Genomic DNA, 72,089 nt, shown 5'->3' with positions numbered 1-72,089 from the left:
CAGATCTTAGGAAAACAAGAATATTTCCTCAGACTCAGCTCCCACCCTCATCTATACTCTAGTACAATAATACAGGTCATTTTAGAAGTGATTAAATGCAGAATATACCCACAGCCTTTCTAACTATCTCTGGTATGCCTTTGGTTTTTTGCACAGAGAAGTCTTCAGAGATCTCCTTCCAGAATTCTAGATCAGAAGGGGTGCCAAAGTCCTCCATTAAATATCCTCTACTCTTCTCCTTCTCCTAATCTTTGGTCCCTAAGGATGAGATGGGAACAGTATAGTCATACTTAACTTCATCACCCTTAATTCTCCACAACACTTGGGCTACAAGCTTCATATTTCATTAAGAAATGACTTTCAAATAGTTTCTAATTGATGTCGATATATGGTAAACCAGAACGTGTGTGTGTGTGTGTGCGTGCGTGTGTTACCAAACTGAAACAAAGCTTTTATAAGCAATCTTGCCTTTGTTTTCTGCATTTCACTCTACTTTTCTACCTGTGTCTATTTCACTTAAAAAAATTTAGTTACAACCAGAAAATTGATTTCAAGACCTAGTGATGAGTCTCTACCGTGGTTTAGAAAATCACACCATCCTACTACATAGAGCAATAAGGTTCATAGTTTAGCTCTAATTAGAACAATCTCTACTATATAATAGACCAGGAGATTTAGATCTTGGTATGTATATGAGGTTTAAGGAAATTTTTAAATATCATTCTTAAAAAATCCTCAACACCGAAGTTTCACAGATATTATCTTGCTAAAAGAGGGAATATAAAAGTATTAAGATCCAGATTGATACTCAAAATATCTATCCCAGAGGTGTACAAACTTTTTCTTAAAGGTCCAGATGATAAATATTTTAGGCTTTGTAGGCCATACAATCTCTTTTGCAGCTATTCACTTCTGCCTTTGTAACATGAACATAGCCATAGACAATATGTAAAAAAATCACTGACTGTGGCCCCATGTTCTAATAAAACTTCATTTAACAAAATAAGTGGTAATTTGCCTATTATTGTTCTAAATAAAAATCTTATTTTTTTCTCTCATAACAGTATATTCTCCAATTATTTATTTATTTGTGTGTTTTCCTGTTTTTCACATTTTCTCCCCACTTAACTCCAAGCTCCATGAAAGTACAGACCTCTTTTGTCTTTTATCTTTGCATTCCCAGTACCTAGCACACAGTAGAGACCCAATAAATATTTGCTGTCTTTTGTCAGCTCCCAAAAAGGCCAGCAGAATAAGCAAAGCCAGGTTTAATCGATTTATATGTAAAGGAGAATAAGACAGAGACAGAAGCTTAGCAGACCTTCGGATAGACATAAGGAGAGGATATTTATTTCCAGGTTTTGGTATTTAAAAGAAAGTTACTATGAACACCAGTGTACAGGTTTTTGTGTGGACACATGTTTTCATTTGCCTAAGCTAAATGAGCAAGAGTACTATTTCTGGGTTGTATGGTTAATTTTACAAGAAACTTCCAAGATAGTTTCAATAATGGCTTTATCATTTTACAATTCCATCAACAATTTATAAGAGACCTAGTTTTTTGTTGTTGTTGTTGCTTTTGCAGTACGCGGGCCCCTCACTGTTGTGGTCTCTCTCATTGCGGAGTGCAGGCTCCAGATGCTCAGGCTCAGCGGCAATGGCTCACGAGCCCAGCTGCTCTGGGGCATGTGGGATCTTCCTGGACCGAGGCACGAACCCATGTCCCCTGCATGGCAGGCGGACTCTCAACCACTGCACCACCAGGGAAGGCTGAGACCTAGTTTTTTTACATCCTCTTCAGCCCTTGGTATTATCACTATTTTATATTTCAGCTTGCCTAATGGATGTATAATAGTATCTCATCATGCTTTAATTTGCATTAACAGCTAATGAGGCTGAACATTTTTCATGTATCTTATAAAATGGAGGACAGATTATGACAGAGTTTATACATTTGGATTGGTGGACCCAAAAAAGACTGAGTCTTAAAGCAGAGTATTGATAAGGAAATTTTTATTCGTTCAGTCATGAATTTCAGTAAAAGATATTTCTTTGAACAATTAATTATTTTTCTCTGATATTAATATGAAAAAGAAAAGAATATATGTTTCTTCCCAAACACTGGATCAGAAAAACATGTTAATATAGATAAAGAAAAGAATATTGATATCAATCAGTTCTCAATTAATTGAATGATAATTTGAATGTTATTATTTTGAGGTGTTTAGTTGTTTTCTCATATAATAGCAGTATATATCAAATTAGAAGTCTAAAATTTTAAATTCAACCAAAGTGAAATTAAGAAAGTAAATATTGACAATACATCATATGCATCATTTCAGAGGTAAATAATACACAATAAATATCATTATTTTTTCTTGATATTTTAACAGAAGTTATGACATTTAAACTCGCATCCCTGTTTAGCATATTCCAGCACTAAAGTGATCTCAGAGTAACATAAAAGAAATATACTACTGCTATATATTGAGAAGTCTTGCTTTGGAGTCGTAACATTGCCATTCACCAGAAGTTTGTCATGGGTAACCATTCAAAATTTTAGTTTGCTCTCGTGCATAAAGGAATAAAATTTAAGGCTACTCACAGGGTAAATATAAAGATCAAATGATATACTATATAAAATACCTCTTTCATATGTAAGAGCTAAAACTCTATATAAATGTACGATGTTAGCAGTTTTTAGAATGACTCCCTGTTTGATACAGTATAGTGGTTAACAAATATGTCTAAAGTTGAATGACATAGGTTGTAAAACAAAGTTTTACCCCTTACCATGTATTAATCTATCTAAGCACCAGCTTCCTCACTACAAAGCATGATAATAAACTTGTATTCAGAGAAATCAAAAATAAGAGCTTATAAAGCGCTTCAAACAATGCTTGACATGGTAACATGATGTTAGTCATTACTAAATTACTAAGTCCTATTATTATACATATATATGTTTTAAAAAATCTATATTTTGCTCTCCTTCTTATTTTGCTAGTAGCTTACAACACTGAATCTTTCAGTAGATGATGAACTTTGCAATAGCAGGGATCAAGAAAGCCACCATGTTTTTGTTTTTTGTTTTTTGTTTTTCCTTAGGTTTTGTGGTAATTTTTATGGGAATCAGTTAATTGTATATAATTTCAAAAAAACAGGCATATCAATGGGTGATAGTGAAAGTATAAATAAAAAAGATTTTTTACTCAAATCGTTTCTGTATAGATTACAGTTATAATATATTTAAACATACATTGTAGGCAGTTCAATTTTTTCTGAGGTATAATTGACATGTAACATTATATTATTTCAGGTGAACACATATGATTACATATTTGTATACAATGCAAAATGATCACCACAATAAGTCTAGTTAACATCTGTCACCATAAAGGGTTACAATTTTTTTTTCTTGTGTTGAGAACTTTTAAGATTTACTCTCTTGGCAACTTTCAAATATACACTATACTATTAACTGACTATCATCACTGTGCTGTACATTACATTCCCATGACTTATTTTATAACAAGAAGTTTGTATCTTTTGAACCTGTTCACCCATTTTGCCACCTCCAATCCCTCTTCCCCTCTAGCAACCACCATTCTGTTCTCTGTATTGATGTGTTTTGTTTTATTTTACTGGTTGGTTTGATTTGTTTTTTAGATTACACATATAAGTGAAATCATATGGCATTTCTTTGTTTTGTTCTGCCTGACTTACACCACTTGGCATAATACCTTCTAGGTCCATCCATGTTGTCAAAAATGAAAAGATTTCATTCTTTTTTTTTTTTTTTTACAACTGAGTAATATTCCATTATATATACCAGATCTTCTCTTCATCCATCAGTGGGCACAGGTTTTTTCTACCTCTTGGCTATTGTAAATAGCATTGTGATGAACACAGGGGAGCATATATCATTTAGAAATACTGTTTTCATTTTCTTTGTATAAATACACTGAAGTGGAATTGCTGGATCATATGGTAGTTCTATTTTTAATTTTTTGAGGAACCTCCATAATGTTTTCCATAGTGCCTGCACTAATTTACCTTCCCACCAAGAGTGCATAAGAGTTTCTTTTTTCCACATCCTCACCAACACTTATTTGTTGTCTTTTTGATCATAGCCATTGTAACAGGTGTGAGGTGATATCTCATTGTAGTTTTGATTTGCATTTTCCTGATGATAAATGATGTTGAGCATCTTCTCATGTAGCTGTTGACCATCTGAAGGTCTTCTTTGGAAAAATGTTTATTGAGATCCTCTGCCCATTATATAGGGTTTGTTTTTTCTGTTATTGAGTTGTATGAATTATTTATACATTTTGAATATTAACCCCTTACTGGACATATGATTTGCAAATATCTTCTACTTGTTTATTTTTGCTTTTGTTGCCTTTGCTTTTGTAATTAGGTCCAAAAAATCATCACCAAGACCCAGGTCAAGGAGCTTACCGTCTGTATTTACTTCCAGGAGTTTTATGTCTTTAGATCTTATATTTAAGTCTTTAATCCATTTTAAGTTAATTTTGTGTATGGTGTAAGATAATAGTCTAGTTTCCTTCTATAGCATGTGGCTGTCCATTTTTCCCAACACAGTTTAGTGAAGAGATGTGCTTTCTCTATTGTATGTTCTTGCCTCCTTTGTTGTAAATTAATTGACCATTTACACATGGGTTTATTTCTGGGCTCTCATTTTTGTTCCATTGGTTTATGTGTCTGTTTTTAAGATTATACCATATTATTTTGATTATGATAGCTTTGTTATATAGTTTGAAATCAGGAAGTATAATGCCTCCGACTTTGTTCTTTCTCAAGATTGCTTTGGTTATTCGGGGTCTTTGGCTATTTCTAGTTTCATACCAATTTTAAAATTGTTTGTTTTATTTCTGTGAAAAATGCTATTGGAATTCTTTACAGGGATTGCATTTGAGTCTGTAGATTGCTTTGGGTAATATGGACATTTTAACAATATTAATTTTTCCAATCCATGAGCACAACATATTTCTATTTACTTGTGTCTTCTTTAATTTTTTTTCATCAAAGGACACCCATTCTTGAACTCTGCCAGGGTCTAGCTCAATGACTTGATTGTATGTTGTGGCTCATAGATACTTATTAATGAATCAATATGATATGAATCAATAATATAAGTTTAATAACAGTATAAAGTTTTATTTTTCTTAGTATTTATGTTAGTACTATGAATAATGTGTAATTTACAAATCAGGAGGCTTCAACCTTAGTCTTCTTTGTTAATTGCTTTAGGAAAAATTTCTTTCATACTGATATTTTCTACACTACTTAAAGAAACTGGTAATTAAAGTTCTTTTTTAACTGTGTATATATTTACTCTTCAACCTGTACAGTAAAGAGAAAGCAGAAGATTTTTAAAACAAAGCTTTGGACAATTTGTGGTCCCAGTTTTAGAGCCGAGATTATGATTCTTATAAACTCAGAGAAAATATATAGTTTGGGGGTAGACACAAGAAGTAACAGCTCCATATATATATATTTTAATTCCACTAAGTTCAAATGTATTTCCAATCTTTGTCTTCATCTTAATTTGGTTTATTTGTATATACCCAAATAATGATATTTTAATTAATTATGCTGGACTTTATTTTATTTTTGGACCTTTAGTTATGGATTAATATAAAAGCAAAGAGCATGATGATGTTCACAGTCAAGAATAAAACTTCCCTGAAATATAATACTGGAATTTCAAATTTCTAAGTGAGTATTTGGAAAAATAAAAATAAAAAAGTCAATGGAAATGTTTAAGGAAGGGCTATTCTCTTCACTTTAACTGAAACCTTTCTCTCTTATTACCTATAAAGGGGACAGACAACTCCACTTAGCCTCTTCTTAAATGAGTTTTCTTCAGTAAGGGGCAGGAGGATTTTTCCCCCTGGTACAATTATTAAAATAAATTATTTTTGTTTTTCTTTAGATGCTTTGCCTTTGAGATGGGCAAGAATGAACACAGAGCTAAGTAATATTTAAATGACCCATGTCAATTTTATTTTTGCTAATTTAATACACCTTATAGTTACTGACATATAATTTAACATTTATACCCTAAACAGCATAAGTCAGATACTGTTTCCTCATGGAGAGTGTAGCATAGAAAAATACTGAGGGAATATTTGTCATATAGATTAATTATTGCAGAAAATCAGAAAAGCAATATTACAACGAGCCTTGGAAATAACTTCGCCTAGAATCAGGATGCTGGATCTTACATAATTCAGAACCCTTAAATTTATTATAATGAAATTCTACCTGCATATGAATGGGAGGTACAATAAGACCAAAGATGAGGATAATTGTAGATTTCTCCCTCTCTCTCTCTCTCTCATACACACACACACACACACACACACACACACACACCTTCCAACTTCTACTAGGAAGGTTGTCAGTTATTTAATTTAAGATAATTGACAGAATCATTGAGGTGTTAGTTCAGAACTGCTAACGAATATCATATCTGTACTACCATTTTGTCAGAAGGGCACAGACTCTCACTTCACCTGCCTGGAAAACACTTCTATCTCCTCTTTGCCAAATCAATTGCTACCAAATTTTCAGGATGTCAAATGAACCTCACTTAAAAAAAAACAAATGAACAAACAAACAAAAAACTCTTATTAAAACATATTTGAATAATCCAGTTTAGAGGAATTTCTCTTTTACTGAATGTAATAGCATTTAAAAGCTGAAGCACACAATTGCATTTGGATTGTTTTTGTTTTCTTCTTTTTTTTAAATTTCATTGTTCATCATTGATTTCAGGTTAGTTAATCTTGTCTTCCTATTATTACTTTTACATCAACCAGAGATAGAAATATCCAAGTAAATGCTCTACTGGTTGAACACTTTGAGGTCACTTGGATAATAACATTTAACACACCAAAAGAAATGTTTTCTAAAAATGATTTTCGGGACTTGAGAGATCATGCCTGCTCTAAAACCTGACAGACTTGTACTCTTATTACTAGGCATTAAAGGGATGTCAAATTTAGAAGTTTTCTTTTTTCCTTCCTCCTTCCCTCCTTCTCTTCCTCCTTCCTTCTTTACTTCCTTGCATTCTGTCTTTACATATTCTTTCTTAAGTCTTTACTCTTCTGCAATATTTCACTTCATTGATGGCATTTATAACAAGGGAAGTTTCAAAACTAATCATGTGATTATAAAGATAAGTTTGATGGTCAATGACTAAACTATTGAGTTTCTCTTCAAGCAGACTTTGTGTTTTGTTATCAAGATATCTTTATTGTTTTCCTTAGTCAAAGGAATATTATTCTAGAAAGGAAAATTGAGAGATATAAAGCTATCTTATAAGCTCATTCAAGAATGTGACATACTGTTTTTCAAAATGCTTATTTTATGTCAGTAAATAAATATTACTGAACATCCTGAGAACAGGCTAAAAAATAGCAGCCTTGATGAATGAACAAGGTCAAATGTATATTTTAACATATTTTTTTGATCAAAGGTTGGACTTCAGTCAGTCTGCGTACTTCTGGTACTCTAAAATTTAGAAAAGGATAACAACATTATAGTAGTGTACAGATGATAAATTTCACCCAACAGAATTGGAGTTTAACTAAACTATCAAAATTATTTTATTTATAATTCACAGATGTTAAACTGATTTCTATGGAACATTTGGAAATACAGTTAGGTAGAACTCCCTATCTTGTACATTATTGATAAAAAGTGTATAAATGCAAAATTTCTTAAATTTAATTAAGCTTTAACATATGTTTGATTTAATTTTTCTGTTAGCTGTTACTGATTTATCCATGTTTAGTTAATATGTCAAAATTAATTGCACTGTGTTAATTTGCACAAAAGTATGCATAACATATTCAGAAATACATTTCTTTTTATTTAATATTGTTCACTTTTAATACCAAAGATCAATGTATTTATTTAATGAGAAGAGGTTTCACAGTATTTCATTTAAATGAAATTTGAATTTATTTTATGTAACTGAAAAGTTTGATTGAAAGGGGTTTTGGTATAGTTTAATAAGACACTTTTCTAGAAAATTAAGGAAAATATTTAATTTTTTTTTGGTTTGGTTTATATTTAGTTTTTCATTTGCTTGCTGTTATATATAATGACATATGCTACAGGAAGACTTAGTAATGTGAAAGGAAGAGATAGATTATCACATACATAAAATAAATTAATGTATAAATAATATAAGCAAAGTAATTCTTATATTTTACCTAAGTAGACTGCTTCACAGTTTATAAGGTACATTCACATATAATCTTTTTGACTTGCTAAGTAAAATTGGGAGGCAAAAAATGAGTTGAGGGGAAAATGTGACCAAAGAAGTAGAGTGAATAGAATCAGCCAGTTGTGAAAGGCAGGATAATATTCCCCCAAAGACACCTATGCCATAAGCTATGGAACCTGTGAATATGTTAGGTTACATGGCAAAGAGTCATAGAAGTTGAATCTGGACTCAAGGTTGCCAACCTGCTGAATTTAAGATTGGGAGATTTTCCTGGATTATCTGTTTGGACCTAATATAATTAAAAGAGTCCTTGAATATGGAAGAAGAAAGCAGATAAGAACGTCAGAATGATATGATGTTAGAAGGACTCAGTCACCTATTGCTGGTTTAAAGACAAAGGAAAGAGGCCATGAACCAAGGAATGTAGGTGGCCTCTAGAAACTGGAAAAGGCAAGAAAAGAGATTCCCATGTAAAGCCTCCAGAAAGGAACGCAACCTTACTGACATCTTGATTTTAGCCCAATGAAACCCAAGTCAGACTTCTGACCAACAGAACTGTAAGATAATTAATTTGTAATGTTTTAGCCACTAAGTTACTGGTAATTTGTTAGAGCAGCAATAGAAAACTAATGCATCAGCATTCTTTTACTGATTATTATCATATCTATTCTCCTAAGCTAATATTAGACTCCTTTTGTCTAATAAGAATAATAGTTTTAAAAAATGGGTTCACTTGATTTTATTTGTGAATTCAGGGAAAAATGGAAACTTTATATTATCAACCACTGGAATCTTTAACATTTTACTTATTTTTTTCACTTAGGACAATATATATTTTTGTTTATTTAAGGCATTCTTACATCTCAGTTGAATTTTTCTTTCATTTCTATACTGTTTATTTTTTATCTTTTAATTTTTTGTTGTTTTTGTAAGTAATGTTTCTTCTATTATATTTTACTTGCTTTTAATGGTGCTAACTTTTGTTATGTTCATGTTAAAATCAACCAAATTTCTGAATTTAATTTTTTTTTTTAGCAATTTTTCATTTAAGTCTATTTGAGCTTCAGGTAATAATACTATCCTTAAGTAGTGAATTTTTTTCCCCCTTTAAAGTATATTTCTTTTCTTTTATCTTTAATTGCATTTTGTTAGTAGTTCCAGGACAATGTTAAATAATATTCAAGATCATTAGCATCCTTGCTTTTTTCTGACTTAAATCATGCTATTTTCAGGATTTCATCATTAAGTATGATGCTTAACATTTATTTGATTGTTCGTTTTAATTTTATGGTCATACAAAGCAAATAGAGCTAAATTCAGTATGCAACTCTGCTGCAGAACATTAGAAATGCAAAGTAAATATGAGATAGTGATTAGTCAATCTGATAAACACATTTTCTGCCTATGGAGAAGTACATTCTTACTCTGCCCATTACACATTGTGAATAGCACAGGATTGAGTGGGGTCACATATTATCACAGACAGTGTTATCTACTGATAATCCTGGTAGGTAAATGTGAAGGCAACATATGTGCAAACTCCAAGAGTTTTTCAAATTAGAGAGAAAAAATAAAAATGTGGAAGTTTGAAGAATAGAAGACTGTCCAGAAAGTAGTGAGAGAAGGGAAATCTCAAGGTGGGAAAATTTTTGAACAAAGCACTCCCATTAGAAAACCACGGTGCACATTTTATTTAAATACACCTCCTCCTCACCTTTGATTGCAGGCTAAAATAGTAAATGGTAATATTTAAGAACTAACTTTTAGCAGGCATTTTGGAATATTTTTGGAAGATATTTCCCCCTAAATTGTAATTATTTTAAGATAATTTCCAAATTGCAGGAAAGGCTATTGCACATACTTATACTGGTGAATAGAAAGGAAAGCTTGGCATTGTCTTCAATCACCCTACTACTCAGACAGAGCAGTGGAACTAGCATCATCTTAAGGAAAGATAGGAGTGCTGAAATTCCAGACTGTGATTAGCATGGAGCCATGGGGAAATGAGACAAACTCTTGTCCTCATAAAAATTACTTATTAAAGACACTGATTCCTGATGGGTCTGAACTGGGACTTGGAAATCAGGATATTATAAGGCAAGATTCAATTTATGATGAAGTTATTTTGTGAATATCTGAAATACAGCATATTTTCCCTTTAAAATTACACAAGTAATTCTATTACAAGTATTTCCATTTTCACTGTCGTGTGTGTGTGTGTGTGTGTGTGTGTGTGTGAGAGAGAGAGAGAGAGAGAGAGATGTATATTGACATGTATATTACAGTACAAGAGCATTGTTATTTGGAAAATTTTCTGAAATCTTCATTTATTTGAGTTACCAAAAAACTTTTAAAACATAACTTCATCTTTGCCATAAGCAAAAATTGTCCCCCAGTGGAATAAAATTTAATATTGAGAAATGATGTTTCTCTTACAATTAATTTGATCTGCAGGAAGTTTATGGAACTCATCATTTCAATAAGCAAGAGTAACCTGTTGTCTTAGTCCATTCTGCTGTAACAGAATAAAATAGACTGGGTGACTTTTAAACAACAGAAGTTTATTTCTCACAGCTCTGAATCCTGGGGAGTCCAAAATCAAGGTACTGGCAGATTTGGTGTCTGGTGAGATCCTACTTTCTTGTTCATAGATGACCATCTTCTCCCTATAATCTCACATGATAGAAGGGGCAAGGGAGTTCTCTGGGATCTCCTTATATGAACACTAATCCTATTCATGAGAGCTCCATCCTCATGACATAATCACCCTTTAAGTCCCTACCTCCAAATGTCATCACACTGATGTTAGGATTTCAATATATGAATATGCGGGTTGGGCAGGGGGTTGGTGGGGACACTAACATTCAGTCTTTAGCACCTGTCTTTTATGAAAACATATATACTACACATTTGAGTAATATCCAAATATGTAATATAAGACAATTACAGTACCCCATTATATAATTGTATTTTCATATTGATTAAAATACATACTTACCTAGTCATGGTTTTATTTATAATGGCTCAGAATTTTTCAAGACCAAATACCTCAAACACTTTATTTCAATAATTATGACGTCTAAAATGTAAATCAACTACCAAACTTATACCTATATAATTCAAAACATTCTATTTAGTTTTTAAAGTTACATTTTTAACTTGGAAGTGAGTTCAAAAGAAGAAATTAGACTAAGGTAGGTTATACCCTCAGCCTATGAGTCATTAGAATTTTAATAATTCAAAATAAAAAAAAATATGACACAGTTTGGGTAGTCCAAGAAAGAGATTCACACTGGAGTTTCTTTGGCAGACTCTTCATTAGCGAGTGTTCTTGGAATCAATGATTCCATGATGAAGGGGAAAGAGCAGTATGGTTCAGAGGGAGAAGTCCCGACAACCAAAGTATGGCCATGTCTGGAGCTAGTATGATTTATCAGAGTTATCCTGTTGGAAACCAAAATAGCCAGACCTTTATATTGTGCCTCTATCAGCCACTGGATATGAGCTGTGGGAAGAGTATGACTTGGATCTCCAGATCTGTACAGCAGAGGGAATCCCTGAAGGACCTGAGAGCTGAAGGCTATCTTCCAACAGCACTGCTAGCAGCACTTTCACTACTTTTAATAGAATCTAGGATACATCACAGTGTCCACCACTTGTACTGCTTGTACCCACTTCCTATACATTTTGGCAGCAGTTTTTCCAAAGTTTAGATGGGCCTCTGTTCATGGGGAATCTTAGAAGTAGGAGATTAGTAAGACAAATTAAAGCCCTCCCCAAAGTTTTAATGTTGCAATAGATACCTGTCTTCTTTTTCTCTTATTCATCCTCAATTCTGCTCCTCTTCAGCTTATAGTAATTCCTGTAGCAGTCTTGAAGTATTTCCTGATGACATGACACAGATGCTTGTGCCCAAGGGGTCACCATGCCCTTCTCAGGCAGAAGTTAATGTATTTACCCATTTACCATCAGAATTGGGCAGGAATGTACCAAAAGACATCCAAGCGTGTTCTCTGGGTGCCAAATATATCCCTTCCTGACCACATTGTGTAACAGAAGTTCTACCTCTGTCTGATGATCAGGGTTCCTGATTCCTGACAAATTGCTGACTCCTTTTTTTTGCCTGCTTATCCTTTGCATGAAGTCCAAAGTGGTCAGGTGTCAACGTGGTCACAGGACAATTAACATAAAAATAACATTCAAGCCTTTATTCACTTGCTGCAACAGTGTAAGCAAGAGACAAAATAGGCACTGCTTTCCCAATGATCCATTTTTCCCCATGGAATGGTAGCAGATGAGAGTCAGGTAAACTAGGGCAGATGAGGGAGCTGTCTTATTAAAAAGGGGTCCTGAATAAACTCCTGCCATTTATTGTTTTACTTTTTTGTAACTGGGGTCTGGAAGAGAAGAGTAGGAAGGAATAAGAGTGCAAATGTCCCAGGTCAGAGGGGAAAAAGTTGTCTCAGTCAATATCCCCTGTTAAGGAGGTGAAGGAAGAGCATCTCAGTTGATGCCTCCTGATTAGGAGGCCTCTGAACGGAGGTGCCTCAGAGAAGAAAGTGGATATGCATGGCTGATCCAGGGAAAAGACCTGAGTCCTTGACGATAACCATCTCCAGAAATCTGTAAGGCATGGCTGTACACTAAGTCTAGTGAGGGTAGGGATTTCCATGAGGCCTGCCAAGCAAAGCCTTTGTAATTGCCAAAACTTTGGTCTGAAAAGTCATACAAGATTTTGACCTGAAGCCAGACTCCTTAACAAATAGCACCAGTCTCCTAGAATTCAGTCCAACTCTTGCTATGTCCCTCGGCTTAAATGTTTTTTCCATTGGGACCCAATCTTTCAGAAATAGAGTCAGATCCCACAGGTAAAGGGCTCAGTTCCAGAGACTGTCCTCCAGAAAGGCAATTGCAAGACCATGTTGGCAACTGTGCTTCTGACAGACTGCCTACAAATTGGAGATTCCAAGGACCCCCCCTCCAACTCAGGATGCCAATAGAAAGTCTAGGTTGTTATCTGTACTTCAGACCAATTGGCTATAAATCATAGGTTCCCATTCCCCCCCACCTTGGGTCTGATTAATTTACTAGAACGGTTCACAGAATTCAGGAAAACCCAGTTTACTCACTAGATTATTGATTTATTATAAAAGAATATTGGAAAATAAGAATAAAGAGCAAGATGAAGAGATTCCTAGGGCAAGGCTTGGGGAAAGAGCTCAGAACTTCCATGCCCGTGTCACTCTCCTCAGTCTCCGCGTGTTCACCAATATGGAAGCTCCCAATACTTGTCTTTTTGAGTTTTTATGGAAGCTTCATTACATAGGCAAGATTGATTAAATCATTGGCCATTGGTGATTAATTCAACCACCAGCCCCTCTCCCCTCCCTGGAGGTCCAGGGTGGGACTGAAAGTTCCAACCTTCTAATCACATGATTGGTTCCCCTAATAGTCAATCCCCACCCTTGGCTGGAATCAAAAGTCACCCTCCCTGAAGAGTTTTCAGGAGCTGAGGGCAAGAGATCAAATATTCCAAGGGTTTTGGGAGATGTGAGCCAGGGACTATGGTTGAAGCCCAAATATATATGAGAAGTGTGTATTTTCTCATCTAAATGGCCAAATACATTTTTTCCTATAAGTCACAATATCACAGGGTACATGTTCTTCAGTGCTCACTTACATTGGCCATCACTTTTTCCATATTTTTAAAAGTTAATCTAGTAGAGTCCACATCATATCCTGAGATCCTTGCCAGAATCTTAAATTCTGCATCTTAAGCAAATACTACTAAATCAATAAACTCTCATTTATTTAGTTGGATGTTCCAGCTCTCATGATCAAGGACCCAAGACTTAAGTCCACTCACGATGTCATGATCTGTATTAAATCCTCTAAATTAAAAATATTTGAAACTCATAAACAAACAAAAATATTTATAGCTTAACAATGTTTAATTGAAATGAATTTAATAAATTTTATTAATGTTCTGTAATATCTTCAGATTCTTATGTTTATATATCTTAAAACACCAATATTTTGAATACCAAAAAGGGGATAATACATTTATAACTCTATATTTGAGGCAGTTAGAGTGTAAAATTCTCCCTTTATATTTTAAGCTCCCACACAATCCCATAGCTGATCTGCATCAAAGTATAATGTTATCTGTGTGTTAGCAACAGTGATTGCAACTTAAGTTTATCAAGGGAGAAACTATAGATAACTAAATATAGCTTTATAAAATAGACTGAGTTATTTCTTTACTATTTTATTGTTCCAAATGTACCTTTTGGCATGGATGAGACTTAACAGTAGTCTCTTTCACACAGTCGTATCCTGCTAAGTGTAATGGAAATTCTCCTAGAGTGCTGAAAGAACCTCTGCGCTGTTGGCAACATTTCCCTATGCCTGATCTTGTGACAGTAGTTGTCCCAGATGACTTTCTCAAGGATATTTGTATAACAAACAGCCTTGTATGATGAATATAGTAAATTTCCCAAAGCCAGAGGGCAGATTTCCTGTTCAGGATTATAATGTGTCCTTCTGAAGAGACAGTTTAGGCAGGCTTTCTAGAATTCCCTTATATGATTTTAGGATTTCCTAATCTCAGGGTTCATCAGCTGTGACACAGACCCACTGCATGGGCAGCATCCACCAAGGCCTGCTTCTGCATTGCTCTCATGGGTTTTCAGCTGTGTTTTCTATGTCATATAACAGCTTACTACAATTTCATGGCTTAAGACAACATGCGGTTATCATCTTACACTTTCCATGGGTCAGGGATCCAGACAAAGCTCAACTTGGTCCTGTGATCAGGGTTTCACAAGGCTGCAGTTAAGGTGCCAGCCAGGATCCTTGGTCATCTGGAGTCCCAAAAGAGGAAGAATCTGCCTACAAGCTCCTTCAGGTTTTTGTGCAATTACTCGTGGTTGTATGACTGTGGCCCTCAGTTTTCCTTGTTGTTGACTAGTGGTTGCTCACAGTTCTTAAAGGTCTCCTGCAGTTTACTGACAAGTGGGTTCTCCAACACAGGGTTTACTTCATTAAGCCCATAAACTGGATTTGGTATCCAGCTCCAATCTACTAAGATAGAGTCTTACTTAATATAATGTAATCATAAGGTGACATGTTATCACCTTTGCCATATAGTGTAATCTAACCATAAAAGGGCTGTATTATCATGTTCACTATATTCCTTTTGTTAAGAGCAAGTCATAGATCCCTCTCACACTCAAGGGGAGTGGATTACACAAAAGCATAAACATGAGATGAGTTACCTTAGGATCTTACCATCACAGTGCACTAGGGGAACTGAGGCAAAAACATGGTGTCTATGGCCTGGGAGCAATAAAGCCCTTTGCTTCTGATCAGGAGCTCTGTGTCTTCTGCCAGCATCTATGTATCTGTGGCAGGACAATTTTTTAGTTCACAAGTATAATAAAATCTGATTATAGTTCTTAACATTATTTTTTTCTAATCTAGTCTTTGATATATTCATAGGCTAATAAGAGCGTGAGATAATATTATCTTGGTCCATTTTCCCCCTTAGTAGTAGAAGATTATCCAGAGCAACTTCTATGTAACTACATAGTATCTCCATCTTCATTACTACAGAAAACCAGAAATTTTATATTTGTAAGGACAGGTACAGTTGGAAGCTGGTAGTTCACATCTTTTTTTTTTTTTTTTTTTTTTTTTGTGGTATGCGGGCTTCTCACTGCTGTGGCCTCTCCCGTTGAGGAGCACAGGCTCCAGACGCACAGGTTCAGCGGCCATGGCTCACGGGCCCAGCCGCTCCGCGGCTTGTGGGATCTTCTCGGACCGGGACACGAACCCGTGTCCCCTGCTTTGGCAGGCCGACTCTCAACCACTGCGCCACCAGGGAAGCCCGGTAGTTCATATCTTAGTCTTTACCTGTGTAAGGGCTCTTCAATCTATGACTTTAATGTTTAAATCAATTTTAATCAATTCATCTAGAGTATAGTTACATTACCAATTTACTTAATTTGAATCTTTTTAGACCCCTAGAGTACAACCAAAATGACTGTGGGAAAGGTAATATACCAGAACTCAGTAATGAAATTTAAGGCCAGTGAACTGAATGGAACATAATCTCTCTTTTCTAAACTTGACAGATTCTCATGTCTTTCTAGAAACAATAAATATACCATCAAGGTGGTTTTGAAATGCAGGTTGCTTTAAAACTTGTGATAAAATGGCTTGTTTTTCTATAGACTACTTCCAATATGAGTTCAAAGATCACCTGTTGAATAGCCCATAAAAGGTCCATTATGTCATTTTGAACACATCTGTCTGCCAAACATTCAAGATCATAATAAGAAATTAAACAGTTTAAAGGAGATAAAGTTGTGAAAGTTAAATGGTGAGACAGTGCAGTGCTCTACTGTTAAAGAAGTTATTTCAACAGTATAAAGTGTTGACGGCTCTTTTGCAGCTTGCCTTGTCCTATTGTCAAAGAAATACGGTGTGTAGTTCAACCAGGTATATTCTGTCTCCATAATTTGAAGGACTTCCATTCCTCTCTTCTAAATTATTCTTTCTATAATCATTCCAGAATTTAACAATAGTAGCCATTCATTGCCATTACATTAAAATAAAGAAGACAAAAGCTTCCTCCTTCATACTATAGGAAGCCTCTTGCTGGAGATGGGAAAAAATAAAAGATGTCTTTACTTTTCTTCAATCCCTGTAAATCTCCACATGAGCACTGCATCTGATTCTTAAGTGTTCCTTTTCTTTTCAACACCTCTCCAAGCATTCATTTTAAACTCCCAGAAAAGAAGAAAAGATTCTTCATTTTTTCATGAGCCACGCAAAATCACTGGTTTCCTGGTTACCAGTTTCAATCCCACTACAAATCACCAGAGTCACCTTTTCACCTCAGAATCCTCAACAGCTTCCAATCATATGTTTGTCAAGGTTTCCCATGCTTTAGAGTATAGAAATATACCCTGGTGAAGTTGTGAGAAATACAGTCTTTCAGGCCCATGCCCATAGTGGCTAAGTCATAGTTCTGCATGATTTTGCACACATTCTAGTGTATAATTTTCTTAAAAACATTTTACTAGCAAAGCAGTTGTGTCTTGTTAAATGTTTAATAATCAACCCTGCAGGAAAAGAAAAAAAAAGAAAGAAGGCAGGAATAATGAAAGAAAGAAAGAAAGAAAGAAAGAAAGAAAGAAAGAAAGAAAGAAAGAAAGAAAGAAAGAAAGAAAGAAAGAAAGAAAGAAAGAAAGAAAGAAAGAAAGAAAGAAAGAAAGAAAGGAAAGAAGGAAGAAAGGAAGGAAGGAAGGAAGGAAAGAAGGAAGGAAGGAAGGAAAGAAAGAAAGAAAGAAAGAAAGAAAGAAAGAAAGAAAGAAAGAAAGAAAGAAAGAAAGAAAGAAAGAAAGAAAGAAAGAAAGAAAAGAAGGAAGGAAGGAAGGAAGGAAGGAAGAAGGGATGGATGGATGGAGGAAGGAAGGAAGGAAAGAAGGAAAGAAAGAAAGCAAAGGGACAACATTAGAAATTTGCAATTACCATGTTAATACTTCCAACATGGCCAATATCAAGCTACCAAAGTTATGTCATTGGAAACAAAATGAAGAAAATAGGTGCACAAATAGGTCTCTAAGCCAGTAGGGATCAGCTCCAGCACACCACTGCACCTAGATGACTGTACTTCTACTAAATTGCTTGCACTCATATATTATTTACTGCTAGAATCTGTGCTTTACTTGCTTCCCTCTCTGGAATTTAGAACTTTCCTTTACATCTGCCTGATCATTTCCTAAGGCTACTAATAATCCATCTGGGAAGCTATTGTCCAAGCAGCAATCCCAAAGTTAGGGGTGAATATTTCTTTCATATGAATCACATTTTAGTGCAATTATCTATTTAAATGTCTATTTTTACCTTAAAGTATGTTATCAGGAACTATATCTCATTTATCTTGGTATCACCAGAGTGTAACAAAATGTAGGAAATAAATGTTTCTTTATAAAACTCATAACCCACCATAAGCAATTAATACTGACTCACCAATATCCAATATTAATTTATCATTGATTTAATATTGAGACATTTGAAATACATCAAAGAGAAGTTGGGATAGGGAAGTGATAAGGTGACTAGTGGATTTTAAAAGGATGGATAATTGGAAAAATATAAGCAGTGCCTTGCTCAGAGAAGTCAACTGGCAAATTTTTGAGGTTGAAAACTCACTGCTGGTTTTATAAATAGTATAATTGTATTTTATTCTAGTAATCACTTTTTTAAAAACGGATTTATTTTATTTATTTTTATTTTTGTCTGTGTTGGGCCTTTGCTGTTGCACACAGGCTTTCTTTGGTTGCAGCGAGCGGAGGCTACTCTTCGTTACGGTGAGCAGGTTTTCATTGTGGTGGCTTCTCTTGTTGTGGAGCACGGGCTCTAGGAGCATGGGCTTCAGTAGCTGTAGCACATGAGCTCATTAGTTGTGGCTCATGGGCTCTAAAGCATAGGCTCAGTAGTTGTTGTGCACGGGCTAAGTTGCTCTGCGGCATGTGGGATCTTCCTGGACCAAGGCTCGAACCTGTGTCCCTTGCATTGGCAGGCAGATTCTTAACCACTGTGCCACCAGGGAAGCTCAGTAATCACTTTTATAATTACACCAGCCAAGAATAATGAAGGTAATCAAATTTTAAGATTTAATGCATAAGCCTGAGGTCAAGGAGAAGGTATTAACCTCCTATGTTATTTTCTTCAAAGCTTCAGGAGCTAGTCAATACTAAAATCTAAATATAAAACTGAATAGAGTATAAGAAAAATATCATTACTGAATGCATTTTAATAGTATATCACTACAGAGTACTCATGTTTCAAGCCTTTATACCATGTTAACTCATATACCTATATTTTCCTATAGAATGTAGTATAGTAAATGTTTCCTACCTTTAGAGTCAAACTTTAGAGTAGAGAAACTAACTCAATGGATTCTTCTGATACTATGTGCATCTCTAGGTACAACTTCATAAAGTGAAAGTCTGAGTATTGTCAATTCACAAGAACAATTAATTAGTTGTCCTTTTTATGAATAAAAAACAAAATCTAATTTTGTTAGCACTGAGATTTCCAGGGTTTTCTGTTAAAGAAGTGACCATGGAGGACATTATCTTATCTAGTACTTTAGGGTTCTTCAAATTCTATGGTTCTGATATTCTAATTTGTCAAACCTTGTCTGCAATAAGTACACAGTCTATGTTAAAATGGCAACAGAGGTAAACTTTCTGATTCTATATATCAGTAATTACACTTAATTTTAAATTAATGTCATGCAAAAATCTTGTTAATTTATCATTTTAATTGAAATTCCTTTTGAAGTTATCAAAGAATTTAGAAATTTTAATTAATTACAATTTTTCTTTTTCCTTCAGGACAGTTATATATTTCCTCATGCCTCATAGTTGTCATTCAAAAACTTAGAGGTTACAAATTTCTAAAGGTAACCTTAGAAAAACATTTCTTAATTTCAAATAGATTAAAATCTGAAGATGTTTAAGAAGGTCTAAAAAAACCTCTTCTTTCCCATATCATGTTCACATCTAGAAAAGATTAGCATATGTTGTTCTGATAAATATTCTATTTTTTATCTATTTTCTGTTTCTATTATTAATTTTCTATTAAATGGACACACTGAAATGTGAGATTGTAAACATTTTATCAATCAGATTATATATATAATATATACACATATTCTTTTTTTTACTTCTTTTTATAAGAGCTCCCCCCCAAAGAAACACAATATTTAGAAAACTAAGCCAAAGAACCAAAAGGTATTGAATCTAACAAAATTGTTTGGAAATAAATGAATACTGTTGGATTAAATAAATGACTTTACTAATAATATATCAGAATATTAATTTACCAGATATTACCTATCACACTAAAATAGTGCAGCATAACACCTGATAATATATAAGGAAATAATTTACATAGCCATCACCAAACTTATTTTAGTATACTGAAGAAATAAAATTATAATGATAGTTTAGATACCTTTGAATTTTATATTTGTTTTCTTTTATATAAGAAGAGTGAGGTAGTGGGATTTCCAAAAGGCAGTTGTAGAAGTTTGGTTGACAGTCTTCCCAGTTAAACATCATTTACTGGTGAACATTATAATAAAAACTATTGAAATCTCTGTAAGTTATCCTGATGACATACAGAAAATTAATAAATTTCATTCAAGAAAATCTAAGACATCTCAGTAAGAACACTGTGAGTCCATAGCATTTGAGCCAAGAGTTATTCTCATCCCCCTCCCCAGAACAGTATGACAGAAGCTCTGTTCTGATTAGCTTCTGTCACGAAGGTGGGGGTCCCTCTTCCCCCAGCTCCCAGTCTAGGGCTACAGTTTCACTGTAGGTGAAGCAGATCAGCAACATGTCTCATCCTACTCAGCTCCATGTTGCAAAAGTTAGATTCCAAAAAGGTGAAAGTGAGAGGATAGAGGCTGACTCCTATCCCATCTCCATTGTGGGGCAGGAAAACAGTCCCAGATTGGACCTAGTCCAGCCAAGCATTTAAACAAATAAAAAAGAAAAATGTAAATAATAAAATCAAGATCTGAAGCAAGGAGTAGTATTAAATGCACAGAGTTGCTATACTATGTTATTTAACCAAAATAATAAAAAGACTTAGCAATCTGGTGGAAAGTATTAGTATCACAACTTGTTAAAATGCATTAAAGTGTCCATTTTTCAAAACAAAAAAAGCATGAGGTGTGAAAAAAAAACAGAAATATTGTTTGCATTTCAGGGAAGCCCAAAAATTGGGTTTAAGAGACATACGCTGTAAAGCAGATATTGTAAATACACTCAAAATATAGAGAAAATTGTGTTTAAAGAATTAAAGGAGAGTATGATGACAATGTCTCATCAAATAGAAAATAACAATCAGGAGATGGAAATTTTGAAAAGAAACAAAATGGAAATTCTGGAGTTGAAAAGTACAAAAGTTGAAATAAAATATTCACTAGAAATGCTTCACCGATTATTTGAACTGGCAAAAAACAAATTTGTGAACTTGAAGATAGATTGACAAAAGTACACATTGATGAACAAAGAGAAAAAAAATAAAGAAAAATGAACACAGCTTCAGAGAAATGTGGAAAACCATTAGCACATCAATGTATTTGCAACGGAAATGTCAGAAGCACAGGAGAGAGAAAAAGGAGCAAAATAATTTTGAAGAAATAATTGCTTTAGCTCTTTCCAAATCTGATGAAAGAGATTAAATTACACATCTCAGAGGCTCAATGAACTCAAACTAGAATAAATACAAAGATACACACACAGACACATCATTATAAAATTCTTTATAAGCAAAAGCAAAAAGAAAGTCTTGAAAACAGCAAGATAAAACAACTTACCACTTACAGCTCCCCCTTCAATAAGATTAATAGCCAACCTCTCATTAAGAACAATAGAGCCCAGAAGGCAGTGGGTAAAATAATCAATGTCCCACCCCACTCCCCTAAGAAAGCTTATCAAGCAAGAATGCTATACTATACCTAGGAAAAAATTCAAAAATAAAGATGAAATAAAGACATTTCTAAAGGCAAAACCTGAGAGAATTAATTGCTAGGTAACCCACCTTCCAAAAAATACTAATGGAATTTCTTTAGGCAAAATCATATAAATCCAGATAGAAATTCAAATCCATGTGAAAAAGAAAAAAATCACCAGTAAAGGTAATTATGTAATTATAGAAGACAGTATAAATATATATTACTTTACTTCTTTTCTTTTAACATATTTAAAAAGCTATTTTATAAAACTATATATCTATATATAGATTTATATATATAATATAACTATACATATATATAATTGTATTGTTTGGCTTATAATACATAGAGATGTAATAGATTTAGCACCAACAGCTTAAAGAAGGTAGGTGAAAATCTAGCTGTTTTGGAATAAGGAAATACCACCATATATGGTAATTAAATCCTCAGGAAGAAATGAAGAGATACAGAAATGGAAAATGGTAAGTTTAATATAATAAACACTGTAAATATATACTTGCTCTCCTTCCATCTCTAAGCTTCTTTAAAAGACATAAAAATTAATTCCTGGAACAATGTATTCAATGTATTTGTAAAATATGTAGATGTATTATGTGTAATAACAATAACACAAAAGAGGGGAAAATAGAGCTATGTAGGAGTAACATTTCTATATCTCATTAAATTATGTTAGTATAAGTCTAAAGTAGATTCTGATAAATTAATATATATGTGGTAAGCCCTAGAGCAACTACTAAAGATATAATGAAAAAATCTATAGTGGAAAAGACTATTAAAGTAATTACAATGTTAAACTAAAAACCATTCACTTAATGCAAAAGAAAGCATTAAAGGAGGACTGGAGGAACAAACAACATATGAGGAAAAAAATTTTTAATAAAATGACAAACAATTCCAATTACGTCAAAAATAAAACTAAATGTGAATGGATTAAGCAATCTGATGAAAAAACACATTGTCAGACTGGGATTAAAAAAAAGAGAGACCCCAACTATATATTTCCTACAAGAGACATACTTTACATAAAATATACAATTAGATGGAAAGTAAAATATTTTTTAAAAGATCATGCAAACAGCAGTCATAATAAAACTGAAGTGTCTATACTAATGTCAGAAAAAAGACTCTTAATCTAAAAATATTCCTAGAGATGATGAGCATTATTTTATAATAAAAAATATCAATCCATCTTGAAGATATAAAAATTATAAACATATATGTACCTCAAATACATGAAAACAAAAGACAGACATAAAAAATAGACAATTCAGCTATGGTAGTTGGAGACTTCAATGTCTCACTTTTAATAATGGATAGAACACTAGGCAGAAGATTAACATGTATACAGAAGACTTGAATAACACTATAAACCAACAAGTCCTAACAGACATACAGAGAGCAAAATACCCCAAAACGGCTGAATATACATTAATCTCAAATGCACATGGGGTACTCTCTGGAATAGACAATATTCTAGGCTATAAGTGAAGCTAAATGAATTTTAAAGTATTGAAATAATACAAAGTATGTTCTCTAAATACAATGGAATAAAATTTTAAAGATCAATAGCAGAAAGAAATTTGTGAAGCTCACAAATATATGGAAAAGAAACGAAACACTTGTTTGACCAAGGGGTCAACTAAGACATCACAAAAGAAATTACAAAATACATCAAAATGAATGAAAATGGAGACATAACATACCAAAACTTATGGATGCAGCTAAATCAGTTCTTAGAAGGAAATTTACAGCTGTAACTCACTGTATTAAAAAAGTGGAAAGATGTCCAATCAATGACCTAGACTTGCACCTTCAAACACTGGAGGGGAAAAAATAGAGCAATCAAGCAGAAACACGGAAATAATAAATATTATAACAGAAACACATGAAATGGAAAACAGAAAAAGAAACCAAATGACCCAGCAATCCCACTCCTGGGCATATCTGGAGAAAACCATAATTCAAAGAGATATATGTACCCCAATATCCATTGCAGCACTATTTACAATAGCTAGGACATGGAATCTACCTAAATGTCCATCGACAGAGGAATGGATAAAGATGTTGTACATATATATAATGGAATATTACTCAGCCATAAAAAATAATGAAATAATGTCATTTGCAGTGACATGGATGGGCCTAGAGATTGTCATACTGAGTGAAGTAAGTAAAGACAGAGAAAGACAAATATCAATGATATCGCCTAATATGGAATCTAAAAAAAAAATGGTACAAGTGAACTTATTTACAAAACAGGAATAGACTCACAGATGTAGAAAACAAATTTATGGTTACAGAAGGGGAAGGTGCAGAGGAATAAATTGGGAGTTGGGATAGACGTATACACACTACTACATACAAAATAGATAACTAATGGGAACCTACTGTATAGCACAGGGAACACTACTCAATACTCTGTAATGATCTATATGGGAAAATAATCTAAAAAAGAGTGGATATATGTATATATATATATATATATATATATATATAGTTGATTCACTTTGCTGTACAGCAGAAACTAACAGAACATTGTAAATCAACTATACTCTAGTAAAATTTAATTTAAAAAAGAAAACAAAACAAAAAATTAATGAAAGCAAAAGCTAATTCTTGGAAAACATCAACAAAATTGGCAAATTTTTAACTGAATTTAACAAGGAAAATGAAAGAAGACAAATTGCTAAAATCAGAAATTAAAGTGGGAACATTAATACTGACATTACAGAAATGAAACAAATTATAAGGGAATGTTATGAACAATTGTATGTCACTAAATTAGGTAATTTTGACTGAACGGCTAAATTTCTAGAAAGACACAAATGACTGAAAAAGACAATTAAAAATAGATAAAACAAAGAGGTTTATTGCTTACTAAGAGAATATAGGACACAAACACATGATCTTCTAAATAGATGCAGAAAAAAAAAATCTAACATTCCAATAGTCTACCATAATAAAAACATTTAAACATAAATAAATAAGTGGAAACTTCCTTAATCTGATAAAAAGTTATCTATCAAAAAACCCACAGTTATGGACTTCCCTGGTGGTGCAGTGGTTGAGAATCTGCCTGCCAATGCAGGGGACAAGGGTTTGAGCCCTGATCTGGGAAGATCCCACATGCCGCGGAGCAACTGGGACCATGAGCCACAACTACTGAGCCTGTGCGTCTGGAGCCTGTGCTCCACAACAAGAGAGGCTGCAACAGTGAGAGGCCCGCGCACCGTGATGAAGAGTAGCCCCCGCTTGCCGCAACTAGAGAAAGCCCACACACAGAAACAAAGACCCAACACAGCTAAAAATAAATAAATAAATAAATAAATAAATATATAAACCCACAGTTAACATAATGCTTAATGTTAATGAAAAAGTAAAAGCTTTCCCTGAAGACTATTTGCAGACTGATTTCTAACTATATGGAGATTTCCCATGGTAGGGAAAGAAGAAGTATGCCTTCATCTTGATATATATCTTTCTCAAATGTCTATGTGTACATTAATCCCCACAGTGTCCATGTTCCTTCCTCTGTAAAATGAAAATACAAAGGGGCAAGATCAAGATGGAGGAGTAGGAGGATGCAGAGCTCACATCCCCCCAGGAAAACATCAAAAATATACCTACATATGCAGCAATTCTTACTGAAAACAAACTGGAGACTGATATGAAGACTGTTGAAAAGCCAAATCTGTAAGACAGATATCCACAAGGAGTCAAGTAGAATGGAAGAAAAAGTAATCAGGTAAGGACCTGTGCCCCTGGGAAGGGAAACAGAAGAGGATGGGGATTACACAGGCTTGGAGATCATCTCTGGGGAGTGAATGGTTCAAACCACATATTGGACTCACCAGCTCTGAGGTCAAATACCAGGAGGGTGAGTCCCCTTAGCTGGTTTGAAAACCAGTGGGACTGATAGTGGGGCTGTAAGAAACCTACACTCTGCTCATGAAGATTGTAAACACACTTGTTTACTACTGAAACTAGGCAGAGGAAGCAGATTGAAACTGGTTGGGACTCTGGCCAGTTTCCTTTGACTACCCCAGTGCATGTGACAACCACAGAGCAGAGAATTTGCTCTTATCCCTCATGTTCCAACAATACTCCCCTCTAGGGCAAAGGTGCCAATGCTAGGAGGGAGGAAAGCACACACTTAGAGGGAATAGAACCAGCTTGATCCTGGCCCTGAGGGTTTCTACTTCCACAACTTGGGCCTTGCTGCCACACCAATAAGATGGTATTGGTCTGAGCCCAGGAGAGGCCCCATCTTACAACTGGCTCTGCCTCTATTCCCTCCATCTCCAGCTCCACATCCTACCAAAGTGCTGTCAGCACTCCCTGGGGGAAGAGATCACTCATGGTCACATCACAGCAAGCTCTCTCATGAAAGCCAATGGGAACACAGACTGTACAGATATGCTCCACCACTTCAAGACTGGGATAAGTAACTGCTTCACCTAATGTCATAGAGATAGAGAAAGGTAAGCGAAATGAGAAGATAGAGGAATTTGTTTCAAACAAAAGAAGAAAAAAACCCTGAAAGAAGCAACTAATGAAAGAGTGATAAATAATTTACCAGATAAAGAGCTGAAAGCATCAGTAGTAAGAATGTTAACTTAACTAGGGAAAAAAATAGATGATACAGTGAGAATTTTAACAAGGAACTTGAAAATATGAAAAAGAAGCAGAAAGAAATGAAGAATACAATAACTAAAATGAAAAATACACCAGAAGGAATTAATGGGAGAGTAGCTGATACATAACACATAAGTGACCCGGAAGATAAAATAATGGAAATCACCAAACAGAACAGCAAAAAGAAAAACAAATTAAAAAAATGAGAACAGATTCTGGAGAAGATGGCAGAAGAGTAAGATGCAGAGATCACCTTTCTCCCCACAGATACATCAGAAATATATCTACACGTGGAACAACTCCTACAGAACACCTACTGAACGCTGGCAGAAGACCTCAGACCTCCCAAAAGGCAAGAAACTCCCCACATACCTGGATAAGTAAAGAATAAACAGAAATAATAAAGAAAAAAGAATAAACGGAAATAAATAAAGAATAAACAGAAATAAAGAAAAAAAAATAAACAGAGACAAAAGAATAGGGATGGGACCTGCACCAGTGGGAGGGAGCTGTGAAGGAGGAAAGGTTTCCACACACTAGGAAGCCCCTTCACAGGTGGAGACTGCAGGTGGTGGAGGGGGGAAGCTTCAGCACCACGGAGGAGAGCGTAGCAACAGGGGGACAGAGGGCAAGGCAGAGAGATTCCCGCACAAAGCATCGGTGCCAACCAGCACTCAGCAGCCCGAGAGGCTTGTCTGCTCACTCACCAGGGCGGGTAGGGGCTGGGAGCTGAGGCTCAGACTTCGGTTGGATGCTGGGAGAGGACTGGGGTTGGCTGCGTGAACACAGCGAGAAGGGGGCTAGTGCACCATGACTAGCCAGGAGGGAATCCGGGAAAAAGGTTTGGAGCTGGCGAAGAGACAAGAGACTTTTTCTTCCCTCTTTGTTTCCTGGTGCGTGAGGAGAGGGGATTAAGAGTGGTGCTTAAAGGAGCTCCAGAGATGGGCGCGAGCCGTGGCTAACAGCGCGCACCCCAGAGACGGGCATGAGATGATAAGGCTGTTGCTGCCGCCACCAAGAAGCCTGTGTGCAGACTCAGGTCACTATCCACACCATCCCTCCCAGGAGCCTGTGCAGCCCACGACTGCCAGGGTCCCGTGATCCAGAGACAACTTCCCCGGAAGAACACACATCATGCCTCAATCTGGTGCAATGTCACGCAAGCCTCTGCAGCCGCAGTCTCGCCCCGCATCTGTACCCATCCCTCCCCGTGGCCTGAGTGAGCCAGAGCACCCGAATCAGCTGCTCCTTTAACCCTGTACTGTCTAAGCAAAGAACAGACACCCTCAGGGGACCTACACACGGAGGCAAGGCCGAATCCAAAGCTGAACCCCCAGAGCTGTGTGAACAAAGAAGAGAAAGGGAAATCTCTCCCAGCAGCCTCAGAAACAACAGATTAAAGTTTCACAATCAACTTGATGTACCCTGCATCTGTGGAATACCTGAATACACAATGAATCAATCCCAAATTGAGGAGGTGGATTTTGGGAGCAAGATATATTATTTTCTCCCTTTTTCCTCTATTTGTGAGTGTGTATGTGTATGCTTCTGTGTAAGATTTTGTCTGTATAGCTTTCTTTTCACCATTTGTCCTAGAGTCCTGACCGTCTGGTTTTCTTTTTGATTTTTTTTTATTTTAATTTTTTTTCCTAATAATTATTTTTTATTTGAATAACTTTATTTTATTTTATTCTACTTTATTTTATCTTCTTTCTTTCTCTCTCTCTTTCTTTCTTTCTTTCTTTCTTTCTTTCTTTCTTTCTTTCTTTCTTTCTTTCTTTCTTTCTTCCTTTCTTTCTTTCTAATTTTTCTCCCTTTTATTCTGAGCCATGTGGATGAAAGGCTCTTGGTGCTCCAGCCAGGAATCAGTGCTCTGCCTCTGAGGTGGGAGAGCCAGCTTCAGGACACTGGTCCACAAGAGACCTCCCAGCTCCACATAATATCAAACGGCAAAAATCTCCCAGAGATCTCCCTCTCAACACCAAGACCAAGCTTCACTCAACGACCAGCAAACTACAGGGCTGGACACCTTATACTAAACAACTAGCAAGACAGGAACACAGCCCCATCCACTAGCAGAGAGGCTGCCTAAAATCATAATAAGGCTACAGACACCCCAAAACACTCTACCAGACGTGGATCTGCCCACAAGAAAGAAAAGATCTAGCCTTATGCACCAGAACACAGGCACTAGTCCTCTCCCCCAGGAAACCTACACACCAGTGAACCAAACTTAGCCACTGGGAACAGACACCAAAAACAACGAGAACTACGAACTGCAGCCTGTGAAAAGCAGACCCCAATCACACTAAGACAAGCAAAATGAAAAGACAGAAAAACACACAGCAGATGAAGGAGCAAGGTAAAAACACACCAGACCTAACAAATAAAGAGGAAATAGGCAGTCTACCTGAAAAATAATTCAGAATAATGACAGTAAAGAGGATACAAAATCTTGGAAATAGAATAGAGAAAATGCAAGAAACATTTAACAATGACCTAGAAGAAATAAAGAGGAAACAAGCAATGATGAACAACATAATAAATGAAATTAAAAATAATCTAGAAGGGATAAATAGAATAACTGAGACAGAAGAACAAATAAGTGACCTGGAAGATAAAATAGTGGAAATAACTACTGCAGAGCAGAATAAAGAAAAAAGAATTAAAAGATATGAGGACAGTCTCAGAGACCTCTGGGACAACAATAAACACAACAGCATTCAAATTATAGGGGTCCCAGAAGAAGAAGAGAAAAAGAAAGGTATTGAGAAAATATTTGAAGAGATTATAGTTGAAAACTTCCCTAATATGGGTAAGGAAATAGTTAATCAAGTCCAGGAAGCACAGAGAGTCCCATACAAGATAAATCCAAGAAGAAACATGCAAAGACAAATATTAATCAAACTATCAAAAATTCAATACAAAGAAAACATATTAAAAGCAGCAAGGGAAAAACAGCAAATAACACACAAGGGAATCACCAGAAGGTTAACAGCTGATCTTTTAGCAGAAACTCTGCAAGCCAGAAGGGAGTGGCAGGACATATTTAAAGTGATGAAGGAGAAAAAACTACAACCAAGATTACTCTACCCAGCAAGGGTCTCATTCAGATTTGATGGAGAAACTAAAACCTTTATAGACAAGCAAAAGCTGAGAGAGTTCATCACCACCGAACAAGCTTTACAACAAAAGATAAAGGACCTTCTCTAGGCAGGAAACACAAGAGAAGGAAAAGACCTACAATAACGAACCCAAAACAATTTAGAAAATGGGAATAGGAACATACATATTGATAATTACCTTAAATGTAATTGGACTAAATGCTCCCACCAAAAGACATAGATTGGCTGAATGGATACAAAAACAAGACCCATATATATGCTGTCTACAAGTAACCCACTTTAGAGCTAGAGACACATACAGACTGAAAGTAAAGGGATGGAAAAAGATATTCCATGCAAATGGAAATCAGAGGAAAGCTGAAGTAGCAATTCTCATACCAGACAAAATAGACTTCAAAATAAAGACTATGACAAGAGACAAAGAAGGACACTACATAATGATCAAGGGATCGATCCAAGAAGAAGATATAACAATTGTAAATATTTATGCATCCAACATAGGAGCACCTCAATACATAAGGCTCATACTAAAGCAACATAAGGGGAAATCGACAGTAACACATTCATAGTAGGGGACTTTAACACCACACTTTCACCAATGGACAGATCATTCAAAATGAAAATAAATAAGGAAACACAAGCTTTAAATGATACATTAAAAAAAGATGGACTTAATTGATATTTTTAGGACATTCCATCCAAAAACAACAGAACACACATTTTTCTCAAGTTCTCATGGAACATTCTCCAGGATAGATCATATCTTGGCTCACAAATCTAGCCTTGGTAAATTTAAGAAAATTGAAATTGTATCCAGTATGTTCTCCGACCACAACACTATGAGACTAGATATCAATTACAGGAACAGATCTGTAAAAAATGCAAACACATGAAGGCTAAACAATACACTACTTAATAACGAAGTGATCACTGAAGAAATCAAAAGGAAATCAAAAAATACCCAGTAACAAATGACAATGGAGACACAACAACCCAAAACCTTTGGGATGCAGCAAAAACAGTTCTAAGAGGGAAGTTTATAGCAATACAATCCTACCTTAAGAAACAGGAAACATTTCAAATAAACAACCTAACCTTGCACCTAAAGCAATTAGAGAAAGAAGAACAGAAAACCCCCAAATTTAGCAGAAGGAAAGAAATCATAAAGATCAGAACTGAAATAAATGAAAAAGAAATGAAGGAAACAACAGCAAAGATCAATAAAACTAAATGCTGTTTCTTTGAGAAGATAAAAGAAATTGATAAACCATTAGACAGACTCATCAAAAAAAAGGGAGATGACTCAAATCAATAGAATTAGAAATGAAAAAGGAGAAATAACAACTGGCACTGCAGAAATACAAAGAATTATGAGAGATTACTACAAGCAACTCTATGCCAATAAAATGGACGACCTGGAAGAAATGGACAAATTCTTAGAAATGCACAACCTGCCAAGACTGAACCAGGAAGAAATAGAAAATATGATCACACCAAACAAAGCACTGAAATTGAAGCTGTGATTAAAAATCTTCCAACAAACAAAAGCCCAGGACCAGATGGCTACACAGGTGAATTCTATTAGATATTTAGAGAAGAGGTAACACCTATCCTCCTGAAACTTTTCCAAAATATAGCAGAGGAAGGAACACTCCCAAACTCATTCTACCAGGCCACCATCAGCTTCATACCAAAACCAGACAAGGATATCACAAAAAAAGAAAACTACAGGTCAATATCCCCAATGAACATAGATGCAAAAATCCTCAACAAAATACTAGCAAACAGAATCCAACAGCACATTAAAAGGATTATACATCATGATAAAGTGGGGTTTATTGCAGGAATGCAAGGATTCTTCAATATACGGAAATCAATCAACGTGATACACCATATTAACAAATTGAAGGAGAAAAACCATATGATCATCTCAATAGATGCAGAGAAAGCTTTCAACAAAATTCAATACCCATTTATGATAAAAAAAAAAAAAACCTGCAGAAAGTAGGCATAGAGGGAACTTTCCTCAGCATAATAAAGGCCATATATGACAAACCCACAGCCAACATCGTCCTTAATAGTGAAAAACTGAAACCATTTCCACTAAGATCAGGAACAAGACAAGGTTGCCCACTCTCACCACTCTTATTCAACATAGTTTTGGAAGTTCTAGCCATAGCAATCAGAGAAGAAAAAGAAATAAAAGGAATTCAAATCGAAAAAGAAGAATTAAAGCTGTAACTGTTTTCTGATGACATGATACTATACATAGAAAATCCTAAAGATGCTACCAGAAAACTACTAGAGCTAATCAATGAATTTGGCAGAGCAACAGGATACAAAATTACTGCACAGAAATCTCTGGCATTCTTACACACTAATGATGAAAACTCTAAACATGAAATTAAGAAAACACTCCCATTTACACTTGCAACAAAAAGAATAAAATATCTAGGAATAAACCTGCCTAAGGAGACAAAAGACCTGTATGCAGAAAATTATAAGACACTAGTGAAAGAAATTAAAGATGTTACAAATAGTTGGAGAGATATATCATGTTCTTGGATTGGAAGGATCACACCTTGTGAAAATGACTCTACTACCCAACAAAATCTACAGATTTAATGCAATCCTTATCAAACTACCACTGGCATTTTTTACAGAACTAGAACAAAAAATTTCACAATTTGTATGGAAACACAAAAGACCCCGAATAGCCAAAACAATCTTGAGAACGAAAAACGGAGCTGGAGGAATCAGGCTCCCTGACTTCAGACTATACTACACAACTACAGTAATCAAGACAGTATGGTAGTGGAACAAAAACAGAAATATAGATTAACGGAACAGGATAGAAAGCCCAGAGATAAACTCACACATATGGTCACCTTATCTTTGATAAATGAGGCAAGAATATACAGTGGAGAAAAGACAGCCTCTTCAATAAGTGGTGCTGGGAAAACTTGACAGGTACCTGTAAAAGTATGAAATTTGAACACTCCCTAACACCATACACAAAAATAAGCTCAAAATGGATTAAAGACCTAAATGTAAGGCCAGAAACTATCAAACTCTTAGAGGAAAACATAGGCAGAACAGTCTATGACATAAATCACAGCAAGATCCTTTTGACCCACCTCCTAGAGAAATGGAAATAAAAACAAAAATAAACAAATGGGACCTAATGAAACATAAAAGCATTTGCACAGCAAAGGAAACCATAAACAATACCAAAAGACAACCCTCAGAATGGGAGAAAATATTTGCAAATGAAGCAACTGACAAAGGATTAATCCCCCAAATTTACAAGCAGCTCATGCAGCTCAACAACAAAAACAAAAAACCCAATCCAAAAATGGGCAGAAGATCTAAATAAACATTTCTCTAAAGAAGATATACAGATTGCCAAGAAACTCATGAAAGAATGCTCAACATCATTAATCATTAGAGAAATGCATATCAAACCTACAATCAGATATCATCTCACACTGGTCAAAATGGCCATCATTAAAAAATCTAGAAACAGTAAGTGCTGGAGAGGGTGTGGAGAAAAGGGAACTCTCTTGCACTGTTGGTGGGAATGTAAATTGATACAGCCACTATGGAGAACAGTATGGAGGATCCTTAAAAAACTACAAATAGAACTACCATACGACCCAGCAATCCCACTACTGGGCATATACCCTGAGAAAACCATAATTCAAAGAGTCATGTACCAAAATGTTCTTTGCACCTCTATTTACAATATCCAACACATGGAAGCAACCTAAGTGTCCATCAACAGATGAATGGATAAAGAAGATGTGGCACATATATACAATGGAATATTACTCAGCCATAAAAAGGAATGAAATTGAGTTATTTGTAGTGAGGTGGATGGACCTAGAGTCTGTCATACAGAGTGAAGTAAGTCAGAAAGAGAAAAACAAATACTGTATTCTAACACATATATATGGAATCTAAGAAAAAAAAATCATGAAGTACCTAGGGTAAGACGGGAATAAAGACACAGACCTACTAGAGCATGGACTTGAGGATATGGGGAGGGGGAAGGGTAAGCTGTGACAAAATGAGAGAATGGCATGGACATATATGCACTACCAAATGTAAAATAGAGAGCTAGTGGGAAGTAGCCACAGAGCACAGGGAGAACAGCTTGGTGCCTTGTGACCACCTAGATGGGTGGGATATGTAAGGTGGGAGGGAGAGAGATGCAAGAGGGAAGGGATATGTGGACATATGTATATGTATAACTGATTCACTTTGTTATAACGTAGAAACTAACACACCATTGTAAAGCAATTATACTCTAATAAAGATGTTTTAAAAAATGATAGGTATGAAGATCACATAGCAATTTGGACAAATGTTTATGATAAAAGTTAAATAAACAAAGCAGGATGCAAAGTATTAGGCAGTTTGTGTTTGATTCCAAATAAAAAGCATAGTAAAAAAAATGTAATGATCATAAAAATTTATTAATAAAAAAAACTCACAGAAAATGAAAGTGTATGGACATAGTAGTTATGGGTGCATTTACTGCTGTTATTTATTTACCTCTGAAACACACTTTTTAACAAACATAGTGATTCCAAAAATTGTAACATTTCAATGGAATAAATTCTAAATCTTCTAAATCTCTTTAACACAGGTAAGAGACAAATATATTGGTCAACTATATCTATTGTTAAAGAAATTTGCCAAATTTGTAGCATTATTCTTTCACCTTGTGAAATTCTCATTTAGAAGAATGAATTTTAAAGAACAGATTTCAGTGAATAAAGCAAGCCATAGCCATTATGTAAGGGCACAACTTTCTTTCTTTCTTTTTTTTAGTAACTTTTTTTTTTTTTTACATCTTTATTGGAGTATAATCTCTCCACAATGGTGTGTTAGCTTTCACTCCACAACAAAGCAAATCAGCCATACATACACACACGTTCCCATATCTCCCCACTCTTGCATCTCCCTCTCTCCCACCCTCCCCATCCCACCCCTCCAGGTGGTCACAAAGCAGTGAGTTGATCTCCCTGTACTATGCGGCTGCCTCCCACCAGCCATCCATTCCACACTTGGTAGTGTGTATATGTCCATGCCACTCTCTCACTTTGTCACAGCTTACCTTTCACCCTCCCCATATCCTCAAGTCCAATCTCTAGTAGGTCTGTGTCTTTATTCCCGTCTTACCCCTAGGTTCTTCCTGACATTTTTTTCCCCTAGATTCCATATATATGCGCCAGCACATAGCACCATAATATATACCAAAATGTTCATTGCAATACTATTTACAATAGCCAGGACATGGAAGCAACCTATGTGTTCATCAACAGATGAATGGATAAAGATGTGGCACATATATACAATGGAATATTACTCAGCCATAAAAAGGAATGAAATTGAGTTATTTGTAGTGAGGTGGATGGACCTGGAGTCTGTCATACAGAGTGAAATAAGTCAGAAGGAGAAAAACAAATACTGTATTCTAACACATATATATGGAATCTAAGAAAAAAAAATGTCATGAAAAGCCTAGGGGTAGGACAGGAATAAAGACACAGACCTACTAGAGCATGGACTTGAGGATATGAGGAGGGGGAAGGGTAAGCTGTGACGAAGTGAGAGAGTGGCATGGACATATATACACTACCAAACGTAGGGTGGATAGCTAGTGGGAAGCAGCCGCATGGCACAGGGAGATCAGCTAGGTGGTTCGTGACCACCTAGAGAGGTGGGATAGGGAGGGTGTGAGGGAGGGAGATGCAAGAGGGAAGAGAGATGGGATCATATGTATATGTATAACTGATTCACTTTGTTGTAAAGCAGAAACTAACACACCATTGTAAAGCAGTTTTACTCCAATAAAGATGTTAAAATAAATAAATAAATAAAATAATAGTAACTAAAAAATAAAATAATATAATAGTAACTATGGGAAAAAATAAATAAAATATAAAATGAGAACAGATTAAGGAACCTCTGAGACAACATCTAGCATACCAACGTGTACATGACAGGAGTCCCAGAAGGAGAAAAGAGAGAGAAAAGGGTCAAAAATATATGTGATGCAATTATGACTGAAAAATTCCTGAAGGTGGATAAAGAAACAGATATCCAGTTACAGGAAGCACAGTGAGTCCCAACCAAGATGAACCCAAACAGACCCACACCAAGACATATTATAATTAAAATGGAGAAAGTTAAAAATAAATGAGAAATCTAAAAGCAGCAAGAGAAAAAGTGATTCCTATACAACAGAACCCCCCAGAAGGAGGTCAGCTGGTTTTTCTGAAGAAACTTTACAGGACCGAAGGGAGTGGCATGACATATTTAAAGTGCTGAAAGGGAAAAGCTTACAACCTAGGATTCTCTACCCAGCAAGATTATCATTCAGAATTGAAGGAGAACAAAAGAAATTCTCAAGGAAGCAGAAACTAAAAGAGTTAATCTATACTAAAAAGACCCTAAAAGAAATATTAAAGGATATTCTTTAAGTGGAAAAGAAAAGGCTACAAGAATAAATAAGAATTTACAGGAAATGGAAAATCCCACTAGTAAAGTCAAATATATATTAAAGGCTGTGGATCAACCACTTAAACAAGCTAGTAGAAAGATTAAAGGAAAAGAAAAATGTACAATCAAGAGTAACTATGATAAACAGTTAAAGGATAAACATGAAGATGTAAAGTACAACATCAATAGCACAAAATGTGGGAAAGGGGAGTTAAAAATGTAGTTCTTTTAGAATGCTTTTGAACTTCAATTACAGCCAGTTTAAAACAAGTAGATATAGTTATGGGTCAACATATATGAAACCCATGGTAACCACAAACCAAAACCCTAGAGTAGATACACAAAACAAGAAAGAAAGGAACACAGGCATACCACTAATGAAAGTCATCAAATCACAAAGGAAAAAACTAAAAGAGGAATGAAAGAAGAGAATTATAAAAACAATGAGAAGACAAGTAATAAAATGGCAATAAGTACATACCTATCAGTAATCACTTTAAATGTCAAAGGAATAAGTGCTCCAATCAAAAGAAATAAGGTGGATGATTGAATAAAATAAAATAGACCCATCTATATCCTGCTTACAAGAGGCTCACTGCAGAGCTAAAGACACACATAGATCACACATAGATCTATGTGAGAGAATGGAGAATGATATTTCATACAAATGGAAATGGCAAGAAAGCTGGGGTAGCAATACTCACATTAGAAAAAGTGTATTTTTAAAAAAGTCTATGACAAAAGACAAAGAAGTGCATTGCATAATGATAAAGGGATCAATAAAAAAAATGGGATACAACATTGGTTAATATATACGCACCCAGTATAGAAGCCCCTAAATATATAAAGCAAATATTAACAGACATAAAGGGAAAGATTGACAATAACACAATAGTAGGAGACTTCAACACCCCACTTACATCAGTGGACAGATCATACACACAGAAAATCAATAAGGAAACAGTAATCTTAAAGGACACATTACACCAGTTGGACTTAGTAGATATCTACAGGACATTCCATCCAAAAACAACAGACTACCCATTCAAGTGCACATGACACCTTCAGAATAGATCACCTTAAGTCACAAAACAATTCTCAACAAATTTAAGAGGACAGAAATTATATCAAGCATTTTTTCAGTGGAAAAGAATAGACATCCCAGAAATAAACCCATGCACTTATGGTCAATTAAACTACCACAAATGTTGCAAGAACATACAATGGAGAAAAGATAGTCTCTTCAATAAGTGGTGCTGGGAAACCTGCACAGTTACATGTAAAAGAATAAAATTAGAATATTTTCTCACTCCATATACAATAATAAACTCAAAATGGATTAAAGAGTTAAATGAAGGACCAGACACCATGCAATTGCTAGAAGAAACCATAGGTAGAACACTCTTTGACATAAATCGTAGCAATATTTTTTTTGGCTCTGTCTCCTAAGGCAAAGGAAACATAATCAAAAATAAACAAATGGGACCTAATTAAATTTAAAGCTTTTGTACAGCAAAGGAAACCATGGACAAGACAAAAAGGAACTTAATGAATGGGAGGAAATATTTTCAAATGATACAACGAATAAGGGGTTAATAGCCAAAATACATAAACAGCTCATACAGCTCAATATCCAAAAAACAAGCAACCTGATAAACAAGTGGGCAGAAAACCTGAATAGGCATTTTTCCAAAGGAGACATACGTATGACCAACAGGCACATGAAAATAAGCTCAAGATCGCTACTCATCAAAGAAATACAAGTCAAAACCAAAATGAGATATCACCTCACACCTGTCAGAATAGTTAACAGCAAAAAGACCAGAAATAACAAACATTGGCCAGGACGTGGGGAAAAGGGAGCCCTAGTACACTGTTGATGGTAATGTAAATTGGTACAGCCACTAGGGAAAAACAGTATGGTGTTGCCTAAAAAATCTAAAAATAGAATTACCATATCATCCATCAATTCCATTCCTGGGTATATATCCAGAATATACAAAAACACTAATTTGAAAAGATACATGCACCTCAATGATTATAGCAGCACTATTTGCAATAGCCAAGGCATGTCAGCAATTTAAGTGTCTATCAACAGATAAATGGATAAAGAAGATGTGACATATATATATATATATATATGCATATATATACACACACACATATATATACACAATAGAATATTACTCAACCATAAAAAAGAATGAAATTTTGCCATTTGCAAGAACATGGATGGATTTGGAGGGTATTATGCTTAGTGAAATAAGTCAGACAGAAAAAAAAACCAAATACTATATGTTTTTGCTTATATGCTGAATCTATAAAATAAAACAAACAAATGAATATATGAAACAGAAACAGACTCACAGCTATAGATAATAAACTAGTGGCTTCCAGTGGGGAGAAGGAAGAGGAAAGGGGCAAGATAGGGTATGGGACTAAGAGGTACAAACTACAATTCATAAAATAAATAAGCTACAAGGATAAATTGTACAGCACAGGGAATATAGCCAATATTTTACAATAACTTTATAAAGAGTATAATCTATACAAATATTGAATCACTATGTTGTACATCTGAAACTAATATAATATTGTAAATCAACTATACTTAAATTTTTAAAAAATGAAGATAAAGAAAGCACAAAAATCTCCTTATCCCTTCCCCATTCCTATCAGTTAAACAGGGAAACTGAACTTTAGTAACAACAAATGCAGGGAAATCTACACAGTGGACATGCAATAAATCTTAATAATTGTAATGATTATCAAGAATAACATCGCCCAATATAACACCTTATTTCATACTTGCAACTGTTACTCTATAGATTTTTAAATGTTTGAAAAAATTGAATGAGCAGTATTTGCTTATGCCATATCTGAAAGAATAATAAACTGGGTTACCACAGGGTTTACTGATTCCAGAAACTGAGAATTATTTAACTCCTTACTCATAAATGAGAGGGGAAAATGGAGCATTATATAGAAATATATTAAGTGTATTATATATGGTATGCTATACTATAATAAGTGGAATATAGTATGCTAGATTTTATTACTGTATCAATTATGTACTCCCTTCTCTGTAAAACCCCTTGCCATGTGACCTCCTCTTCCTTCTGTGAGAGGAATATTTCCCACCACTTTGTTATACTTTGGGATGTGAATTGACTTGTTCATTAAAGTGAGAATGAAATAGAATTATGCTTCAGAAATTACCAGCCTTTGCATATTTCCATCACAAGAACACCTTATACTAAATAAAGGTAGACCCTTTAGTCTGTGCTGTGGTAGAAAGAAGGTACATGGAATAGAGACACAGGCAACCTGTATCTGACAAGTTGCTGTAAGGCACTGAGGTGTTTTGTTTGTTTCATTTTTTTAACAGAAGATAGAAGACTAAATTACATGTTTTTGGAAAATAATCATAAAGACATGAAAAAAATAGTCCTTTTTATATTTTTGATAAGTGAGAACAAACAAAGCCTCCCAACCATCTGTACTATATCTGTCCCCTGAGATCATTGATAGCACCAACATCTTACAAATGAAGACTTAGTTACTCCTAAGAAAAATAACTTCTTAATGATGCTGAGTTCTAAAACCTGAAATAAAAGTTGCAACAGAGATTTATGGTCACATATTTAAACAATGGTGCAAGCAAGACTATTAACCATCTGCGCTTTCTACTGGGAAAAAAAATACAGCAAAAAATAAAAAGACTTCTCTGAAGAGCCAGAGGAATATATTAAGAAATAATGTGTGCAAAGAGAACATGAAAATAGGAACACAAGTCAAGGTCTGAAATATGTGATGTTAACAGCCCATGCGCTGATGCTGGGTTTACACGCCTAGCAGGAAGCCAACGGGAGCTGTGAAACTCAGGCATCATGGTTCATTTGTAGGGTTGGCAGAATGGTAAGTCCTGAACCAAAGCAATCATCAACAAATGTAGTCAATAAATTGCTAAAAATACTTCACAGGAAATCATTGTTAGCTCCCAGTTTAGTGCCCCAAATCTTTGGTGAATAATTTGCATTTAATAATTGACAGATATTTGTCCCATGTTGCTCTCTAATATGTTTGGAATAAACAGGTGGAAAGCCTGTTAGATCCTAAAAGAAACAAGGAAAGTTGAATCATATATATGATATACATATATATACAAATATATTTTTAGTTAAATCTGGAAATTTAACTTAAAAATACAATGAACATATTTCAAAGAATGAACATACTTAAAAAAATAGATTTCCCTTCTTATGTTAGCTTTTTATTTCTGCAGTAAAAAATAACCCTAAATCTGGTGGCTTAGAACAGCACAAATTTATTGTCTCATTGTTTTGTAGGTCAGAAGTCCAGTAAGGGCCTTATTAAACTAAAATCAAGGTGTTAACAGGGCTACATTTCTTTTGGGGGGCTATAAGGCAGAATCCATTTGCTGCTCACTTGAATTAACAGAATTCAGTTCCTTGTGCTACAAGACTATAAGGCCATTCTCAAGTTCTTTAGGCTACTCCTTCCTCCACCTTCAAAGTCCATGGCTCCTGGCCCCATCCCTCTATCTTCAAAGTCAGTGACAGCAGTTTTATTCTCTATCAAGCTTCCTCCTTCTTCATTCTCTTTTCCCTAACCCCGTTGGAAAAAGTTATTCATTTTCAAGGAATCATGTGATAAACTGAGCCTTCTTGGATAATCCACTATAATCTTACAGTCTCAAGGTCTGTAACCTTAATTACTCCTGGAAATTTCATTTTGCTATGTAATGTAATCTATTCAGGGGTTCAGGTGATTAGAATGTGGGTATCTTTGGAGGGACAGTATTCTGCCCACCAAACCTACTAAATGGTCAATCCAGCATTCATTAAAAAGAAAAAAGAGCGAGAGAAGAAACGAATATAACTAAGACAACATTTAGGCACAGGAACTGACACTTGCCTACATCACAGGAAACCTGAAATACCAGCATGAATTTGTCAAGGTTTAGAAAGTGAAGAACTCCTTAGGTGACAAAGACTGGAGACTGACAGACACACCTCTACTTCTACCTTATTCCTCCATAGCTGCCTCTATAATACAGGATCTGAAATCCGAAAACTCAAGTTTCAAATGATAGTACTCAGACTTCTGAATTTTTATCAGCCTCTACCCTAGTGTTTCTGTAAGCTTCATTTCTGGATCGCCTACAATAGAAGGACTTAAGGGCTTCCCTGGTGGCGCAGTGGTTGAGAGTCCGCCTGCCGCTGCAGGGAACACGGGTTCATGCACCGGTCCAGAAAGATCCCACATGCCGCGGAGTGGCTGGGTCCGTGAGCCATGGTCACTGATCCTGTGAGTCCGGAGCCTGTGCTCCGCAACGGGAGAGGCCACAACAGTGAGAGGCCCGCGTACAGCAAAAAGAAAAAAAAAAAAAAAAGAAGGACTTAAGCTTCCAAAGACTTAAGCTTCCAAAGTGATTCTTATTCACAAAATTTTAAAATTTCTGCTACAGTAGCTAGAAATGCCTTTAGAAATCAGGGTTTTTGACAAACCATTTAAAAGCATTGGATAAAATAGGTAAGGAAAGAGGAAAAATGCTACAGGAGTTAAATATACAGTTATGTTTACTAATTACCTCTTTCTTTTTAGTTTAATACCTAAAAAAACAAAGAAAATATATCTTAATAAAGGACTCCAACCATTTCTGTTTACATTATACCTATCAATGAATATTTTATTTTGAGAAATTAAGTAGACTGGCCTAGTATACACTAAGATATAGTCAGTAGTCTTAAAATTTTATTAATGGAGAGAAGTCTAATGATTACTAATAACTATTATTTTGAATTAAGAGTATTATTTTAATATTCATTTGGAGTAATTGCTAATTCTGTATTTGGACATCTAGTGGGAATGTAACACTTCAACTTTCATGTTAAAATCTTATTGATGCTTCTGATCCTAAGTAAATAAAAAAAATTAAGGTGTCTATGAAGGTAACAATTGTTTCCATCCATATTATTTATATCACTCTTTCATAGTCCGTATCTTTGCATAGTGATGTGAGGACCATGTGCTTAAAGATGTTTTCAAATAACTTTGTATTTCCGTTGATTTTTAAAATAATTAGTGGTTATAACTAAGATCCCACTTTGGAAAAGCAGCAATATTTTACAACCATCAGATGTCAGCGGACTTTATTTTTCAACTATAATATGATGAATTATTAGGTTGTTTGCAAAAGCAACATGAACTTACTTAGCTGCATGACAATTAGCTTACTGATCTTTGTTCTACCTTTTCATGCAAACAAGGAACAATTTTAAGGACATTTAAAAAGCAGTAGCAAATTTTTAATATCATGTTTCTATGCTAATAATAAAAACAAAAATCTAATTAATTTAGCCTTGCTGCAGAACCATAGCAGAGAGATTCTAAACAGGGTGTTAATAAACAAATGCCTCGCCTTGTAAAAAGTGTCTGAGTGATCTATATATACCCACACAGCAGGCTTAGGAAAACTGTGAGGAAGGCCACAAGCCTGGACCTTCAATTACCCTGTAAATCACTCCTGCTTCATTCTCCAGGCGATAATGGGACCAAAATGAATGAGTGGTAGCAGAACACCCAAAGGTCTGTGAAAGAAAGATACAAATAAAACTGCATAGTCTAGCTCTATCAGAGACAGCATAAAACAATAAATTTAACATCATACCTGGAGCGAATAACAAATATTGAAATTGTAGGTTTCTAGAGGCTGGTTGGAGGAAAGAGTCAATATAATCTAGAAACATTCTATCAAATGTCACCATTTTAAAACTGCAGGTTTTTACACGAAGTTTGTGAGGGTGGGGGGTATTATTCAAATACATTTGTATCATGTTAAATTTAATTAAGATGACTTATCTTGTAAATAATTATTTTTCTTGTTCAATGGATAAATAAAATGTATATAAATCTTACCTGGTAACAAAATTGTTACCTAAATTTTCAATTCACAAGATACCGAAAACTTCATTAGTTGGTATGTTCTCTATGTTGCAAATATTTTGATATATATAATCAGGAAGCATGAAACCACAGGAATTAGGACACCATACGAAAACCAGGAATTCTGAAGAAGAAAAAAAAAAGAGATTAAGACCAGAGGCCCTTCACAGACCCAGGAAGATAATGAGTGGTTTCTGGAACCAAGTTCTCAGCCCAGAGAATTAAATACTGTAGATGCAGAACAGATACCTGTGTTTTTAATGGCCAGCATAGTGAACAGAACCCTTTGAGTTTGATGTACAGAAATTTAGGGTTTTATGGTAGGCTTAATTAATAAGCACACCTCTGTGTTCCTACATGTGGCATAAGTCACCTAGTCAAATAATTAAAAGGTATACTTTTAGGTAGCATTAAACAAAAATACAGTGCTCAGAAGACTCATGCTTCAGTAGCTGCCCCATTACATGAGGAAATCACTATTCTCTCTGTGCCTGAGATTCCTACCTGTAAATGAGGATCAAATTCATTTGATTCAAGTGAATTCTGTCAAATTCATTTTAATGGACACCTTTGTTGTCCCACCCAGAACCTTTCAGATCCATTTTAGCATTTATGTATTAATTTCCTCTAGCTTTGGTATACTTTTGCTTTTCCTTACAATAGCTTATAGCTGCAACTCTTCAGAGAAGTAACCTTGGTATCTTAGAGCCCATAGAGAGCCAGAGTTGCCTGGAGGATACAGTACATCACCCTGCATGCACAATCCTAGCAGCCCTGAGATAAGAACTGATAGGTATAGTAATATGAAAACCCAGCTTACTGACAGCTTCCAAGGCATAATTTCCCCAGCAGAGTTTCCTTGATGTATCAGGCTGAAGCTACACTCTGAGATTTTTCCTGAAATTTCACCCACGTCTTCTTCCTTGACTTCTTTTCTATCTGTCCTGCTTCCTCCACTCCTTCATGAGATTTGCCTGGGAAAATTTCTTTAATACATCATTTGCAGAAGAAACCTTGCCTCACTGCTTTGGGGTAGCCCAACCTAAGACACTTACAATGCTGAGTTTTAAAATGACTCTATTTCAACACAGAAACATTTAGTGTTAGATATGCCTCCTCAACTCTAGGACTCTACATGTACTACTTGTTCCAGAAAAGAAATAAAATATATAACTTCACACTTTCTCTATGAAAACTGGGTAAGGTATTTTTGCTTGTATTTATTTGTTTGTTTTTATGGACTTTAATGAGTCCTTTACCACTTATAAAATACATGCAAGCTCTTAAAACTATAAAGCACAATGCAATTGTAGAGTATGCCTTTCCTTAGTAATATGTATTTAAGGTTCTTCCATATCTTTTGGATAGCTTAAACCATTAATAATAGCAATGAATATTATTCATTTTTAGCACTGAATAATATTCTATTGTCTGGCTGTACCACAGTTTATTTATCCTTTCACTTCCTGAAGGACATCTTGTTTGCTTCCAAGTTTTGACAATTATAAATAAAGCCACTATAAACATCTATGTGCAGTTCTTGGTGGAAACATAATTTTCAACTACTTTAGAGAAATATCACTGAGTGTGATTGCTGAATCATATGGTAAGAGTATGTTTAGTTTTCTAAGAAACCACAAAACTGCCTTCCAATGTGACTACACGATTTTGCATTCCCACCAGTCATGAATGTGAGTTTCTGTTGCTCTGCATCTCACCAGCATTTGGCATTGCCAGTGTTAAAGATTTTGGTCATTTTAATAGGTGTGTAGTTGTTTCTTATTGTTGTTTTCATTTTTGTTTCCCTGATGACATATAATGTGGAGCATCTTTTCATATGTTTGTTGGCCATGTGTATGTCTTCATTGGTGAAATCTGTTAAGGTCTTTGGCCTATTTTTTAATTGGGTTGTTTGTTTTCTTATTGTTGAGTTTTAAGAGTATTTTTGTGTGTGTGTGTATTTTGGGTAATAAGCCTTTATCCAATGTGTCTTTTGCAAATATTTTCTCCCAGTCTATGGCTTGTCTTCCTATTCTCTTGACATTTTATTTCACAGAGCAGAAGTTTTTAATTTTAATGAAGTCTAGCTTATCAATTATTTCTTTCATAGATTGTGCTTTTGGTGTTATATCTAAAAAGTCATCCTCATGCCCAAGGTCATCTAGATTTTCTCTTATGTTGTCCTCTAGAAGTTTTATAGTTTTGCACTTTACATTTAGGTTTATGATCCATTTTGAATTAATTTTTGTGAACTAAAAATGAACTTAAATAAAGAGCACCTTATATAAAAGTTAAAACACACACAATAAAAGAGTAGATGTTAGCTATTTTCTAATACAGTCTATTGAACAAAAGATGCCTTTTTTATTTCAAAACAGAAAATTAAAAAAATTAATTACTTTTAAAAAATTTCTAACAAATTTTTATTGATCTACAAGTGTTGAGCTCAGTAATAATTGTTGGTTTTACAAGACAATAAGCTAAAATTCTTTTCCCTCAAGGAAGTCCTAATCAACAAGACATTTGAATAATTCTCTAATACACTGACCAAAAATGGTTTATACTAAGGACTGCAAGTTATTTAGAAAGAAGTAAATTATTATCCCTGGTGAGAAAAAAATTTAAGGAAAGCATCCTAGAAATGATAAAATATGCATACATGTCTGATTGAGTAGTATTGAATCATCTAGGAGAGGGAAAGAGATTTTTCCAGAAAGAGATAGCATAGGGGAAAAAAAATGTGAGAAACCTACAGTGTATATGGGAAATGTTGCTATGTGGCTAAAACATAAGAGCATGAAGGAAGGTAGCAAAAGTTTAGAAAGGTAGATTATAAAAAATATGTTTGATATACCAAGGAGTATGACTTTATCATTTTGGTAATCTGAAATCATAACATATTATATTTAAAAACTTTGTAGAATCAAGAGACCTTAAATATGTTTGTAGACTAGATGGAAGAAACCAATAGAGATATTGTAGGTATAAGGGGTGAGGTGGAAAAAATAGTATCAGTGGTTTGCCCCTGAAAAGAGAAGGGAATGAATAATACTGGGTCTGAGAAAGAGGCTTTTATTTCTGGCTCTGAGGAAAAAGGGGGAAAAAAAGTAAAGATGAAATATTTCATAAACTTATTAGTATTTTTGTTAGACTGTTCTGTAGAACCTTCCTACTGTGATTAGGTATTACAAGAAAAATATTATTATCTGAATAAATTGAAAAATGCTAGATTAATGAATGGTATATTTTTCCTTAAGACAGAAAAACTCAAAGCCTCCAGCCTATCCATTATTAATCTCCTAATTAGACATCCTTTTTGCAATATTTTCCAAAATTGGCAGACCACAGAATGCTGTTTTCATGAAGTACCTCATATGATTGTAATTTCCAGAGTTTCTAATGTGAGATAAGTGATTTATATGCTATAGTCTTGAATATTGTCCTCCATCCCCAGAGTCTGTCAGTCACTTATATTATGCAGCATAAGCACTATGTATCTAGGTAATTAGCAAGAAAGTATGGGCTCCTGATAAAATATACAAGCCATGGTTTCTGCAGCTGAATTGCTTACTCCAATAGCAAGAGATATTTCCCAAACAAAATAGGACAAACAAGTTTGAGAATTAAATCCTGAATTACATGATACATATAATAATTCACATAATTATTCAAAGAAAATTAATAATGAGGCTTAGCACTCATGACAAAATTGTCATATATCTGTCCACAGGGTATTATACAGAGAATGGAGATCTGATCTTCCCATATTCAGCCATTGAATGATTATAAAGAAACTTTCCACTTTCTGAAGCTCTGGGGTATAAATAATTATAATCTATGAAGTCATATGGAAAAGACTAAACATAAAAGATCATACTTGGGATAATACTCTACTAGTACAGTTAAGAATATTAAGAGAAAATTACTAATATATGTTGAAAGTGCATTATACAATAAACTGAAAATATAGAGATAATAATGCAGAGATTAAGGAAAAATTCAAAGCCAGGAGAAGAACACTGAAAGCATGTGTTTGGAAGGAAATAGAAATAGTCAATATTACTAGAATAGAAGGAATCAATATAGGTAATGTGGTTGGAAAGTTAAGTGGGAATCTGCCTAGAAGCCATGCTAAACAGACAAGGAAGGATTTGGAGTAAATGACTGACATGTTTATAATTATGAATTAGATATGTTGAATACAAAAGCCATTCTTTTACTCTGTTTAATAATATTCATTTTTCCAGGTTTCATTTTAATATCAGGCATACTTTAAAACTTTTAAATCAACTACATAAATACTAAAAAATAATTCTTCATATATTTTTAAAAAGAACTTGCCCACCCAGAATACATATATTGAAAACAACATGAAATAAATCAACCATCTTATTCAACAACCAAAATAAGCTTTTCATTTCCTGAAAACTAAGCCTATCATTTCATTTCATTTAACTAACAAATCCCTATAGGTAAGATCATTAAAACTATGTTATATCAAATGTGTGTTTCAATTATTTATCATACCATAACAAGTCACTCCAAAACTTAATTGCTTGAAACAACATCAATTTGCTATTTCTTGCAATTCTGAGTTGACTGGGCTCTGATGGATGGCTCTTCTGCTCCATGAGGTATCAACTGAAATCACTCACTTGAACTAAGCAGGTGGTCAAACTGGGTTAAAGATCCAAACTGCCTCACACTCATGTCTGGTCCCTAGTGTTCTTACACAAGGCCTCTCCACATGGCAGTTTGGGGCTTTCTTACAGCACAATGGTCTCAGGGTAGTCGTTCTTCTTACAAGAGACCTCCCTTCCCCAGAAAGCACATTAAGGCAAGCTTCCATGCATCTTAAAGTTTAGGCACATACAGAATTAAAACCAAAGTTTTTGCCACAGTTTTTGGTCAATGTCAGGCCAGCTCATATTTAAAGTTAAAGACTCCGCATTTTGATTGGAGAAGGGAGGGATTAATATTGGGCATCTCTGATCACTATTTACTACAATAAGTATATATTATAATAGGCACAGTTTATTTTTCAGTAAAATTAAGGATCCTCCATTTCCATAGCTAGATATTAGAAGTATTAGAAGGCTCTATTTGACGACCACCACTAGACCAGGTAAGTTGAAATAGTCACTGGTAAGATCATAGAACTAGAGTTTGAATATAGGATTAAACTCATCCCGGACAATCATAAATTCCACCCATATCCCACAGTGATTAGTCTTTATTTTTAATATGAAGCTATTCCTATTGGATGGTCTATGAATTTATAATTTTGTTCAAATAATTTTGAAAAATGATAAAAGGTACTTTTATTATCCTCTTAAAGACTTGGCAATGTTATATTAAAAGCTGTAAATAACTTTCTGATGGAATCTCAGTCTTACGGTCAAAATACAAGTTGAATGTAAGGCTGAGTTTCCATCAGAAAGAATTTCTATAAGTGGGGTTCTTTTTAATTGAAGTATAGTTGATTTACAATGTTATATTAGTTTCAGGTATGCAATATAGTGATTTGATATTTTGAGAGATTATACTTCATTTAAGTTATTATAAAATATTAGTTATATTCCCTGTGCTGTACCTTACATCCTTGTATCTTATTTATTTCATACCTAGTAGTTTGTATCTCTTAATCCCCTTCTCCTATCTTGCCCATCCACCACTCCTCTCCCCTCTGCTCACCACTAGTTTGTTTTCTGTATCCATGAGTCTATTTCTCTTTTGTTAAATAGAAATGGAGTTCTTAACCTGCCTGCATTTCAGGGAGTCAGTGAACTTTTGAAAATTTTGCACACATATATTTTTCTGTGCAGCTGATTCATTAGCTCTCTTTTCAATTTTGGTCCCCCTAAATTTTACATATCTCATTTTCTAAAGTCAGAAGAGCTATAGTTGAACCATAACTTGATCAATCTTAACTAAATGTCTCATTTGTCAAATAAAAATAATACTACCTTGAAAACAATTGTATGAATATCAATTATCACTTGTGAAATAATTATTAAAATATTAGTTATTTTTAGAAACCTTTGGTTTTTAAATTATGATTTTTCTCACATGGGATCTGAATTACAAAAACCATTAAGTAACCCTTTGTCGCATTCAGATAAATCTCTTTAGTGCTTTAAAATTATTGTCTTATTTGGTTCTCACAGCAACACTATGAAAAAGATTTTATTAGGATTCCCAATTTACTGATAAGAAAATTTGGAGGATAAAAATTTTACTTACTGTTACATAGTCATCTAATACAGTAGACTGTCTTATTATTTCATTAATATTTAAGCCCCCTCTCTTTAGAAGAACTATATATTTCCTTCTTAAATTCAGATATGACCATGATACTTGGCTTATCTAATACAATGTAAGTACCAGTACCTGTCATTTCTGGGCATAAGCTTTCAGAACCAGTATAAAGTTCACCATGTTCTCTTTTACCTACTTCTGTGATCTTGGTGGGTGAGCCAAGAAGAGGCCTTCATAAATGAAGCAGATGTGTAGAAGAGTACCCTTGCAAACCCTTGAAGATGAAAGAGCTGTGAATGAGAAATTAAATTTAGTTATCTTACATCAAGAAAAAAATTGGCATGTGTTTGTTATCACAGCCAAACTTACCCTATCCTGACTGGTTACACAGCCAGTGAAGTGAGAAGCTAAGATCAGGACCAAGCCAATATGGCTTCCAAGCCTGAACTTTGAACTATGCAATATTGCCTTTCTTGATTTTACAAATGACCTTTTTTTCTTTTCTTAATTTTTTTTTCAATTCTTTACATTAACCCTTTAAGTTTTCTGAGGAATATTACACTGTTTTCTTAAGGGGACAGCAACTGCTTTGGTGCTAGTTTTCAGAGAACAATAGTTGGAAATAAGCATGAGAAACTGCCATAAAAGGCAATTTGAAGTTTGGGATAACCTCCAACACCAGAATGGGAAATCTATCAGAAGTGCTAAAAATATTCATGCAAAGTTAATCGAGGGAAATAAAAAAAGAAATGTGGAACATAGGCTGTCCATAGAACTTCTACTCTTAAATTGAGGTTGCCTTATTAAAATAATTAAAATTTAGAAAACCTTTAGTACATAAAAATTTCTGTAAAGGTTTTGTAAAAGTACTTATAAAAATTTTTTTCTACTTGTACTCTGTCAAATTACTGAAAGAAACTGAAAAGATCAAGATCCTTTTTCTGAACTAAAGTGGCTAAAAATTGCTTTGATGATGAGGATGATGATGATGATGGTGATGAAGATGAAGATAGGAGATAACATTTATCAAGGTCTTAGTGTGTGGCAGGTGATCTGCTAGTGATTTTCCTTTAGCAACCTTATCTGATGGGTGTGATTACAACCTCCATCATATAGAGGGAAAGCTAGCATAACTAAAGGAAGTATGCTGAAATTGGACCCAGGCAAACTGTCCTCAGAACTCCCATGCTTAACCACTCTAGTATATTTGCCCTGTGCAATCAAGATGAAACCTGTTTCTTCTCAGGTAAAGATTTCTTATGATGCTGGATTATAGACAGAAGTTCTTAATCAGAATCTCATTTCTCTTATTTCTGACGAAGACAAGCAAATTTGCAGTTAACAATGGGTCAAGCTGGACGGTCCTCCAGTTAAGCTAGGACACAAAATCTAGGGTCAACAGTCTTCACAATAAGGGCTCAATACTTTTATATTTGGAGGAAAGGTTCTATTTTTTAACTTGTATACTGTTATTGTATTTCAGTTATAAACTAAGAATACTACAGTGTTCAGTATATAGTAGTCTCCAAAGTGTTCATATGACACAGAAAATAATCCAAAAATAAGCTGATTTGGGCTACTATTGTATCAGAAATCAGCCTTATATAAAATAGAGGTTGAATGGAGCAAAATACTGCTTTAAGTAAGGTATAGGAGAAAGAAAAATGGACTGGAGAGAGAGGAGAATCATTCTGTGAAATTCTACATGTTTGATATATTTCCTTTGTTAGTTTTAGTTTTAAAGTCTGAGTTTAAGGTCAATTAAGCATTTGTTCAATTATGCAGAGAAATAACTAATGCAATCACAAATTATAGTTAATAGACATTTAAATATTTATTTTATTATTATACATAAGTTTTTGTGTGCAGCATGCATTTCTATTCGGAAGTAAGTAATATCAACTAGCATTGTATTTGTTTGTAGTTTTCTTTTTTTTAATTTGTATTTATTCATTTCTTGGCTGTGTTGGGTCTTCATTTCTGTGTGAGGGCTTTCTCTAGTTGCCGTGAGCAGGGGCCACTCTTCATCGCGGTGCGCGGGCCTCTCACTGTTGCAGCCTCTATTGTTGCGGAGCACAAGCTCCAGATGCACAGGTTCAGTAGTTGTGGCTCACAGGCCTAGTTTCTCTGCGGCATGTGCGACCTTCCCAGACCAGGGCTTGAACCTGTGTCCCCTGCATTGGCAGGCAGATTCTCAACCACTGTGCCACCAGTGAAGCCCTGTAGCTTTCTTTTTCTTTAGAAATTATTTGTGAAAACACAGTATTATGTAAAACTAAATTTATGTATGTCTTTTTTTTTTTTCTTTTCTTCCACCAGTCTTCTAGGGCATGTGCTTATCTTACAAAAAGAAGTATTCATTAAAAAAAAAAAAGTCTACACAAATGGATTTCAAGCTTTAATTTAGGTAAATCAGGAAAATGCAAATATAGTATTTGTCATAGCGGCATAGTGGCTTAGCTTTGCTCTCTGATGCCTTTCATATATTTCTAGTTGCCATGGCTTCCTGCCTATCATGTTCATGACAAGCATTCAAAGCAGAAATACTGTAGGAGGACTGCTTGTCTGAGAACACACATACTATTTAAGGCCTTTATTCCTGGCTCACTGACACTATTCACCCAAACATAAAGAGTGAATGGTCAAACAAGCAACACTTATCTTTAGTTTCGTTTTGTCAATGTCAAGACCCTTTAACCTGGCATTTTTATTTTATACAGTGTTTTTTCTTTCTGTGTTCCTTATGCATTATCAAATCAGTGCCTCCTAATGGTCTGTAAGGATCATAACACCATTTATTGCATTGCTTTAATAAAAGTACACTTGGTGAGCCTCCTAATGCAGTAGTTTGGATCTGCAATAGTTAATCTAGGGCACAAAATATTTTACTAACCTAATATTTTCTTCAGTATATCAGTCACTTTCCCATTTCTACTGCAATTACAATGTCTACATTTGTCTTAGACAGAAATGGTCTCTAAATGTACTGTCTGATACAGTAGCCACAAGCCACATGTGGATTTTTAAATTAAAATAAAAATTAAATTAAGGGTAGAATAGACAGAAAGTCCTATTGAACTGTGCTGGTTTCTAAGACAAAGATAAAATTTGTAGGATATATATTAATATGAGAACTTAAAATGATTTTTAATTAAACATTTTATATTATTTAAAATAAAATATATTGTCTTAAAATATTATCTTGTTGATTTTAAACAGATTTTTAAGTTTGCAAACCCCATGTTATACTTTGAAAATCTGGTCATTTGATATAAGTAGACTTTCTTTTGTAGCCTTTCTCCAGAAGGCATCTAGTATTTTGAACTGGAAATAGCAAGCAGACAGAACATTTTTTTTATTATTGAACTTCCAATTATAGCCCATTATAACTAAAATAATCTCTTTTCTTATTCATCTGCCTCTGAAGACATTTCTAGAATATACATCATATGAGATATTACTATCACATTTTTTTCTTTGAAGTTAATATATATATACATACACATATATAACTTATATATTTTTCTTCTTTCAGCTTGAATAGTAGTTTGACTATCATAAAAAGTTTACTTTTAGGTGGCAGGAATGTACAGTGGAGAAAGGACAGCCTCTTCAATAAGTGGTGCTGGGAAAACTGGACAGGTACATGTAAAAGTATGAGATTAGATCACTCCCTAACACCATACACAAAAATAAGCTCAAAATGGATTAAAGACCTAAATGTAAGGCCAGAAACTATCAAACTCTTAGAGGAAAACATAGGCAGAACACTTTATGACATAAATCACAGCAAGATCCTTTTTGACCCACCTCCTAGAGAAATGGAAATAAAAACAAAAATAAACAAATGGGACCTAATGAAACTTCAAAGCTTTTGCACAGCAAAGGAAACCATAAACAAGACCAAAAGACAACCCTCAGGGTGGGAGAAAATATTTGTAATATTTGTAAATATTTGTAAATGAAGCAACTGACAAAGGATTGTTTTGTGTGTATATATATATACACGTGTATATATATATACGTATATATATGTATAGATATATGTAGATATATACGTATATATATATGTATATATATATAAAATGGATGTTAAGAAGTTGCCCAAATCCTCCTTTGGGACTGGCAGTTTATTTGCCCACCACTGGGAGTGCTGCCAGCAGAGAGCCTTCAGCTTTCAGCCCTCTTTGGGAATTACCTCTGCTGACGATGCCTTTTTGCCCAAGGCCAACCCCCTTTCCAGGGCAGGCTGCAGTCAATGATTGAGTGACAGCAGTATATAATTTCTCTCCCAAATTTGAGAAAGCTCCAAAAGTCTATCTCAACTTCAAAGCTCCCTGGAGAGTGAAGTAATGCCTTCCTGAGTGTGCATCTTAACCCAAATTCTCCTTGTGACAGTTTTGCCTTTTTCCCTTCTCTTCCAAAGGTGGTGAACTCACAAACACTTTCGAGTGAACTTCTTGCCTGCTTATCCCTGGCTCAGAATCGATGTCCTTTTGTACCTAACCTATGACACTTCCTGAAAATTTGACGTTTGTACAGGTGCTATCTTTTGTGAATTTGGTTGGATTGCTTCACTTTCCCAAACCTCGCATTCCTCATTCTTGATATTAGGGCTTTAACCCTGCCTGTAAAGGTAATCTGGAGGATTAAACGAGAAGATGCATATAAAACAGTTAACCAAATTTCTGAAAACTAGAAATCACTTAATAAATACTAATTGTAAAGAAAATCAGACAAATTTCAACTCATCCTCCCACATATGAAAAATGATATTTATGACTGCATTCTGCCATTTTTACACAAGCTAAATAATTACCCACATAATTATTGGCAGTTTTCAGGTCAATTCTCTGTTTTAGTTTGGTTACCCAAATCCTATGGTAGAAAGATTAGGATTCCCATATACCTATTCTTGTGAATATACTTCAAGAACCGTAGTACTGCATCTTGAAGTCTAAAAAAAGCTGACATTTCTACCAATAATTGACCATGAAAAATCCTCAAGAAAAAAATGCTTAACAATCTGTAATTTACATTTCTCAGTGGAAACTGATATTATGTTTATATTATAGCACAGATAACATTTTTAGTAGAATAATTGAGCCAAATGAATCATGACTGAAAATCTGATTACCAGAAGGCACCATGCTGATATCATAGACCTCACTTGCTTTCTTCTTTCATCTTGTTGCAGTATCAGATTTCTTCTGATATTTAGTAGGTATGCTTTGGTCTCTGTTTCTGATTTTTTATAACTATTGCTTTGATATTATAATACAATAATTGTGAATGATTAGCCTTAAATTAATTTACTATTTCAAAGCAGAATCTACAAACAAGGACAACTGTTTCTAATAAATTTATGTACAACTAACTAATGTGCAATTTGTTGCCTGTCAAATCATTGGAAATTATGTTCTTGCTTCATGTAAAATATAATTAGCCAATACTTTCAGTAGGCTGTGCAAGCAGAGGAAGTATTACCAAATTGGGGCTACATAATCTAAGTTTATTCTCTCTTTGATTTTAAAAATAATTAAAGAAGCCCTATCTTCTATTCAAATGAAATCAAATAAAATAATTTAGCACATTCTTCTTGTGTCTGGCTGTATCATTTCTGATTTGATGACAAGCAGTGCAAACAAAATATGTAAAAGGAACTCACTTAGCATCTACTAACTAATAAATCATATAGTCTACTCAGATATATATGTATATAGATATACTTTGGCCCAAACTCTGTTTTTTTTAAAAAAACAGAAAGTTATTTGTTTTAGCATATTTTTGTATAATGGAAAATAAATATAAACATAGTCTAAAATTTTAGGGTACAGATCTTTACTTATATATTCCATACATAATTTTATCTATAATCTTTGGTGCTTAGTTCCTTTTTCCTTTTTACTCTTTCAGTTCTCTCATATTCACAGGTTTCCTTTGATAAGCAACCAGAAGCATGAACTGTCTGTGTAAAAATACAATTCCAAATCACATAAAGACTGCCAAAAGTTGACCAAAGGTCTTCCCTGGTGGCGCAGTGGTTGGAGTCCACCAGCCGATGCAGGGGTCACGGGTTCGTGCCCCGGTCCGGGAGGATCCCACATGCCGCAGAGCCTCTGGGCCCGTGAGTCATGGCCGCTGAGCCTGCACGTCCGGAGCCTGTGCTCCGCAATGGGAGAGGCCACAACAGTGAGAGGCCCGCGTACCGCAAAAAATAAAAAAATAAAAAAAAAAATAATAAGTTGACCAAGGTTTGGAATAACATCGTTAATTAGCATTTATTAAGCATCCAAAATGATCTATGTACCATCCTACTACCAGATTTCCCTTTTAGACATAATATCTGCCCAGAATTATTCCTATTTCATAAAGGAACTATCCTAAGAATAAACACACTGAACAAGTTTTACAATCAAAAAATCATTTTAATATAGAGTAGACAGAAAGTTTGGTTCTGTAGTGCAGAGTGAAAAGGGAAACTTTGCCGTGATTTAAAAGTAGTTCTGAGTATATAGTTTCCGTTCTTTTTTATTCTTTGTATTTTTTTTGAGTCTTTCTTCTTTTTTTTTTAATCTTTTTATTTAACATCTTTATTGGAGTATAATTGCTTTACAATGGTGTGTTAGTCTCTGCTTTATAACAAAGTGAATCCGCTATACATATACATATATCCCCATATCTCCTCCCTCTTGCGTCTCCCTCCCACCCTCCCTATCCCACCTCTCTAGGTGGTCACAAAGCACCGAGCTGATCTCCCTGTGCTATGAGGCTGCTTCCCACTAGCTATCTATTTTACATTTGGTAGTATATATATTGAGCTGAAACCAAGGCAATTTCGGTGCCCTCTAGTACATAGTAGGTCCCTGACCTACCTTTCAGTTCCTTCAGGTTACACCTCCTCCTCTATAATTTTCTCCACACATGCCAAACAGCTCCTCTTTCATCTCTCTTATTTCCGTCAATGTTTTTCCTCCCATCTCAGTTCTGTCACCATCATTCTGTGTGGTTTTTAGGAAACATGACTGCAGACTTTGGCAAAAATCAACCAAGTCCCAATAAACAATTGGCTCAATTCTGATCAATAAAACTGAAGTACATCCAATAGGCCTGCCCACTTCATGGCTTACCTCTTCAAGGTTAGAGGGACAGCCATTGTTGAAAATATTTATGAAGAGGAGAAGAGGAAAGCCATCCTTGACAATGGACCTCAGGTAACAATAAATCTCAGTCTTTAATTTTATTACTAACAGATTTCCCTTGTTTCCCTACATTGCCCTTTCAGCCAGAGTATTAATGGTTATGTATATCTTGTGAATTCTGTGATAAGCCCAGAGTATCAGAAGGAAGCTGAGGGTCAAAAGTAAGCCCTAAGTCTGAGCCTGCCTGAACGTAAAGCAGACAAGAAAGCAGTTTTCTCCCTACTTCTCCATATGCATAAGTTGCTCATTCAGACTATCAGACAGTCATAAAAATCTCTTGGAGAGGATTAATGAAGTCACGGTCAAAAGCCTCTGAGAGGGAGGCACCAGACCTCTAAGTATAGTGAGTTTTGGTTTTGCAGATTCACTAATGCCAGAGGAACAGAAAAGGAAGGTGAAGGAAAAGTTCCATACTAGGAGAAAAGTATTCTCTCTTCTGGAATGGGAAGTGAGCTGAGCACCATGGGATATTTAGAAGACATTTTATTAAATACTCCAGAAGACCTATAGACCTGTGATCAGTGATTTAAGAAATGATACTAAAAAAACATTAATTCACAGTACTGTGTTCCTTCCTCAGAGTCTATATGCACCGCTAATTGTGGCAGTGATTAAAAAGTCTGGAATATTCAAATTTGTGTCAATTAAAGAATAGTGAACAAAGATAGAACAATATGCTGTTCTTCAAACACACACACACACACAAAACAAACAAACAAACAAAACAACTTCTGAATTGCCTGGTAGAGAGACAGAGCTATATTTAAGAAATGGATACCAGTAGGAATCCTACTGTGGAAAAGGATAAGGGGATGCCTTCAGTATTTGTCCAGTAGGGTCATAATATTTGAAAAAGTGTTTTGGGTCATCTGGTGGAGGGCATGATCTTCTAATAGTTAATGAACTATTTGGAAGGACTGAATGTGGACAATATTATTTTTGAGAGGGCTTTGGAGAAACATAATAAAACTGCTTAAGGTAATTATGAATATTAGAGACAGGGCTGAATCTCTCATTGGACCAGTGACAGTGTTTTTTCATATAAGGATATAGAACATATCACGTTCATCAAGGGATGAGCAGCAGGTCCCAAACAATGCAACCTCATAATGTTGGGATGACTGCTATGAAGAAAAATAAAGGGAATGAATGGTGGCAGAGACTGCTGTGGAAAATAGCGTGGTCAGGGAATGTCTTATTGAGGAGATGACATTTAAGCAGACACTTGAAAGCAGTGATGGATTGATCCATTCAGATTTTGGGAGGAAGAACAAACTGGACCCAGAGAACAGCAAATGCAGTATAAGAAGAGGCTCACAGCAAGGAGTTCAGGTGGCTTTATAAATGATTATTCCTGTATAGCCAAACCTTGTTAATGTGGCTGAAATATAACCATTCAGCTCAGCAGGGGCTAGCCAGGAGCTTTGGTGGTGAATGCAAGGAGAATTGGTGTCTCTGGTCTTTACCAGTGATAAATAGGGAAACATATATAACCATTCAGAATTCAGGGAGGTCATCTAGATAATGCTTCTGTTTTAAATGTTATGGATGGCAACAAGACTTTCATATTGCACAAAAATGCAATTTTGGAAGCCATATACTTAAGTGCTTTCTGGCGAAAGACTTCAGTGACTGTTGCTAGTTGGAGCCTATCAGAATTGAAGGCATAATACTCTGTTTTTCTACATAAGTATATGATTCTAAAATAGGTGTGATATGGGAATGTTATAGCCTTCCAAGTGTGAATTGATATGAATACTATCAGACAACACAGTGTGGTGGCTTTAGCCAGAAATAGAAAAAAAGAAGTAGTAAATCCATGATTCACATAGTACATTGCTGTAATTATTTAATAACCAACTATAATAAGAACAAGCTATGATGAGAAGAGATGAAGGTTTTCTCTGAACACAGAGCTTAAGCCAATTAGGCAGTTACAGAGCTTCCTAGAAGTAGTGATGTCTAAAGAATTAGCTGAATCACAGGTATACTCTTACTTTACTTTGGTCCTGGTTAACTCCTACTAATCCTTCAATTCCAAATTGAACTGCCACTTTTTCAGATGCTGTTTTTGTACTTTCTTATAACATAAATTATTTACCTCTTGTTATTTTATTTCATTGCATCTTATTTTTTTATAAAATTTGTCATAAATTATAATTTTATATCTATTTGTGTATTTTCTTTTTTCTCTTTATTTCTATTTTTTGCCTTCACAACTAAACTGTAAATTCTGAAGATTAGTTACTAATTTATTTTGATCAAAATAGCCCTCAATGAATATTGGTTGAATGAATTGAGTAGGCACAAACTTGGAAAAGAGATGAAGGTAAACATGAAAACAGAAATTATCAGGAAAAGGCATGAAAAGACACAAAAAGAGAGAAAGTGTTTATTGCTTTCATGAAACTAAGAGACATTCCATTTGGGTGAGGTGAAATATACAAGCAGCTAAGTGCTGGGAAACATAAGGCTCAGCAGGCAATCACAAAGGGCATGAGGTAATGTTTGCTTATTCATAAAAAGCAACCAGGAAAGTGTTTATGCGTTTACACATCAAAGTAAAATGAACAGATCACTCAGTTTGAATCATGGAGAATGGATTGAAAAGAAGCAAAACTGGAATGGAGAGAATGGGGTACCTGATACAGTAATCTACAGGTACAGTCTACAGAATCAAGATTGACTAAATTGCTGTGGGGGCAGAGAATGGAGATAAATAAATGTCCTTGTGATACTCAAGAGCCATAATCAGCAACACTAAGTAACAATTGAGCTAAAAAAAAAAAAAAAAGCTTGAAGAGAAAATTACATTTTTATACATGATGAATGGAAAAATAACTGAAATTTGAACTGATAGAAAATATCAGAAAGAAAAATATTGGCAAATTTTACTATTTCTTATTTTAAAACAAACTATAAAAAGGCAAAGAAAATCAGAAAATATTCATGGTGAAAACAACAGGAAAGGGAGTTAATTTCTCTATAATATAAAAATTCCATGTAAATTTTACATAACTCAGTAAAAGCCAATTAACAAATAAGCAAATGAGAGACAGAATTTCACCAAAGAGGAGCTATATATATTTGTTAAGCCTGAACAACTATTCAACATGAGTTATTATCAAAGACATGTCTAAAATCACAATAAAATGTGTCTAGTATATTATTTGGAATCATCAGCCAATAAAATGATAAAAATTTCACCAAATCACAAAAGTAGGAAGGATTTATTGCATGTAACGTACTGTATAAAATACTGATGAGACAAAAGCAACCTAAATTACTGTGTATTATAAATGCAATTCATTTTTAGAGAACACATCCTGATTCCTAGTGATTTTCTATTCCTATTCTATTTTCCCATAAACATTATACCATTATAATATTGTTCATATAAATATGCATGAGGTTCATTTGAATTGTTCTATTTCTCCTTCACTTCTTTATGATGATGATGATGAAATATTTCAGATATATAAAAAGTGTACAGCCCTCTTTTTTCAAGCACTTATTCCTTATAAATAATCATAACGTGCATATTTTTACCTGTAGTTCTAGTCACGTTTCATCAGATTTTCATAAAACACAGTATTTGTAAATTAATTGGCTAAAAGGGCAAATAAAGCAGACTATAAATTACAGTATGATTTCTCATGTTTATAATGAGCATTTAAGATAATCTGAGTGTGTATTTGAAGAGCATTTTCTTTTCAACGTAGATTACGAAAATAAAAGTACCTTTGCTTGCTTAAATGATATTCCTTTCCTCATGCTACTTTTACCTGAGATTTAAAGTTTAGCCAACCAAAACCCAACCTTTAATTACCATTTAATTAGAATGTCAAATCAAACACATTTAATTGTTTGGATTCCCCATAAAGACCTTGAGTGCAGCAGGTGATGATAAGTGTTTTGCAGATGTTTACCAAGAGAAAATATTAAAACAATGGTCATCCATAGTTAATCAAAATTACTCTAAAGAGGGCATTTTTTGGCTCATGGGTAAGATAAGACAAAATAGGACCAATAATTTTTAAAGGAAAAAAATGTTAATTTCTATGAGCTTCTTACAGGTTCTTTCTAATTCCTTATATTTTAGTAACAATAGAATCATCAGAATGGAGTTTTTCAATTATAAAATTGATTACTCACCCTTGTTCCACCAATTTCTGCTTCCTTTAGTCTATGAAGAGATAAACTTCATCATCTTCCTCATCACAAAACATCATACAAACTATCAAGGACTTAATTTTGTGTGACATCAAAACAAAGAAAATACAAAGTCCCAAGTACTGACCCTTACATACAGTCCTCTTTGGCCAGCCCAGCAGAAACATTGGACGGAACTGTGGTTAACTCTTGCTCTTAAAATACTTTTATAGTTCTAGATATATGTATGTATGTGTATATATGTATATGCATGTGTGTGTGTTTATTTAAGATAGCAAGATCCTACTCTCTGAGAGTGCAAGAAACAATGTTAATGATGAAACATTATAAGAAATGTCCTAGCAAGGAGAAAAGCATTATACTTCAAAATGACCAAAACAGGGAAAAACCACAGGATGGCAAATACATTGCAGTACAACAGAACAAGCTAAACCTACAGATCAGGCATGCATTGAGGTGTAGAAATCCTAAGAAAGCTAATATAAACTTTCACTGCACCAGTGGATATCATTCAGTCCAACAAAAGCAATCTTCTGAATAATGGGAATAACATTAAGGAAAAGTCATAATTACATGGGTGGATACTTCACACTACAAATCCTACAGGGCTACCTAGTTCTTCAGTGATGCATGTCATATGTACTATGGAAGAATAACTTCCTTACAAATAACTATACAATCAGAGTGCAGATAATGGAGACACAAAGCAACAGTATTGAAATATTCAGTCCCTAACTGCTCTGTGTCTGCAAAGTGATTGGGACACATCAGGCGGCATTAAATACTTTAATGTCAGGAGGTGGCAATGGATGAACGTGCCTTTGTTGAACCCATTTAATATGGTAATGAGAAACATACTGCTGTAGATAACATCTGTGAATATAAAAAGCCACAAAGTGGCTAAAAACAGTGACAAATCTAGATTTATTCTTATTCCAAAATGATGAAGCTACTATTAAACAGCTTATTTTTCCCTCTACATAGAATTAAAATTAATGCCTGTCATAAAAACATATATGAGTACTAAGTTGGACAATTATTCCTAGTTATTGACCAAACAGTGTTGCCATCCCATCAGCCCACCGACATTACATAATGACAATGTTTTCTCAAAGATGTCAGAAATAATCACAGAAGCTTAATAATATTAATCTTGAGTTATATTTTTCCAACACTTACTAAAGATCCAAATAACTGTTAGAAAGTAAGAGCATGTATTGTTTTAAAATAAACATGTTTTGTTTTAGAGTAATTTTATAATATGTCAAGGTAAACTTTAAATTGATAATCATTAGCTACTTCCTTAATGTAAGAATATGTTAATTTTTTAACTTCCAGTGGGAAAGTATATTTTCAGATCAGTTTGTGTATCAAGCGACTGATCTCTTCCCTGATTTTATAATTTTCAACTTACTTGGATGAATAGTCTAAAATCAATTTCTGTTGCTTCATTTTCACTCATTTCCTCTCAAACCTTTTGACATTTGATGTTCATTTCAAAATGCTGATAAAGTTGCCTTCTCAGTGATCACCAAATGACTTACTTGATGTTTGATCTCCATCAAGCACTTACCGTCACCCATCTTTAGCCTCTTTCTTGGTTTCTACAGCACAGATCTCTCCTAGTATTTCTCTGAACTCACTGCAAGCCATATGCTTGATACCTTCTGTTGTCTCTCTCTTTCTCCAGTATTTCAAGTCTAGTTATGCCCATTTTCATTCCTTAATCCACAGACTCTTCCATGCACATTCATCACCTCACATGACTTCCATGCTCATGTTTTTGCAAGTGATTTCCAAATTTGGCATACTGGACTTCACAGATACTGCCCTTTTTTTTACAGGTTGAAGGTTTGTGGCAACTGCGCGTCAAGCAAGTGTATTGACTCCATTTTTCCAACAGCATTTGCTTGCTTCATGTCTTTGTGTCGCCTTTTGTTAACTCTTGCAATAATTTAAACTTTTTCATTGTTATTATATTAGTTATGCTGATCTGTGATCACTGATCTTTGATGTTACTATTGCATAAAAATTATGATTGGTTGATGATAATTACTTCAGATGATGATTAGCATTTTTTAGCAATAAAGTATATGTAATCAAGATATATACATTTTTTAGGCATAATGCTATTGCACACTTAATAGAAGAAAATATAGTATAAACATAACTTTTATATGTACTGGGAAATAGAAAAAAAATGTATGACTAGCTTCACTGCAATTTGTTTCATCACAGTGGTCTGGAACCAAACCCAAAATAGCTCTGTAAACGTGCTTTATCTCCCAAGCTCGATACTCCAAAGACACAGTGTGCAGTTACCTTAATCTCAACACGTCCCAAAGAAAACAGTATTTTCCCTGCAGACCTAAGTTCTATTTCTTAATGATTTTACTTTATTCTCAATTGCTTAAATTTGAATATTTTACATCATCAATAAATCCTTCCTTTCTTATAACTTCAGTTCCCAGTTCCTTAAATTTTATGTTGGTTATCTCTGTTCTGAAATTGTACAATAATTCCCAACTGGATTCCACAATTCGCAACATTTCTTGGTAGTTTTGTCAACATTTTCTTTCTAAAATCCTGGATCTGTAAGTGTCATACCTCTACTAAAAAACTTAATTCAGTGAAGAATAAAGCTTAAATTTCCTAGATTTCCATCATCTGACTTCAGTTACTCTTACAGCCTTATCTCCTCAAGGCATTGATACCAATTCTCCTTGCTTTCTAGCATAGTTATGCTAAATATTGTCTTTCTGCTGGCTTTAGCTTTCCAGAATACCTTTCACTAGGGATATATATATATATATATATATATATATATATATATATATATATCCCTATAGAAGTTTTTCCCAAGGCTCAGCTTTCAAGGCTCAGTTAATTACTGTCACTTAAGGGAAACTCTGCAGAGAGGATTAATTAGGTTAAATCTCTTTATTCTTGTTTTTCTCTACCCCTTTCTGTATATCTGATTTACAGCCTTAGTAAAATAATAGTATAAGAATATATAAATCTTATGTGTTCTCACTAAACTAAACTAAATTGTGAACTCATCAGAGCCTATATTGATTTTTTATTGACTAATTTTGGGTAGCAAATAATCATTTATTGACTAATTTTGGGTAGCAAATAAACAATAAATATTTTTAATTGTGTAAGTTAATGAGTTGTTTTCAGCTAGTGTTATTTAAGAAACTAGATAAGCAACAGAATAAATTTTTAACCACCCTCTTGTTTCTAATATACCATAATACTCTACTACCTATTAATCAGTATTGCTGTGTATACTTCTACTGTATTTAACAGACTGCTTATCAACTAAGCGCAATAGTATTTGTGTTCTCAATGATCTTTCAAGGTCTGTGAGGTGTGCAGTATTCAGCTCTATCCCCTCTCCCTGTTATATGTGTAATGAGGCAAAGAGTAGTAGTGATAATAGTATGAATTTAATAAAGTATAAACTCAAACAACTAGCATTCACATTAAAGGCATTTAAGAATATTCAGTGATAGGCTTCCCTGGTGGCGCAGTGGTTGAGAGTCCGCCTGCCGATGGAGGGGATACGGGTTTGTGCCCCTGTCTGGGAAGATCTCACATGCCGCGGAGCGGCTGGGCCCGTGAGCCATGGCCGCTGAGCCTGCGTGTCCGGAGCCTGTGCTTCGCAGCGGGAGAAGCCACAACAGTGAGAGGCCCGTGTACAGCAAAAAGAAAAAAAAAATATTCAGTGGCAATATGGAAAAAGATATAATTTTATTTCTAATGTGTCAGGGAAAGTAAGAAAATTTTCAATTTGAAATGCTATATAGCCAATCTCTTTGATTTAAAGCATGCTTCAAAATACTGCCTAGAAATACAAATATCTTCCAAAATGAATATATTGCCTTGTTTACTAACTGTTATTTTAAGTAACTACTCAGAAAGAATAGAACTGTCATATAGCGAATGGTATACTATATAGAAACTCTACTTAGTATTATCTATTTTTATACTACTTTTTTCCATGATGCATTGTTTTTTCTTTTGTAATTGTTCAGCATTTCAGCATGTAAGTCTGAGGTGTGGGAAAATGTCAGAGTGTGAAAGTGTGGCTGTCTCTGTACATTCTAAGTCTGCATTTATTACTCATATGTCGATCATGCTGTCATCCCACAGGGGCATGCCAACTGAAAATTTCCCTGTGTTTCAGCTTTTATGTAAAAAATGTATTATGCAAAATGAAGAATTGGCAGCCAAGAGGTAAATGGTGCTAAATGTCAACTGACAATATCATGAACCCTTGCACATGGGAAACTATATATTTTTACTATGTGACACTGTATTAACTGCAAGAACAGCTTTCAGTACTCTGATGTCTTGGAAGAAAGATTCTTCAGGAGAACAAAAATTGACTGCATGCAAATTTTTCTCACACTATTTAGAGAAATTTGTCTAAGTCTTAATAATATAATCCAAGATTGTTACTAAATCATCACATTTATACATTTTGGAAGAAACATTCATACATAGAAAATATGAAATTTCTCATAAAAATATTAAACTGTGATAATTACTGTGAGAGATTAAAAAGACAAATATATGATTACTGCCTACAAAAAATATTCAGCTTAGCAAGTGAAAATGCATGAATAAATATACTTTTTAAATAATTATAAAAATTCCAATCTAATAATCAGCCACATTTTATTCCAGTTATTTTGGGATTTCAGTTTTGTCTAATTTAGAAATGCTTATCACATGCTAAGTGCTATACAGGATATGTTATGAAAGAATTATTCACCAATGACAAATTTGTCATAAAATCAATTATGTAAACTGAGATCTCTTTTTGTATTTTTGCTTTTTCTATTGCCCTGGTTCTCTTTTAAGCACCAGTATCATACTGTCTGAAATTATTTGAAGTTTAGAATACACCTTATTATCTGGCCTTACAGTTCTTTATTAACTTTGTTTTACAATATTTTTTACTTTTTTTTCCATGTAAGACATTTCTATCAATAAAAAAAGAACATGGGATTTTATTGAAATTTCATGAAAAGGTGATATTCATCCAAAGAGAATTTTATTCTAGTTATCAATTAATGTATAACAAACTACCCCTAAGTTTAGTAGCTTAAAATGACATACATTTTATCATATCATATGATTTGGGAGGGGTCAAAAATTTGTACGGAACTTGACTAGGCAATTCTGCTCCATGCAGGTTCAACTAGGGTAACTTGGTGATATTTGAGTCTGACTGAGCTGGTCTGAAGGTTCAAACACAGTTTCATTCACATACCTAATACCTAATTATTCACATATATAATAATTCACATGCCCATAATTCCAACATGGATAGCTAGAAATCTCCCTCTCCATTTAGTCTCAGGGTTTCTCCATATGATTTCTTTGGCAGGGTTTTCGAACCAGATGCATGTCATCTCAGGATCCAAGAGACCAAGGCTTAAGCTTCCAGCTTCTTAATGGCCTGGTTTGGGAAAGAGTCACTTTTGCCCTGCTGTACTCGTCAAAGCAGTCATAGGCAGTCAAGATCCAAGGGGAAGATAACTAGATTCCACCGCATGAAAGAAAAGTGGCAAAGAATGTGTGGCTATTTTTAATCCATCATAGTTGGCCCTCTTCCCACAAATCATTTGCATTATTCCAACATATCAAATACAATTACCACCTCCAAGCCTTCCAAACTCTTGATTCCAGATCAAAAAAATAAAAAAGGCAATTTTCCCACGTAAGATATGATATGTAACATAATACACAATACAAGGCTGAAAGTCACCCGATACAGACTTGTGGTGCCACAACAGGTGTTGAATTGTTAAAGCACTGATACCTACCAGCTGAACTATTCCTGGTTGGTAGGACTATTCCCAGGGCATAGGAATGCATTTTTTTGGTTCTTACTCTGCAAACCCCAAGGCTGCTCCTGGACCAGAAATCCTGATCAATAGAGAAACTAGGTGTTCCCCAACTCATATTGGGCTACTAACTTATAAATATATAATGTGGTGTCCTGAGTTTTTCCTGCTCTTACCCATGGTGTGCTCTGGTGCCTGCCCAGCCTTCAAGTTGAAGCTGGCTCCACTCTGCTGAAACCTCGGCTACAACATGTACCAAACAGCTCTGTGCCTCTCCATACTGTGAAAAATTGAGAATTCAGAGGACAGCATGTTTTCTGTTCCTTCTCTGCATGTAAATTACCCCCCCAAATGGCAACAGCAGTGTCAGTGAGCCCCCTCCTCCATTCTACAACATTATTATTCAATGAAAAATAGATTACCAATACGCTGTCATTTTCGTATCCATTTAAAATATTTGGTTGATCTGAAAATGGAAGAAATAAGATGTTACATGAAAAACTAAAATTTATAGATTTGAGCAGAAATAATACATTTGCTCTACCAGTTCTTATGCAAATATTCAGACTTTGCAAAATTCACTGATTTTCATTAAAAATAAAAAAAAACAATAATGCAGCTTGTTTACCAGGAAATGCTACATTAAGTCTGTTACAAAATAAATTTTCAGCTGAATTTATTTTCACAGTATCTGCAGAAAATCACAGAGAAGAATAAACAGCACTTTTGAAAATATGTATTTATGATCTTATCAACTTAACTACAACTTTCTTTATAGCATTCCTGCTTCAGTCTATATATCTGGAATTTCTCTAGTCAAAAATTCAAGGTCTATGTCCCTGGAAATGTATGGCTTTTTTAGCAACTTGAAGTAGCTTCTGACAGAGCCATTTATAATCCATTAATTACAACCCACACAGCCCACATCATTATGTGAATTGTGCTGCAAGGCCTTACCACCTGCTCATCTGTACAGAGCAGATCATATCCATGTCATTCACTGAGCACTTCATTAAATTATTCTTCCATTATTACAATCATAAGACTTCACCAATGAACCATATTTGGAAAAAACCCAATTAGAAAAATTTCCAATGCCTGAATCCTACTGGGATTTAGATTTCTGGCTAAACATTTTTTTGATTTATATTTTTGGTTAATTATGAAAAGGGGATCCTGTTCTCTTACTCTACTTAACAAGTTATTGTCAAATATGGGAAAAATCATTGCTTTTTTAATTCTTGTTTTAAAACTATCTTATTAACTAATCTTATTAACTAATCTATTATTATCCCTGAGGGTATTTGAATAAATGTTTTTGCCCTTTCTAGATAGAATGTCTTACCTTTAAAATAAAAAGCGTTAGGCGTTTTTTTTATTATTTTATATCTTAATTTTATTATTTATATCTTTATATCATTATATCATTTATATCTTTATATCACTACTTTATATCTTATTACATTGGATGAAAATTCAAGATTAATGCAATAGCAAATTTCTTAAAATTAAGTGGAAATGCTAATAGATATACTTATGACATACCAAATAATACTTCTGTTCATATTTTATCAAAATATTTTATCAATGTTATATATTTAATTTTATCCAAGTTTTATCATCTACCACATAATTATATTTTTCCCTTTGACCTATGGTCAAATGAATTATGTTAATACATTGAAACATTAAAAGACTGATTATGTTATCGTTTCTGAGCACTCCCAGAAAATAATCCTGCATGATTATGCATTGCTGGATTTGTTTTGCTAGTTTTGCTATATATATATATATATATATATATACATATATATATATGTATATATATATATATATTTGTTTTGTTTTGTTTTGTTTTAAACTAAGATGTTGCCTTTATTGTTCAAACATGAAATGTGTCTTTCGTATACTTTTTTTTTTTTTTTTTTTTGCGGCACGTGAGCCTCTCACTGTTGTGGCCTCTCCCGTTGCGGAGCACAGGCTCCAGACGCGCAAGCTCAGCGGCCATGGCTCACGGGCCCAGCCGCTCCGTGGCATGCGGGATCTTCCCGGACCGGGGCACGAACCCGTGTTCCCTGAATCGGCAGGCAGACTCTCAACCACTGCACCGCCAGGGAAGCCCTAGTATTCTTTTTTGTACTACTTTTGTCTTGTTTTGGTATCAGAGTTTTCCTAGCCTCATAAAATAATTTAGAAATTTGATATCCTAGTCTATACGCTAGAATGCCTTTAAAATATATCTTTAAAAAAACATTCTTGGCAAATTTTTAAAAATTTACCCTAAAAGTCATCTGATCCTGGTGCATTCTATTCAAGATAACTATTAGACAAATTATTTTATTACTCCTAGGATATTGGTCTAGTTTTATTCTCCACTTCTATAAGACCTACTAAACTTTATATTTTCTAAAAATCTTCTATTTTATTCTGATTTTTAAAAGTATTTTCTGAAAATATATTTACTAAATAGTTCAATTATAATTCTATAAAATTTTGACTTTAATTTTGTAGATTTTTCTGTTCTCAAATTAACTAGGAATTTAAGTTTTAATAATATTAAAAAGAAACTTTTATTGTAAATTCTGCTATTTAATTTACTAATTTTTTATTTTATCTCTATTATTTCCTCTTTCTTATTTTTATTTGATGTGGTCTGTTTTATACTACATTTATCCTCTGTGGATGCTTGATTTTGGCTGTTGTTTTCATTATTTGAGTCTTTGAGTACTTTGTTATATAGGTAAGTATGTTGTGGCATACTTTTTGAATCCATTCACATTTTAAAATCTCTTTACTACTGTGCTACCACCACAGTTCCTACGAGAAGAGCAAGTTGCCTAGTATTTATTTGTTCAGTTACACATTTCCATTTTAAGCTCTTTAGATTGGCCTATTTTTATTTATCAGTTAATGTATGGGAAAATACTTTTAGTTCAATAAATTTTACCTGATAATTTATTTTCAACTAATTTTCTTCAACACAAAGTAAGTCAATTTATCAAAACATCTTAATGCAAAATATTCTTATTTTTTTTCCATAATATCTTTCAATGTTTGTGCTCAGTTTTCTTTCTATTCCTTTCTTTTCTCCAGTATAATAATATCTTACATTTTCTTATTTTTACAACACTGGTTCATTTATCTGCACTGTTCAGAATGACTTTAACTCTGATATAGTATTTTGTTTCTATCATTATTCATCTGTTGTCTTTTTTTTTCTTCTCAAGGGAACAATTAACAATTCAATTTACTGTTTTACTAATTCTTTCTGTTACATCTTTTTTCTTCCTCCCCCCCCCCACCACAGAGCACATGTTCTGCAATCTTACTGATAACAAAAAGCAAATTTCTAACATATATTTTTCTATTCTTTGTAATTTCCCCCCCAGAGCATCTCCTGATCTTTGGATGCTACCATAATGTCTTATTTTATGTCATTTAGTTCCATATTATTAGTGGAAAGAATAGTTATGTGTCCACTCATCCCTGAGTGAAGTGAGGAATAGTCAAGCTTTGAAGACAGGTAGCTGGGTAACATTTTAGTGTTTTAGTCTGCTTGGGCTTCCATGACAAAATGCCATAGACAAAATACTACATGTATATATACTTCTCAAAATTCTGGAGGCTAAAAGTCTAGATCAGGGTGCCAGCATTGTTGGGTTCTAGTGAATGTCCTTATCATGGCTTGCAGATGGTTACCCTCTCCTGTGTCCTCACAAGGTAGAGAGAGCAAACTCCCATCTCAACCTCTTCTTCCTCTTATAAGTACACTAATCCCATCATGAGGATTCCATATCTATGACCTCATATAAACCTAATTACCTCCCAAAGGCCCCACCTCCAAATACCATCATGCTTGGTGTTAAGAATTCACCATATGTATTTTGGGGTTATATAAACATTCAGTCCATAACATTCCACCTGGACCTCCAAAATTCATGCTCTTCTCACAGGCAAAATATATTCATTATATTTCCAACAGCCCCAAAAGTCTTAATTCATTCCAGCATCAACCCTAAAGTCTATAGTCCAGAGTCGTGATGTGAGAGTGATGCCAGCAAAATGGTGGCATATGAATTTTGCCTCTTTTGCTCCACCCCCAGAAATATCAATTTGAACAACTATCTGCATGAAGAAATACTTTCACAAGAGCCAGGGATTACAAATGAGGGATTACATAACTAGGGTGGAACACAGAAATAAGAAAGGACCTATTGAGGAGGGTAGGAACGATAGATTCACACCACTTCCACTACCCCTTGCTCAAGCCTGGGAAGCCTAGCTGGAGAGAAACACATTCCTCATGGGAGAGTAAAGTGAACCTGACTTCATGGCAGACCCCAGAGCTGGCCAACCTGGGTACCAGGCGGAAACCCAAGGCCTTAGGTGGTTCCTCAACAGGCTCCCACCAGCCCATGTTCCCTCTCACCCTGGCACTTGCAGACTCCAGCGGTTCCAGGTAGATGCTGTGGCACCAGCCTCCGCATGGGCTCCTGGTAACCCAGGACTCCATCTTCTCAGCACCTGCCAACTCCATGAGCACAGGCAGGTCTGGTAAGGCCAGGCTCTCAACAAGCTCCCAGCTCATTATGTCACCCACCAGCTCCAGTGGCCCTAGATGGCATCTACAGCACCAGGCTTCCAGCAGGCTCATATGAACACAAACCACCTTTTCACCCAGGCGCCTGCCAGATCCAGAAGCCCTAGGTACCCCAGCAGCACCAGATACTGGGAGGGCTCCTACAAACACAAGCTGCCCTTTCCACCTGGTTCCTTCTGACTCCAGCAGCTCCCATGGCTTCAGGTAGCTTCCTTGGCTACAGGCTTTCAGAGGACTCCTGCAAAAACAGGCTCCTGGACCAATGGGACACTGGCCAGCTCCAGCAGCCCCAGTAGGCTCAGTGGTCACAGGTCATTCCCGAAGCTTAGACAGCTTGCTTAGCTCCAGGCCCTTAGAATATTCTCCTGATCCCAGGCCCCCGATCCATTCCAGTGCTGCTGCCTCCTGTGGCCCCAGGCAGCTCAGGTTGCCCCAGGCTCCCAGCCTATCCAGTGAACTCCCATGACAGCAGGCTCTCTGTGGGCTCCCATGAACACAAGTTCCTGACTCATCCCAACACTGGCCAGCTCACATGACCTGGGAATGATCTAGTGGTGCCAGGCTACCTGCAGGCTCCACCCAACCCAGGTTCTTGGCACATCCCAGTGTAAGGTGGCTCCTGTGGCCTCAGGTTCCCAATCAACACCTACAAGTCCAGGATCCAGGGGGACATCTGTGAACCCAGTGTTCTGATGGAGGCCAGTGCCAGGCTGATTAGTGTCATCCCAGGCTTTCCACCTATCCAATATTCAAGCACCAGGCCATCCACCTATCCAAGCACCAGGCCATCAAAGGACTCCAGCAGCAAGTTCTCCATGGAGACCACCAGACTGCCCACACAGAACCTAAGGAGCAGCTGACTGGTGAAGGGATTTACTTGCCAAAATCAGTCTGTAAAGACTGGTATAGTTTCCTACCACCTCAAA

Source organism: Grampus griseus, assembly GCF_964374135.1.
Source record: "Grampus griseus genome assembly, chromosome: 18".
Lineage (NCBI taxonomy): Eukaryota > Metazoa > Chordata > Mammalia > Artiodactyla > Delphinidae > Grampus > Grampus griseus.
The sequence above is the reverse complement of the archived record's forward strand: the minus strand, read 5'-3'. Positions refer to the sequence as shown.